The sequence below is a fragment of the Callospermophilus lateralis genome, chromosome 16, assembly GCF_048772815.1.
Source record: "Callospermophilus lateralis isolate mCalLat2 chromosome 16, mCalLat2.hap1, whole genome shotgun sequence".
NCBI classification, from domain to species: Eukaryota; Metazoa; Chordata; class Mammalia; order Rodentia; family Sciuridae; genus Callospermophilus; species Callospermophilus lateralis.
This window is the reverse complement of record NC_135320.1, coordinates 68203420-68275508: the sequence shown is the minus strand read 5'-3', so window position 1 is coordinate 68275508 and position 72089 is coordinate 68203420. Positions and strand designations below refer to the sequence as shown.

General features: G+C 33.0%; 1 pseudogene; it reads right to left on the bottom strand.

Annotated features, from left to right (window-relative positions):
* Positions 1–27411: 27411 nt before the first annotated feature.
* LOC143381962 (G2/mitotic-specific cyclin-B2-like) lies at positions 27412–54752 on the bottom strand (annotated as a pseudogene).
* Positions 54753–72089: the final 17337 nt, after the last annotated feature.

Genomic DNA, 72089 nt, shown 5'->3' with positions numbered 1-72089 from the left:
TCATAGCAGAATTGAAAGGAAGATACAGAGAGTTCCCATATACTCCCTGCCTTACACATGCATAATGGTCTTTTGTTATTAACATACCCAAACAGAGTGTTACATTTATTACAATTTATGAACCTACATTGACACATCATTATCATTCCAAGTCTATAGCTTATTTTGGGGTTTGCATAAATGCAAAATGACTGATATCTGCTATTATATTGTCATACAGACTATTTTCATTGCCCTTAAAAATCCTCTGTACTTTGTCTATTCATTTCTTCCCCCAACTTCTAACCCTGACAACCATTTCACTGATTCTCTGTCCCCTCTCTCTCTCTCTCTCTCTATATATATATATATATATATATATATATATACACACACACACACACACACATGTATACTATACATACTATATATAAAATTATACATAAAATTGTTAAAATTATATGTATTTATATATATAATCATTTATATATAATTATATATATATATATATATAAAATTATTATTTTTTACCATGCTAGAGAAGAAATCCAGAAGTATTCTACCACTAAGCAACATCTCAAGGCAATTTTACTTTTCATTTTAAGATAGGGTCTTCTTAAGTTGCTCAGGTAGGCATCAAATTTGCCGACCTCCTTCCCCAGTTTCACAAGTTGCTGGGCTTATGGGAATGTGCCACTGTCTCCATATTATTGTCTTTTCCAGAAAGTCATACAGGTGGAATCATACAATATGTAGTGTATTTGGATGGGTTACCTGCAATTACTAATATGCATCTAAATTTCCTTTGTGTCTTGATAACTCATTTGTTTATGTCATTGAATAATATTCTGTTGTCTTAAATGGCAATCATCAGGAATACAGGCCACAATGATTGTTGGCAAAGACGTGGGAAGAAAGGTGCACTCATATATTGCTTGTGGGACTGCAAATTGGTGCAACCATTCTGGAATGTAATATGGAAATTCCTTAGAAACCTTGAAATAGAACCACCATTTGACCAGCTGTCCCACTCCTCAGTCTATGTCCAAATGACTTAAAAACAGCATACTACAGTGATGCAGCCACATCAATATTTATAGTATCTCAATTCACAATAGCTAAATTGTTGAACCAACATAGATGCCCTTCAACAGATGACTGGCTAAATAAACTCTGGTATATATGCACAATGGAATAATTTGTGCATATATACCAGCCTTAAAGAAGAACTAAATTATGTCATTTGCAGATAAATGAATGGAATTAGAGAATATCATGCTAAGCAAAATAAGCCAATCCCCCAAAAAATCAAAGGCCAAATGTCTCTGATATAATAGGTGTGTGGGCAAGGGAAGAATGGAGGAACTTTGGATTGGACAGAATGGAATGAGGAGAAGTAGGGATGGGAATAGAAAATTTGATGGAATGAGGCAGACATTATTACTCTATGTACATGTATGATTTCACGAATGATGTGACTCTGCATCATATATAACCAGAGAAATGAAAAGTTGTGCTACATTATGTACAATGAGTCAAAATGCATTCTTCTGTCATACAATGCATAACTTTGGAACAAATAAAAAAATAATAGTATTCCATTGTCTGGATGTAGTACTGAATCTAATCAACTCACCGACCAAAGGACATTTTGATGACCTCCAAGATTTGGCAGTAATGAATAAAGTTGCTATGAATATGCATATGCATGTTTTTGTGTGGATGTAAAATTTAATAGATTTGTCTAAGTACTGAGGTCACTATTGTGGGTCCTATGGTAAGAGAATATTTAGTTTTACAGGAAATCAGGAAACTGGTCTTCCTGTTGGTCATACCATTTGACATTGCCACTAGCAATGAATAAGAGTTCCTGTGTCTCCATAATCTTTCCAATAGATTCTGGGTGTGGCTGTCAGGCCCTTGGGGATTATACTACCTGATAACCACTGATGATGGTTGAGATGGTAGTTTAGGAGTAAAAAAATTCTGAACTTTGTGGAGATTAATGATAGGTATCAACTATGCTTGTCAACAGAAGGCTGCAAAACAGAAGAAATTGTATGAATCCTGTCATTACCCTTGGTAAAACAAAACAAAACAAAATCCTGTATTCTGAAAAGTAAACATCAAGAAGAATTTGAAATGGTGACTTCAGAATATGAAGGTTGATACGTAACATTTTCATAAAGATTTTATAACTCCAAAGTAATAGTAAATATTTTCAATTATATGTACATATGAAATAAATGTAGAAAATATAAAGAGTGCATATATACATCAATAAAACTATTTCCTCTTCAGAGGTAGGTAGGGCTAGCAATATGTTGGGGAAAGAGGAAAAATGACACTGAATTGTATCTGTACCAGTTTATTGAAAAGCAATGTGAAGTCAGGTGTGGTGGCACATGCATGTAATCCCAAATGGGAGTCTGAGGTAGAAGGATCACAAATTCAAAGTTATATTCAGCAACTTGGTGAGTTCTTAAGCAACTTAGTGAGACCATGTCTCAATAAAAAATAAAATGTGTTGAAGGTATTGCTCAATGGCTAAGCATCCTTGGGTTAAATATCTTGGTACAAAAAAAAAAAAAAAAAAAAGTGAAGTGGAGAGAGGATTCTAAAAATATTCCAAGGCCTACACTTTACATATTATGGAACTCACTGAAAAAAAAAAAAAAAAACAAACCAAAGATTCTTTACTAGTAAGCATATTTCACTTGAATTCATTCAATTTTTTCCTTCCTCCTCTTTATAAGATTCCTCAGGCTCAGGATTAATCCCTGATTCCTCTATTTCTTTCACACCTCCTATCAAAACTTTCAGCAAATCTTTTAAGTGAAAATATAACCAAAATCTCACCATTCTGAACATCATCATGGCTCCTATCTGGATATAAGCTATATCTTTTCTCACCTGCATCACTGTAATAGACTCTTAACTGCTCCCAAAGCTTGTTATTTTTCTCTTTCAATCTTTCATCAATACAACAGATAAAATAATATTCTTCATGTAACTTATTCGGTCAGATCTCTCCAATAGTCACCTATCTCACTTGGGGTGGAAGGCAAAAATCTTAAAATCAACCAGCCATACGTTCCAAGAACTAAACATTTCACCACCCTGCCTTCATCCTGTACTTCTATCTCTTCCTTGCTTATTTTAGGCTTGTCTTGCCTTTAACTGTCAGCCTTGCTATGATTTTACCTGAGGGCCTTTGCTTTAGTCACTTCTTCTGCCTAATATTCTTCTCCATCAACTGTTTATATATCTACCCTTTTTCTTCATTCAGGTCTTAGATATATAATACATAGCCTGTCCTAACTAATTTAAAACAGACCCCTATTTCCTTGATTAGTCCCTATACTCTTTATCACTTCTCCCACTCTCCTTCCTCCTCCCTCCCCCCTCCTTTCTCTCTCTCTCTCTCTCTCTCTCTCTCTCATTATCCAGTTGATCAAGTGGTTATTTACAATGATTAAATCATTTTTGCCAACTAGAAGGAAAGCCCTGCAGTCAAGGAGTTTCTGTTGTGGTAATTACTGGTACTCTGTAAGTCGAGAAAGAGCTTATGGACACATTACATGAATTTTGATTAAAGGGATGAACTAATTATTTAATTATTTTCCCCCCCGCTATTTTCCATCCAATAGTGAAAGAAAGCAGGAAAAATCTAATTGCTATCCTTATTCTCATTTTCCTGTGGAAGAAGGCAGGTCAGGGGATCAGTGAGTCACATCCACTGTGCCATGTGCCATGTTACTTGTCATCACCTGGACTTGAGATCTTCAGTGGTGGAATTTGAGAAAAGAGAGGTGGTAGAATATCTATTACCCACTTATGAAATGCATGTGATTTGGAGGCCAGAGTGATCTAAGTTCACTGCTTTCTAATATTGATATTAAAAGAATTATGTCCTTGGTGTATTATTTCTTTATTTGTAAGATGAAAATTTGTGGCAAATTAAAGTATCTTAGGCTACAAATTCTACCATATTTATTTAAAGTAAAATCCATTTATATAACCATTATATCTAATATTGTACTTCCTGTCCTTCTTCATTTTACTTACTATTTTTCACAGTGATTCTTAGGAGGCAAATATTAATTTATCCCTAGCAATGTACCTCAGGATATAATCACTGAAACACCAAAAATTTTCAGTTTGAAAGACAGTTTGTCATGTCCTAATAAAGGTTAATAGTAGCTTTTGTTTCTAAACTGGTAAAAATTTTGCTTAAAATTATTTGCTTAAGGAAGGGGAAAATCACAGTGATGTTATTTACCTTCAATCAAAATTTAAGCTTTGAAGAAACTCACAGGTGAATTCAGTGAGCATCAGAAGGGTTTGTGCAAAGCAATGTTGATAGGCTATGCAACAATTTCTCTTGAAAGTTATGGAAAAATAATCATGGAGCATTAAACATATTTTCATAGGTTTCCCTCAGGCTTGGAAAAAATATTTATCCTGGAGAATTTTAGAGGAAAAAAATCTAAAACCTGTCTGCCTGGCTTAGAATATTTATAAACCAACTTTGGTAAAGGTAAAAATATATTTAAAAAGTCACCTGAGGATTAAATTCTAGTTATGTGAATAATTTTCTGTACACTATTAGGAGTCAGGGTTAATCTCATGTAAATATTTTAAAGCTAGGAAAACATTATATTAATGCTTATTGAATCAAAGAGAATGCTATCCCATGGTTCTAAGTACTGGGTCAACATTTGTCATGTGAAAGTTTAGGTGATTATATTTCATTGCAATGTGACTTTTTATTGAACTCATTGTATTGTAGGTAACCAGGAATTCAAAATGTGTAAAAATACTATGAAACCTCTTCAAGATATTGAAGTTACTAAGCAGCTTTTCCATGATTTGGATAATATAGATAAATGCTCTTAATTTTCATAAAATAGAAAGACGTACAACATACTAAGAGAGAATGTAAAAATTTTCCCATAGGTATGGGATAGGGAGATAGAAAAGATTGTATTTGTGTCAGGCCTTTTAGAATACTGAGTTCCTGAAGTAGAGGAAAAAATAATTAGTCAAGAGATTTATTAAAGACATGTAGCTTCAGCAAGGAGAGAAGGATGAAAACGCTTAGTATCTAACTACATAATACAAAGGAATTAATATAAACAAGTAGAAATAGTATTAAGAAAATTTAAGGGTTGCAGCTAATTGGTAGAGCTCTTGCCTAGCATGTGTGAGGCACTGGGTTTGATCCTCAGCACCACATAAAAATAAATAGAATAAAGGTAACAATACCTTTACAACTAAAAAAAATTAATTATGATAGGAAGGGCAGCAGAATAAAATAGACATTATTATTGCTGTATGTATATAGGTGACTGTATGACCAATATGATTCTGTAACCTGTACAATCAGAAAAATGAGAAATTTTACCCCATTTGATTCAAATGTATGAATTGTCAAGATATTGCACTGTCGTGTGTAGCTAATAAAATAAATAAAATAAAATAAAAAGAAGATTTAAGTAAACTACCATAATGGCACCACAGATCTTGTTGCCTGTATCTCCTTGTGTTCTATCTTTTAGTGCATCCTGACCTATTTCCAACTGTCTGAGGGCTCTCCCTGGTGGTTGAAGCCTGCTCTGGTGGTAGAGGCTGGAGAACAAATGTCCTCTGGGAGCCACCTTCTGCTGACTTTGTCTGGATATCTATAAGGCTCCTTGCTTTACACAGATTTCTTGAATTCTCCAGGATCAGGCTCCATTTACAATATGGTCATGGATTTAATAATGCATCCTTTATTGGCTTTTTTTCCCTCCTCACTTTCTTCTTCCCTGTTGGGATAGCATAGGGCTAAACCTAAATAAACCAAATAGACTTAAATACCTGTCATAGGTTCTGCTGCTGGTGAAATGTGAAATAAGGCATGGATTTAACTGACATGTAATCTTATTTAGGAGACATTAAATCATTTCTTATCCCACATAAAGATAACATACTGATATCTTGCTTTCTTCTTTTTGAACTCATCAACAAGGAACACCTGACTAGCAATGTCAAGATCTAATTTAGAGTGATACAGAAGCTGAGCACTTTAGTATTATAGTCTAAGAAATCTAATCCTTCATTCCAGTGCTTGTCATTGCTTCCTTAGTTAGAAGAGGACATGAAACAGGTTGCCTAAAACAAAGCAAAAAAAAAAAAAAAAAAAAAGTTGTCATCTCAGTTTGTGTTCTATTTCTGCCATTTTCTGTGAGACTTTCCACATGATTAACATCTTGAAGTCTGTTTTTTAATATAAAAAATAAGACAATTATTAAACTGAAATGAAACTGTTAACATTTTTTCGTACACATGAGTACTCATTAATCATCACTTGATGCTTTTATTGTTTTGCTGATTATATTAGGCTAGCTGTGAACATGCTCAGTATATAACAAAAGGTAAATCAAGACATTAGCTTTGAAATTAAAATACACATTCACCATCTAGGTTATTTTATCCCATTGCTTACTTAGAATCAAATTGTGTGTGTGTGTGTGTGTGTGTGTGTGTGTGTGTAAAATTTATTGAGCTTTGTCACACCTGTGCTAGATGGTTAAAAGATGCTTAAATATTTTCTCCTTTATGATTAAACTCATAAAACCTCATGAGGAAATGCAATTTTCCCAGTGTTGAAATTAGAATAACCAGCTATCCATTCTGGTTCTAGGACTGAAGGATTTTCTGTGATATGGGATATTCAGCTAAACTAGCAAAACACCATGAAAACAGGATGGATGGTCACTGAATCCTATGTAAATGCAGTCTAAAATTTTAATAGATTTGTACAAAATGCTATCAAATAGGAAACAAAAGAAATGTAAAAAATAACTGGTAAAGTATTTTATTATTGTTAATATCTTAAGCATTTAAAAATTGTATCAATACTTAAAATACACATTATCAACATTTCTTAATGAATTGTTTATTACTATGGAGTTGCCTGTTTCAGTCTTCTGGTAATATCTCCAGAGCACTTCAATTTTCTTCTTCTTTTTGTTATTAGACCTTTAATATTATGTATAGTATTTGTATTCATTTTGACAAAGTAATACATGCAAGGAATTTGATTTCAATCCCAATTCCCCTTCCACATTTCCCTCCTCTCCCCTCCTTCTATTCTCCCTCCTCTCCTCTATATAGATCTTCCTTTCACTCCCTTATTTATTTATATTTGATTGGTGTTTTCTACATCTACATACAAGTGAGATTTTTTTGTACACATATGTGTTATATATATATATATATATATATATATATATATATATATATATGTACATACATACATATATATGATATTGTTAAATTCATTTCATATTTCTACCCCTTTCTCTTCTTTTTCCCTCCTCCTCATTCTCCTATTACTATTCCTCAGATCTACCCTATATATTTTGATATCCCATCCCCAGTCACCTTCTTTTCCTTTTTTGCTCTAATTTCCACATAGGAGAAAAAAAAACATTTGGCTCTTGATTTTCTGCCTTATTTCGCAAAGCATGATTTTCTCTATTTCCATCCATTTACCAACAAATGAAATTGTTTCATTCTTCTTCATGGCTGAGTAAAACTCTGTTGTGTGCATATACCACATTTCTTGATTCATTCATCTGTTTATGAACATCTGGGTTGATTACATAATTTGACTATTGTGAATTGTTCTGCTATAAACATTGAAGTGAGTGTATCTCTACAGTAAGCTGATTTTAGTTCTTTTGAATACCAAACAGTGGGATGGTAGTATGGTAGTTATGTTCCTAGTTTTTAATGAGTTTCACATTGTTTTGCATAGTGGTTGAATTAATTTGCAGTCACACCAATAATGTGTGAGTGTGTCTTTCTCTCACAACCTTGCCAAGACTTATTATGTGTATTCTTGATCATTGCCATTCTAACTGGGATGAGATGAAATCTTAAGTGTGGTTTTGTTTTGCATTCCTCTGATTGCTAAATATTTTTAAATTAATTTGTTGACCATTTGTGATTCTTCTTTTGAGAAATATCTATTTAGTTCTTTGGCCCATTTATTAATTGGGTTATTTGCTCTTTTTGGCGTTGATTTATTTTGAATTCTTTATATATGGATATTTATCCCCTGTTGGAAGAATAGCTGGCAAAATCATTTTTTCCCATTCTGTAGGCTCTCTTTTCACACTCTTAATCATTTCTTTTGATGTGCAGAAGCTTTTTAATTTGATGGTATCCCACTTACTGATTTTTAGGGTTTTTTCCTTGAGTTTTAGGAGGTCTTGTTGAGAAAGTTGGTGCCTGCATCCATATGATGGAATGTTGACTATGTTTTCTTTAAGTGTTCCATGGTTTCTGGTCTTAATTTGTAAGTCTTTGGCCCATTTTGCACACAATTAAAGGGATATAATTTCATTCTCTACATATGGATATCCAGTTTTCCCAAACATTTCTGAAAAAGGTTGTCTTTTCTCCAACACACATTTTTGGCACCTGTGTCAAACATCAGATATCTGTAAGTATTTGGGTTTGTCTCAGTGTCCTCTGTTCTATTCCATTGAACTTCATGTATATTTTGATGCCACTAGCATGTTATTTGTGTTACTATAGCTCTGTAGTATAATTGTGATTACTCCTGCATTATGTTTTTTTTGTTGTTGTTGTTGTTGTTGTTGTTGTTAAGAATTCTTTTGACTATTCTAGGTCTCTTATTCTTCCGAATGAATTTCAGGCCTGTTTTTTCTACTTCTGTGAAGAATGTCAATGATATTTTGATGGGGATTTCATTGAATGTGTGTATTGTTTTTGGTAGCATAGCTAAACAGACAATGTTAATTCAGCCTATTTAAGAACATGGGACATCTTTTCATCTTCTGAGGTCTTCTTCAGTTTCTTTCTTCAGTATTGTACACTTTTCATTACAGCCTTTTTTTACTTTCTTGGTTAAGGTTAATTCCCAGATTTTTTTTTTTTTTAAGTGGGGGAGGTTATTGTGAAAAAGATGGTTTTAATGATTTCTTTCTCAGATGAATCACTTTTGTAATATAGAAAAGCTACTGATTTGTGAGTGTTTAACTGTATCCTGATACTTTGCTTAATTAATTTATCAGATCTAGAAGTCATCTGGTGAAATTTTTTGGTTCATGTCGTCAGCAAACAGTGATATTTCAACTGCCTCTTTTCTGATTTGTATCCCTTTAATTACCTTCTATGCCTGATTTCAGAGATTTTTCACCTTCTATAGATTCTTCCTTTTTCTTTCCAATTTATCTTGTTTTTTCTTTTACTCTTCACCAATTAAAATGTATTTTCTTTGGAATTGTTTTTAAGTTCTAGTGTCTGCACTTGTGTATTGTCGGGTGGTGGTGACTTAAAATAGGATGTCTGTTTTCTCTATCATTTTATACTATGCTTACAATGTACAGAATTATCTTGATACTGTGTTTATGCAGAAGGTTATTTGTGACAACATGGTATTTCTTAGTTTCTCTTCTTTTAAACTTCCTAAATTGCTCTGACATTTTTTTTTGTTTGTTTCAGGCAGGAATAACTAATTTTCCTCATTCTCAAACTATATACAAGAATTTATAGTCTACTACAAATTCTTATTCTAACATCAAACTTTTTATTCAAATTGCTTCTAATATTATTTTTTATAAAACAATAGTATATAAAAATGTGGTCACTTTGTCTTCCAGTGCAATGATATGTAAGAATTTATATACTAAAGCTCATGCAATTCAGTTATAACATGGTATAAAATCTGCCCTTATTATACAACAGTGAGCATTACTATTATTTTAAAAATTATGTAGACAGGCAGGCTCTATTACCTATCAATTTAATTTTAGGAAAATAAAATTAGAATTATAATGTATTTTTTTTAAAGAGAGAGAGAGAGAGAGAGAGAGAGAGAGAGAGAGAGAGAGAGAGAATTTTTTAATATTTATTTTTTAGTTTTCGGCGGACGCAACATCTTTATTTGTACGTGGTGCTGAGGATCGAACCCATACCAGGCGAGCGCGCTACCGCTTGAGCCACATCCCCAGCCCTATAATGTATTTTTTTAAGAAGGCAATATCTTGCAAGATACCATTGAATACACTGTCAGGCACTCTATGAGGTTTTTCTTCAGTGAAAGAATCAAATTATTCATAAATAACAAATCATAGTTTTAAAGAAACAGATTATTAATTTTCTTCCCAAATTCATTCTTATATCCTCCCTATATTGCAGAAGTATAAAAAGTAAAAAATTTATTAATTGTAATAAAATTTGACTATTACATGCAGATATCTGAAACCAATACAATTCTGTGCATGTATTTGTACATTATATGAAATATATATTTTCATGTTTGATAATAATTTAATTTAATTTAAATTTTAGAAATTCCCTTCAAGTATGAGAATAAATACTTGAGCAGCAGTTCTTTACTAAAAGTCAAGATATTCACATGTAAGTGTTTTCAAATTTTGAGATGCAGCAAACCTGACCTTTGAGTGCTCATAGCAAATCACTGTTGGAGCCATTTGGTAAGGATTGTGTGGAGGGAAGTATGAATAAACTATATCTACGAAAAATAAGAGAGAAGAGAAGAATAAGAAAAGTAGAACAATGAACCATGAGCCAGGGACCAAAGGTTGCAAGAAATAGTAGGAACAATGAGGCATATGTACAATAAGGCCATGGAAAAGACTAAAAAGCCAGAAAAGACTAAAATTTGGCATTCATATTTTAAGAAACAGTTGCTATCGAGTGTTCACTGAAGCAGTTTTTTCTGCTGAGGGGGAAGGTTGTGATCTGGAGATTATAACAATGTTTTCAGTGACGGATGGTGAAATATTGTTTTTTGGTGTTCTTCCATTGTGAGGTTCCTGTATTTCCAGAAATATCAATAAAAATTAACTAAGAAGTCTGTCAAGGTCTTTTCTTGGATGGACAATAACTGTTCTTTAATGAATACTCATTCTGTGGCACACCTACTGGCCAAGAGATATGCATGTGATGTGCTTTACTCCTTTCAATATCTTCATCCTTATTAAATTATCATTTCACCTGCTTTATTGATGACAAAACTGAAACTAACCAAGTAATTTTACCAAAGGCAGAAAGCTCTTGAAAAACTGTACATTTAGAATCACAACTTTCCAACTTGGCACTTTCATTTTATCCTTTGCATATTTCTGTAGTTAAATAAATTCTTTTTCTGGTTTCTCACTAGCTACAGAGATATGCACTCCATCTTTCTATGTCCTATTCATATGGGAATTTGTTTGATATTTTATAATATTTGAGGATATTGTCATTTTATTGCAGTGATCTACCACCAATAATGAAAAACTTCCTGACTTGTTTTGGCCTAGAAATTTACTAATTTTTACTTTCAACGGATTTGTGAATTTTTTTAAGAATCCAGTACTTAGAGCCATCAGATTGGGAAAAAAAGTAGAAAATTGTACAATACAATAATATGCTAGTACATATACAATCTCAAAATTCATATATGCTGAAATCTGCATATTTCATTTCTAGATGTATAACAGGTCACATAAGTTCAGAAGCTTGTGTGGAAAATTCTTCATTGTATATTAACAAAGAGTTGAAAGCAACCTTTGTGTTCATCCTTAGAGGAATGAGCAACCAAAATGTGGTAGATAAACATTATTCAAAACTCTTCAGCCAAGAAAAACAAAGAACTAGTTGGTGTACAACAACAAAAATAGAATTTAATAAACCATTTTGTTTAATGACAATGAATGAGTTAAAACACTTTGGGGCCTAAAAGTAAACAAAATCATGTTGATGTCAAATAGGAAAGTGTGCTTCATATTCTTTTTTTTTTTTTTAAGAGAGAATTTCAATATTTATTTTTCAGTTTTCGGCATACACAATATCTTTGTCTGTATGTGGTGCTGAGGATCGAACCCGGGCTGCACGCATGCCAGGCGAGCGCGCTACCGCTTGAGCCACATCCCCAGCCCTCATATTCTTTTTGAAAATGTACACACAAGGGCAAACATGCGGAAAAGTAGAGAGAAAATGTACAACTATATTTTTTTTAGGAACAAATGATATACGTGATTTGGAAGTTAGATTGTGGTAAACACTAAAATTTAAATCTTCTTAAACATTTATTAAGGTTTCCAAGTTCTCTTCTTTTAAGGAAAACACTAGTATCGGAATTTTGTTTTCTTTTGGGGAATGATTCATGGATATAAATATATTTGACTATAAATTTTTGGTATATATAGCTTTTAAAGCATATGACTGATTACTGGATATTTTATTCATTAGAATTAATCTTATGTAGGCTGGGGATGTGGCTCAAGCAGTAGTGCGCTCGCCTGGCATGCGTGCGGCCCGGGTTCGATCCTCAGCACCACATACAAAGATGTTGTGTCTGCCGAAAACTAAAAAAATATGTAAATATTAAAATTCTCTCTCTCTCTCTCTCTCTCTCTCTCTCTCTCTCTCTCTTTCTCTCTCTCCTCTCTCTTTAAAATAAAAAAAATAAAAAATAAAAAAGCTTAAAAAAAGGAAATATTCTAAAAAAAAAAGAATTAATTTTATGTGAAATCAAACAAATAAAAATTTGAAAGACTGTGAAAATATCAAGTGCTGAAATGGTTACTATGAGACCACCAGGTACTGACAATCTAGTTAGTGTCTCCTTGTAAACACCTACAGTATCTCCCAAATTGCTTCCTGATTGAGGGTCATCCATAGAGAAGAAAATTAGGCATAGACCTGTTAAACTTTAACTCTAAAGTTACAAATAGCTTCGTTTATATGAAAAGGTCAGGTTCTGATTGGAACAATAATTTCTTCAAAATGCTAACATATTACATACCACATTTAAGTTTAAATGTTAACGTAACACATTTAAGGCCCGATTTCCTTGCAAGTCCCAGGATGCTTAATGCTGACTTTGTGCAGCGCAAAAGCTCCTAATGAATACTTACGATGACTTACTATAATATATATGACTGAAACTAATATTTCTAACCTGTCACTAGAAATTTCTTCCCAAATCATTCTTATATTCTCCCTATATTGCAGAAACATAAAAAGTAAAAATTTATTCCTTGTAATAAAATTTGTCTATTACATACAGGTACCTTAAACTTGTGCTCATTATGTGCATGTATTTGTACATTATATGAATATATATTTTCAAGTATGATAAAAATTGACTTTTAGTTTGATAATTGTATCAGAGTTTACAGAAGACATGGAATGTTGCAGCAGAAAGTAACAATTATCATTCTGATGCTATATAACTACTATTTGCTAAATGAACAAGGCGTTTTTAAAAGATTTTTCAATACCTATTATATTTAACATTAGTAACATAGTATTTTTCTACCAAGTTGATCATTCTCTCTTACTTATTTTTAGTGATACCAAAAGTTTTCAATTACCAGTGATGTTCTTAGGAACTTTAAATTGAAAAAAAAAAAGGTGAAAATAATCTGGAAATTGGCCATAAATTTATAATCCTAGAAAGCAATGTCCCTAAAAGGATAAGCTGTGAAGTTTCTAGAAGGTAAAGAAATAACAGAGTAAAATTTCCAATTAGTTTAATGAGAAAAATCTGTCTTTTCCTAGGAAAATTAAATACGCTCACCATCATAAAAGTGTTTCACTTTAATGAAATTTGATTATATGGTGCAGAATACTTCTTTTGACTTTTAAGCTTTTGGTAAAATGAAAACTGGAGCATTAAGTGATTTCAACCTAGCCCTTGAAAGCTCACTGCATCATTTGCTAAATTTATGCATCCAGAGAAGAGACAGGAGTGTGGAGCAGTTCATGAATTCTCAATCATATGCAAGCCTCTACAAAAGTCCTTGAAGCAGTGGTATAGAATCTGCCATATGCTGATAACTGCATTCAGAAAACTCACTCATCATAAGAAAGGATGATGAATAGTCATGCTGAGTCAGTGGTTACAAGTTGCAATAAACTTGAAGAAAATTGAGGTCATTTGTTAGACCGTATATTACAAAACTCTGCCTTGAAACTCAAAAAATTTTGTTGATAAAGTAGAATTGAATTGAAAGTGGTTTTGGAAAACTGCTCCTGGGGCTGCATTCTGCTAAGTAGTATACAGAAAACTAGGAGATGAAAAAAGGGTCAACTCAGTACTGTATGGCTGAGGAGTAGATATTGTGTCAATAATGGTGTCTCAAATTTCAGGATGAACCAAAGAGCCATAACACAAACTTTATGTTCTTTTGTAAGGAGTTTAAAAGACATGCATGACACAATTTTCAATCTCAAAATTATGTTATCTCCACTACTATGCTCCAAATCATGTTAATACAATTAAATTTGCCAACTATACATTGAACAACTGCGTGAAGAGAGCCTGTGGTACAGCTTAGAGGATAAGGAATGATTCTTGTTCTTAGTAAAGAAATATACTTGTTAATATTCAGTTCTATCAAGGTACTGATCCAAAATATCATTCATGTTTAATTCTATATTCCTCATTTCTTACTTGAATATACAGATAGAGTATCCCTCAGAATTACCTAAGACCAAAAGTGATAAAAATTTCAGGTTTTTTGTTTTTGATTTTGGAATATTTGCATGAATATTCCATTCCATATATCTCTTGGGAACGGGACCTATCTGAGCATGAATTTTATTTATGTTTAATGTGTACCTTACGTACATAGTGTATGTTAATTTATGTAATATTTTTGATGCACCTACATTTTTACCTCAGCCTGTCAACTGTCAAGTATGGAATTTTATACTTGCATCATGTTGGTGCTCATAGGGTTCAGATTTTGTAGCATTTAGGATTTCAGATTCACAGTTTAGGACCATTAGGATTTCAGATTCTGAGATTAGAAATACTTAACTGGTGATGTATTCTATTTCAGGAATCTATTGATGTTCATCATATTCTCAGTCCATAAGATAGAGCCTGAAAAAAAAAATAGACAAATGTTACTCTCAAGGTGATTGATGCAAAATAATCATTTGCTGCTCTTTGGGGGATTATATTGTCTTGGTATGAATACTTACTTTGGAATTATCATGATTCTGCATAATACAAAGTGATCACTTTGTATTATGGACAAAGTGTATGTAGCTATGATTCTTGTTAAGGGACTACTAAACCCCCCACCTAGGGCTTCTCTCCCTCCAGTCGTTTTTTGTTTGTGTTTATTTTTCTCTTTTTTCTTCCTTTCCAGGCCTTTCTTTATTTCATATTACCTTTTCTTTCTTCTTTTTTTTCTAAATGAAGTAATTTCCTCTGAAGATCTCACTAGTTTAAAAATAGTCAACAGCCACTACTATATAAGTGATTTATCATACATTTTTTTAAAAATTCAGTGTATCTTTTAGTTTTATTTTAAAGATAATTTATTCCCAATGAAGATTTTTACTTTCATGTGAACATCATATCAGTTACTCAATATGTTCTTAATCAATGTTTTTTTTTGTAGTTGTTCTAATCTGTTACATGTGAAAGCAGAATGCTCTTTGACTCATTGTACACAAATGGAGCACAATTTTTCACTTCACTGGGTTTATACAAAGTAGGGTCACACCATTAATAAAATCATACATGGAACGGGACTAATGATGTCCATCTCATTCCACCTTCTTTCCTATCCCCATGCCCCCTCCTCACCCCTCCCTCTCCATTGGCCAAACCAAAGTTCATCCACTTATCCCATGTTCCCCCCCACAATTATGGATTAACATCCCCTTATCAGAGAAAACAATCAGCCCTTGTTTTTTTGGATTTCATTTGTATTTCTGTCTCTCTCTCTCTCTCTCTCTCTCTCTCTCTCTCTCTCTCTCTCTATATATATATATATATATATATATATATATATATATATACATATGTTATGTAGCACTTTGGATTATAGCGACTGAGAAAATATAAAGAAAATTATTAATTGTGCTTGGTAAGCAATATAAATCATAAAGAAATATCTTACTAATAATGTCCATCTAGTTTACCAACTCATCAGTTGCTTATTTTGAATACACACACATTCACACATACATATATAGAGAGACAAGAGACAAAGGCAGAGACAAAGAGGGAGAGAGATATTGAGAAATCTAAAGGATACAAGCATAAATTCTGTGAAATGTCAACTCATATCAACATATAATAGTTGCATAATCCCAAAAGGGGTCCTTTTCCCCTTTCCAGTCAATCCTCACTCCAAATTTACAAATGTTTTAATTTTTACCACCATGTTATTTTTGCTTTGGGGATTGTTCACTCTATACAATTTGTGTAAAACCGTTTTGGGTAACATTTTTTTTCCACTTTAGTGCATGTATCAGTGATTCATTCTATGAAAAACAACAGTTTGCTTACCCGTTCTTTTATTGATGAACAAGTTTTCTAATTTGTGGCTATTGTGAATAAGACCATATAGTAATTACAATAAAGTATTTCAGTAGACATATATTTTTATTTTTTCTGCATGCAAACTTAGTGAGGGAACTGCTAGAACATCAGGCAGGAGTATGTTTAGACTTATAAGAAACTTCTAGATTTCTTCTAAAGTGTTTGTGGTTGTACAACTAACGTTCCTTCCAATTTCCCACGAGATTCCAGGTTCTCTGTATCTCACTCACATTTGTTTTTGTCTATCTTTAAGATTTTTCCAGTAGCTAAAGTTATTCTGAATTCTGTCTGAATTTTCAGCTCAGCAAAGTCTTCAGGTTTACTTTGATTTGTACAGTTGATACTGAATAGGCTTTCACCTGAACTAGTGGCCATAAAAATGACTGCTCCCTCAAGGTCATCTTTATCTCTAGTTTCTCCTCCAGAATCTGTCCACTTTTCATCTTGATTTAAGCTTGGCTTGCATCCTCAGAATTTATAATTGGCACTTAAGGTTTGTAAACTGTAGGAACTTTGCCTTACAGGAAGCTCAACCTACCATGTCTTCTAAGTTTATTTCTATGCCCTCTTAATAGCTTTCTTTTCTTTAATTTTCTTGAAAAATTTTCAGCTATCATTAGGATCAATCTCAAATTAAATATATTAATGTCCATCAGACATCTTTTCTTATGTTTTCATAAGAACATGTTTTCAATAGTTACTCCATCATGAAAAAATAAATAGTCTCTAATCCCTCAGTGTTAGCTCAGTGTTCACTGTTCTCCATTATACAATACTATACTGTCTTCAATTTGGTTTCTCACTATATAAATATTAATTTAGGGAGAGATTCTACATAATTAGTTTTAAAAAATATATAACTTTACCACCACCAAGATATTATTTATAAATTTGATCTTTCAATTTAGTCTTCTAAGTTGTTTGGCTTTAATTCCAATTTTAACATTTATCACTTATTTGATGTTTATAAGTATACATTCAAATAATTGTAATAAATTGTAATTAATTATTATTGTAATTAATTATTATTATATATAATCATTATATGTAATTATTATATGTGATTAATTAATTATTATTGTAATTACTGTATTATTATAATTATAATTAATTATTATCAACAATAGCATATTAATAATAATTATTAATGATTAGTTGATAATTATTAATTAATATGCTAATATTAATAATTATTAATAATACCAACTAAAATTTAGTAAGTATTTACTATATATCAGAAAATGCTCCAAGCACTCTGTGTATTATGAGTAGTTCTCATAATGATCATATATGTCATATATTGTCTCTGTCCTCATATATTTGATAGGAAACTATGTATTGAAAGAATAAGTAAAGTGTGTCCTAAATTACTCAGCTACAAAATGGAAGAGCTCATATTTGAGTGCAAAGTGACCCCAGACCTTGGTCATAATATATGCTTTGCTCAGTTTGGATTAAATGCAGTTAATAAAATTGATCTTATATGGTCATCATAAGTATATAATAGATAAAAATGCTTTGCATATTTATGCTCAGTAAAGACTTTTTATTGTTTTCAGCTCTTCCATTGCTCGGGAAAACTGCTTAGATTTTATTTGTTGCAGTTTTTTCATCTATAAAATAGAAACAATTATAATAACTGTATGTAGGGCTTTTGTTATGATTCAGTGATTTAATATATGAAGAATAATTAAATACTTGCTGATCATCTTGGGGGTCAGATTCTCCAAAAATAGAGAAAGCAAATAATTTAATGAGGAAATGCCTGTAACAGGAATATGTAAGGTAATCATGGAAGCAGGCTAAGGGGAAGTTTGAGAAATGTAGTATTCTCAGACGGAGACTAGCCTTGGCCTGATCCCATAAGAAGCTATGGGCATAAATTGTACCACCCACTTTGAGGCCCTGGGTCCATCCACACTGCCCATGATTTATACATACTATAATGTTTTATAGCTACTTATAAACTATTAATTTTTAAACTCCAGAACTGTGTTTTAGTTGTCATTATATTTCAAAGGTTTTTACAAAATTATATTTTTGCTAACAATTATGTAAGGACATTTAACAGTTTTCAAATATTTGAGTTGAAAGTATCAGACTTAATAGGTGCTCAATATGTTCAAATCAATTAAAAACAAACGCACCAATAAGAAATTATAGTAAATCACTTAAACTAAGTTCTTAGATGTGTAATAAAGTTAACCTTTTCCTACCTCAATATATGTGCTATTAATGATTCTTTCTTGTGTATATTCCTATGCATGCAAACTGTATGATATTTGGCTGAGAAGACAAACATAAGATAAACTTATTTTAGTCATGTAAAAATTAGTATGTCCAAAACTATCTGGAACATGACAATTTATCTTCATCCAAGGAGACGTGTCATTGGTAGCAATTGATCACTGATTTAAAAAAAAATATTAAAGAAGTTTAGTATTTCCTACGGTAAAGTAAAAACTAGAGAAATCTCTTTCATAATAAAAATTTTATTACAAGCACTCAATTTCAGATTTCAGCTAAAACCTGCTTAAATTATTTATATTTTGTAAAAGGATGCTCCTTGTATATAAATCCAAATCACCATAAAGGACAAATTCAGAAGGACTATTAATAGTTCATTTTTTATTACTGTCACAAGATATCTGAAGGTGGGCAATTTCATAAAAGAAAGAGGTTTACCTAACTTATAGTTCTGGAATTTAAGGGCATGCATCTTGTGATGGTCTACTTGCTGGCATAGCCCTGAAGTATTGCAGGGCATCACATGCAAAGAAAGGAAGTACACATATTTGTGTCTCTTCTGGTGTCTCTTCTCCTTCTCATGAATCCACTGTTATTTATTTGGGGGAGGTTCATACAGATAACTGTATTGATCTTAATTACCTTTCAAATACCCTACATCTATTCTTTAATTATTTAATTTTACCGAAATGGAGCACAACTTTTCATTTTTTCTGGTTGTACAAGATGTAGAGTCACATCATTCACGCACTCATACACTTGCATTTGGTAATTATGTCCCTCTCATTCCACCATCTTTCCCACTCCTATACCACCTCTCCTCCATTTACTTCCCTCTGCCAAACCCAAAGTTCCTCCTTCCTTCCCTTGTCCCACATTATGTATAAGCATCCACTTATCAGAGAAAACATTTTGCCTTTGTTTTTTTGAGTCTGGCTCATTTCATTTAGCATAATATTCTCCCAACTCCATCCATTTATTTGCAAATGACATAATTTCATTCTTATCTAAGGCTGAGCAATATTCCATTGTGCATATATACCACAGTTCCTTTATTCATTCGTCTGTTGAAGGACATCTATGTTGGTTCCACAGTTTAGATATTGTGAATTGAGATGCTATAAACATTGATGTGGTTGAATCACTGTAGTATGCTATTTTTAAGTCCTTTGGGTATAGACTGAGGAGTGGGATAGCTGGGTCAAATGGTGGTTCATTTCCAGTTTTCTAAGGAATCTCCATACTGCTTTCCAAAGAGGCTGCACCAATTTTCAGTCCCACCAGCAATTTATGAGTGTACCTTTTCCCTCACACCCTCGCCAACCCTTATTGTTGCTTGTACTTTTGACAATTGCCACTCTGACTGGAGTGAGATAAAATCTTAGAATAGTTTTGATTTGCATTTCTCTAATTACTAGAGATGTTGAACACTTTTTCATATATTTGTTGACAGATTATATATCTTCTTCTGTGAAGTATCTGTTCTTTTCCTTAGACAATTTATTTGGTTTTTTTTTAATGTTAAGCTTTTTTTAGTTCTTTATATGTCCTAGAGACTAATGCTGTGTCTGATGTGTGTGTGATAAAGATTTTCTCCCATTCTGTTGGCTTTCTCTTCATGTTATTGATTGTTTCCTTTGATGAGAAGAAGTCTTTTAGTTTGAATCCATCCCATTTATTGATTCTTGATTTTATTTCTTGTGCTTTAGAGTGCCTGTTAAGGAAGTCATTTCCTAAGCTAATATGATGTAGATTTGGGCCTCCTTTTTCTTTTATTAAGCAAGGGTCTTTAATCTAATTCCTAGGTCCTTGATCAACTTTGGGTTGAGTTTTGTGCAGGATGAAAGATGGGGGTTTAATTTCATTTTATCCCATATGGATTTCCAGACTTCCCAGCATCATTTGTTGAAGAAGCTATCTTTTCTCCAATGTATGTTTTTGGCATCTTTGTCTAGTATGAGATAACTATATTTATGTGGGGTTATCTCTGTGTCTTCTATTCTGCACCATTGGTCTACATATCTATTTTGGTGCCAATACCATGCTGTTTTATTTTTTTCTACAACTCTGTAATATAGTTTAAGGATTGGTATTGTGATGCTTCCTGCTTCACTCTTCTTGCTAAGAATTTCTGTGGCCATTCTGGGTCTCTTATTTTTCCAGATAAATTTTATGATTGCTTTTTCTATTTCTATGAGGAATGTCATTGGGATTTTGATTGGAATTGCATTAAATGTGTATAACACTTTTAATAATATGGCCATTTGACAATATTAATTCTGCCTATTCAAGAACAAGGGAGATCTTTCCATCTTTTAAGGTCTTCTTAAATTTTTTTCTTTGGTGTTCTGTAGTTTTCATTAGCAGTTTTTCACCTGTATTGTTAGGTTGATTCCAAAGTATTTTACTTTATTTTTTTTGAGGCTATTGTAAATGGGGTAGTTTTCCTAATTTCTTTTTCAGAGGATTCATTACTGATGTACAGAAATTTCAAATGCCCTACATATACATACCACATTCAGATTAATTTTCTACTCGTTTTAGACCTCATCATTTGTATTAAAGTTAAACACCTGTACTTAAAGAACATACTCAAACCAAATTCAGAACAAAGCAATGTCTTCTTAAGGAATGAAAAAAAAATTTCTGGCAATGTGATGATTGCTTTATAGACCCTAGAAGAAGTAGTTAAAATTTGAAATTGATTAGAGTCTGCTAAACCACAGGTGGTGAAATGATGTCAAAATAAATCTAGATTGAAAATTCAAAAAGAAAGAAAGAAAGAAATGTCTCGGATTGAAGGCAAAGATCTTGTAGAAATTAATGGAGCTTTATATTAACTATATTCTTATTATTTATTATAAAATTGGTTTAGAGACATCATAAATTAGTTACTGCATTGTTCTTTTAGATAATATAGTATACAAAATGTTGCTGAAAATTGTGAAAACAAAACTGTCCTAACTTCCTTTTATTTATTATAATCCCTAAAAAATAAAGGCCATACTACTCAAAATGGCTTTGCTATTGATTAAAAAAACAATGTAATTCATTTTTTTCTATTAATGAGGCTTTTTCACATAAATTTTAGTCTTATTTTACTAATAAATTCTATTATGGGAATACTTAAAAACAAGTAGCTTCCATTGATCTGTTGCTTATGTGAAAAAAAGTATAAAATATTTAAAATCATTTAGACATCTCAGTAAGAACAAACAAACCCCACTCCAAAAATAAACAATTAAATGATAAAAATATTTATTATGGAGTTTTGGAATAAATTTCTCCATCCCAAGTAATAATCATATTTTTCAAGTTTGTAATCCTTTACAGGAATGAAAATAATATCTGATGTTTTTCATTCCAGATATTATTTTCTACAGGCAAATTAGAAATATTCAGTCAGTTTGGCTGTGCATTAATTGAACACTTCATATTTGGTTTAAAGATTCATAATATAAAATGATTAATTTTTATTCATTGATGCAAATTTATGGTTTTTAAAATCCATGTGTTATTAACTGAGTATGCAACATGGTAGCATTTCCTTTGGGCTTTAAAACAGAACTGAGTAAAATGTATTCAGAGATATATACTTCCCGAATAAAGTCATGTCAGTGACTTACTGAATTACTGCCATTCATTTATTCCCATTTATTTAGCATCTGTTCTTGTCAAAATTTAATGAGCAATGAGTAAAAATGCAAGAAAAAGAAAAGATATGGCCAATGATCTTTGTAAACCCACATCCAGGAGATTTCCAAAGTTCTAACATACTATTGAACAAACTATTGAAATTTTGGAGGAAAAATATATTTCTCAGTGTTTAAGTTTCATCTATTATAAATAAGGTAGCAGAATACAACAGTTACTATTATGGCATTATGTAAAAATATGGATGTGTAACCGATGTGATTCTGCAATCTTTGTAATATTTTGAATAACCAATAAAAACAAACAAACAAACAAACAAAAATGTATTTAAAAAAATAGATTTTAAGTCAGGCACAGTGGCACAGGCCAGTAATCCCAGCATCTCGGAAGGCTGAAGTGGAAAGATCCAAGTTCAAAGACAGCCTCAGCAAAAGTGAGGTGCTAAGCAACTCAAAGAGACCTTGTCTCTAAGTAAAATACAAAATAGGGCTAAGGATGTGACTCAGTGGTTGAGTGCCCCTGAGTTCAATCCCTAGTACCTCCCCCAAAATAAAAGACAAAAAAAACCCTTTTGATAACCTTTTTTTTTTCTGTACAATTATTATTTTTTCAAGTAATCATGTATTGCTTATGATCGGTCATTCAAGGGGTAAATATTACACATTATAAGCTTTGCAAATTTTAAGAAATTGTATTTTAGTTATTGGGTGTACATACAGATGCATAAAATCTTCTTCTAATAGGACATACAAAATTACTTATTGACTTTGTTGATTCTTTCCTTTGTTGTGCAGAAGATTTCTAGTTTGTTTTAATCATGTTTGTCTATTTTTGCTTTTATTTCCTGTGCATTTGGAGGCTTACCTAAAAATATCTTTGCCCATTCCAAAGTCCTGAAGTGTTTCCACTCTTTTTATTTAGCAGTTTCATGGTTTCATGTCTTACATTTAAGTTTTTAGTCCATTCTGAGTTGATTATTTTTTTCAACTGGAAGGAGCTAGGTGTCTAGTTTCAATATTCTGCATATGGGTATTCAGTTTTTAAAGTATCATTCATTTGGGAAGACTATTCTTTTTATCAATGTATGTTCTTAGTAACTTAGTGTAAGAGCAGGTGGCTGTAGATATGTGTGTTTACTTGTAGATTTCCATTCAGATCTGTTGGTTCATGTGTGTTTTTATGCCAATACCCATGCTGTTTTGATTTACTCTAGCTTTTAAGTATATTTTGATATCAAGTAGTATTATGCCTCCTGCTTTTTTCTTAAGAGTGCTCTGGTTATTTGACTTTTATGATGGTTCCAAACAAACTTCAGGATTTTTTTTTTTTCAGTTTTGTGAAGAAGATCATTGGTATTTTGATAGGGATTGCATTGAATCTAAAGATATCTTTTGGTACCATGAACATTTTATTTTACTAATATCAATTCTTTTAATCCATAAACATGAGATGCCTGTCAATGTTCTTATTTGTCCTCTTTAGTTTCTTCCATCAGTGTTTTTACAATTTCCCTGGTGGAGGTATTTTTGCCTTTTTGTTTGCATTTATTCATAGGGTTTTTATTTATTTATTGTTTTGGTAGTAGTGGTAAATTAGATTGCTTTCTTGATTGCTACTTTAGAAAATTTACTACTGGTATAGAGCAATACAACTGACTTTTGTGATGATTTTGTATCCTGCAATTGTGCTGAATTTGTTTATTCATTATATTAGTTTCTTGATGGAATTTTTGGAGTTTCCCATATACAAGATCATATCATCTGCAGACAGAAACAATTTGTCTTCCTCTTCCAAATTGTATGCCCTTTATTTCTTCCATTTACCTGCTTGCTCTCCTTAGGACTTTGATATGGTTTAGATATTAGGTGTCCTGCAAAGACTCATGTGTGAGATAATGAGAGAAGATTTAGAGGAGAAATGTTTGGGTTATGAGACCCTTAACCCAATCAGTGAATTAGTCCCATGGTAGTATTAACTGAGTGGTAACTGAAGGTTGGTGAGGTGTGGCTGGAGGAGGTAAGTATGTGACTTTGGGTATATATTTTTTTATCTGGCAAGTGGAGTCTCTTTCTGCTTCCTGATCATCATGTGAGCCACTTCCCTCTGTAACACTCTTCTGCCATGTTGTCTCATCTTTGAGCCTGGAGGATGGGAGCTGGAAATCTATGAACTGAGACTTCCAAAACTGTGAACCCCCAAATAAATTTTTTTCTTCTCTGTTTTGTTCTTATCAGATCTTTGAGTCATTTTTGCAAACAAGCTGACTAAAACTAAGTACTAAAAGTACTATGTTGCAGAAATGTGGTAAAACTTAGAATCCTTTAATTATTTCACACCTTAGAAAGCTTTCAGTTCTTTTCTATTTAATATATTAGCTATTGACTTATTATATATGGCCTTTAGTATATTGAGGTACATTCCTTTTATTTTATACTTAATTTGTTCAGAGTTTTTATCATGAAGGTATATTAAATTTTATCAAATTACTTTTCTGCATCCATTCAGATGATCATAATTTTTTTCCTTCATTTTGTTGCTGTGTTATATTACATTTATAATTTGCATTTGCCCAACTATCCTTGCATCCCAGGATGAATCCCTTTTGATCATGATGAATAAACTTTTTTAGTGTGCTGTTGGATTCAGTGTGCTAGTATTTTATTGAAAATTGGAGAAAATATTTGCTAACTACATATCTGACATTGGGTTAATATGCAGAATATATAAGGAACACAGAGAACTCAATAACAAAAACATGACCCATTTAAAATGTGGACAATGGACATTTCTTATTTTAAAAATAAGACATATAAATAGCCAATAGGTATATCAAAATGATCAAGTTTACTTATCATTAGGTAAATTCAAATCAAAACAATGACGTGATATCATCTCACTCTAATCAGAATGACTAGGATCAGAAAGACTTCTTTCTACATGTGTAAAATGGGTCAAGTCTGATACTTGTTTAAGGGATCATGGATCTTCATTGCAATGAATAATTTCCAGTGAATTAACATCCAATAGGAAAAAGGTGTGTAAATAGGCATTGTATAATGAGCCCACTCTAACACTCCAGTCTACTTACGTCTTTGAGTACATTCATTTTTGGAGCCCAAGGAAATGGTGACATTTAACTTAATATAATGTAGGCTACTTTGGAGTCCAAGTTTCACTCAACCAATCAAACAATGTTTTAGAGGCACTGTGTTAGCCTTTCACTGGCATGATCAAAATACCTGACAAGAACAACTTAGAAGAAGAAAAGTTTATTTTGGGCTCATGATTTCAGAGGTTCAGTTCTTGGTCAGCTGACTCTATTGTTCAGGGCCTAGGGACAGGCAGAGCATCATGGTAGAAAGATAAGATTGGGAAAGCTGCCCAGCTCATGGCAGTGAGGAATCAGAGAATGACAGTAAGGATCCAGAATGTAATCCTGAGAACATTCCCATAATTACTTACTTCCTCCAGCCATGACCCAACTGCCTATATTTACCACCTAGTAACTTATTCAAATTAGTAATCCACCAGATAGGTTAATCTACTGCTTAGGTTACAATTATCAGAATCTAATAATTTCACCTCTGAACATTGTTGCACTGAATATCATTTCCAATATATGAGCTTTTGGGGTGACACTTTATATCCAAACCATAACAGCCACTCATAGTAGTTTGAACTAGTGTATCAAATATAGCATATCTGCTTACTCTATATGTGAACAGTTGCAACAGAATCCAACATTATAGTCATTTGCCTTATCCGAAGTCCACTGGATCCCTTCCCATATATAGCCTCCTAGTTTTTATAAACATAAATTGTGAACTCTTACAATGCTGTTGGTGTTTAGGACTAAAATTTTTCATCTTCTTTCATACCAATTCTGCTTCTAATACCAGCTGGAAATCAGTTCACTATGAGCATTTAAAAAAAGGGAAGTTTTTATGGGAATTAAACCTTACACAATTATGTAATAAGCTAGGGAAATCAACATTTGAAAAGAAGAATTCATGCACTCAAAACAGACCATTCATAAACTTTGGTGTAAATAAATTAATTTGAAATACATGGAAATATTGAAGTTTTGTGCACGAAGTTGCTGAAGCAGGTCTGAGATATGGGCTGGTGCAAATTTTACAAAAACGCTATTGGCCTTTCTGCTCTTACCTCAATAAATTTCAGTGAAATATGTAATTATAGGATTGTGTTTTCTTTTTCTTTGTCTGGCTGGCATTTGGGAAGGAAATGGAGACATTGTACTGGGACATGCCTGAACAAAATGGCATCACTTTTCTCTCACACTTCCTAATCAATAGCCACCATAGGAACTTTATGGCTGCTATTTCACTTCCACTTTCCAAAGAATTTAAAACTTTACTTTGAACCAATCTCAATTGGACTTATATAAAGAAAAGGATTCTGGAAAATGAAACTGATAACATACCACTACTGCCCAAGATGAACATATCAACCAAAAACTACAACATGAGATAAGATTATTACTTCATGTTTCCCCCATAAGGATTACTAAACCAAAAGAAAAGCCTTTCTGTGATAAGCTGGACAAAAAACAACCAACAAAACACACCCAGATATTAATGAAACTGGAACCGAATGATAGGGGATTCCTTGATTGTATTATTTTGTAGCTGCATGATGCTGGACTTTGTTCATTTGCAAAAAATATAGCCATATGTGATTAATTTTGGCTGTCCAAAGATAAAATTTTGCAGCCAAAGATAGTCCTAAAGAAGAAACAAATCAGTATTGAAAGTAGAGGACTAAAAGGAATAGATAGCAGTTGCATCAGAGATTTTTCTCCCAAACTCCAAGCTTATGGTGTCTCAATAGAGAACAAAGGGCATCTGTGATGGTTAATTCAGAATGTCAACTTGATAGGATTAAGAGATGCCTATGATAAAGAAATCTCTAGGTGTGTCTATTTGGGTGTTTCCAGGACTGATTAACACGTGGAGCAGCCAAATGAGGAAGAGATACACCCTAGATGTGAGAGGCACAGTCCAGTAGGTCATGGGCATGGTTGGACCAAAAAGGTGCAAGTAACAGGAAGACAATGCAGACTCAAGTTGAGTTCTTGAGCAGGTGCTTGAATTGCTGCTGCAATTGCCTGAGGATATCGGACTCCAACTCCTTTACTCTTCCAAAGCAGACTCTGACCAGAGACTCTGCGGGAGGTTTTCCCGACCTTCAGTCCTTGACTGGGGCTGCATCATTGGTCCTTCTTCCAAAGCTTCAGCTTCTTGGACTGAGAACCTACTGGTTCCTCCAGCTTTCCAGCCTGCAATCATTGTAGGACTATCCAACTTTTGATCCTGGTTGCCAATCTAAAAAAAATCCTCTTTTTATGTAATATCACATACATACTCACAGCATCTGAAAATATATAAGACAAATGTTTCCTAGGAGGCATGGCAGTACCAGAGAGAAAGCTTCTGAAAGAAGATCTAGATAGAACAAAGACACCTTATCATAAGTGGAAAAAATGATGAGGAATATAAATTATGGTTAAATAGATGGATTTTTTTTATTGCAATCAAAATAAAGAACCAGATATCCAGTGATCAAATCTGTATTCCAAGATGACTAATGCTAAAGATTGCATTTGGTAGTATAGGAATATATGATGTAAGAGTTGATAATTTGCCTGCAGAGATATAATATGAAAAGAAAAGTAGGAATGTAAAGTCTATAGATCTAATTAATTAAGGGATCTCATGTACTTTATCAATCTGGAGAATACAAATTAGAGTGTTGATTTGAGAATGTGTGGGTGTCAGAGATTACTGTTGTAATAGAGTCTGCAGTCCCAAACATGCTTCCTCAGGTACTGGCCCTAAATTGAAGATTAGAGATCAAAATAACAAGGTTAACTCAACGATAGCTCCATTGTTGAATTAAAAATTGCTGCCAATTTAAGAAGTCATGAATCTCTCTATGAGAGTTGATGAGTGGAAACAAGATGGAAGGTAATGCTAAATACAAGGATGACTTTAGTTCTTAATTCTTGAAAGATAAAAAAATGAAATCTATATTTAAAAGAACAGAATAGAAATGTACATGCTAAGACTTCTGTGTCTGTTCAAGTCAATATCAATCAAATGATGTACTATTTTAGCCTTCCTGAAATCTGGTTCTTTTTTTGTTTGTTTGTTTTTCTGTTTTGTGGTGTTAGGGATTGAACCCAGGGTCGAGGCAAGCACTCTACCAACTGAGCTATATGCCTGTACCCTGAAATCTGAAATCTGGTTCTTAATGGTCTATTACACTTTTTTATTTTTTTTATTTTTGATACTAGGACTTGCACTTTAACATGGAGCTACATTTTCAGTTTTTTAATTTTTATTTTGTGGGTTTTTTTTTTTTTTTTTTGACAGGGTCTTACTAAGCTGCTTAAGGATCTGGCTAAGTTGCTGAGGCTAGCCTTGAACTTTCAATCCTCCTGCCTCAGCTTCCTGAGTCATTGGGAGTACAGGAGTGTGCCACTATGTTCTGTGAGTTATTACTCTTAATGGAACCTTCCCATATGCTCAAGTTTAAGTGTTCATATCTGAAAATCAGGATGCTATGGTAGTACATGCCTAGAACTGGATTTTATACTTAGCTTTTTCACACATTTACTGTACAATTTTGGGGAAGCTTTTATTTTTTGAATTTCAATTTCCTCTGCTATAAAATTAATCAATATTATATGTTAGCAAGTTTTATGTGAACTTTGTGAATAGATGTATGTAACATAATAGGCCATTTAAAATAGTAATGGTAGATTTTTTTTCTACCCTTGTTTCTTGGGTATAAATCGGGATTTTATGAAGTTTCCTGGTGAAGAGAACTGAGGGACTGGAGGGAAGAAAGGTTTAGAGAATAGCCCTGCTATAGCCAACTCTGATTTGGTCTGTTTTTAATCTTGAGAATTCATGTAAGATTTTGTTTAAAACTGAGGTTAGTAATAGAACTGTAATGTACATTTTGATCTGATCTTTATAGCTTAGAATACTCAATTTCCCGTTTCCTTTTTAGTTCTCATAATTGTTTCAAAGATGTATTTTTACCTCTGCATTATAGAAATATAAAATGAAGCTTTGAATTTTAAGTTATAAATAAAATCTGGATCTTCAAGTCCTTAGACCAGAGCTTCTATGCTTTAAAATCTCAAAACATCCTCTTGAGATAGGAAAGGCAACATCAATAAATCAGAAACCTCAATAGGTGAATTGAGAAAGCTGAGGGTTAGAAGTAGAGCTTTCACTGATGAACCATGCTCTCTCCTTTTCAGCATTCTGGGAACCTAATTAATTTATGTGATGTTGTAATATAATGTATCACATAGGATTAGGATATTAATTAACTTGCTATCATAGACAATTTGTGAATATAACCTGAACATCAACATTTTACATGCTGAGTTTTGGTAGGCTTCTGATTTGAAAATGAGTACTCTCTCTACCCCAGCCCCAAATTATTTGACTTTCTGTACTATTGAGTTTCACTTTACTTGCTTTTTAAAATTTGAGAAGTGATTAATATATTTTTTCCCTTGGAGAATTTTTGAATGCTCGTCTTCGAATCTATCATATCTTTGAGAAAAAAAAAAAGCTTCTAACATAGTAAAAAGCATTCTAACATTTCTATATTGTTGAGAATGATCATTGAATAGTTGACTTTCACATATTAAAGAAAATTCTGTCCGTTCTATAGCTAGAAAAGAAAAGGAATTCCTGTAGATCATGCCTGTACTACCTTATACATATGTCGTGCTATGTCTTGTTTATTTGAATATGTGTGTGTCTGTGTGCACATTGAAGGGAAAGCAAGGAATGAGAGACAGATAAGGGAGAAATGAAATACAGAGACCAGGCAGAGATACACATGAGAGTTTGTTTGTCAGAGCTGACAAATAAAGGCCATCTCTCTATAGCGGAGAAGGGCAAAACAGACTTTGGTTCTGGGACTTTTATAGAGCAGGCTCAGGAATCAGAGAAAGGCGGGTCCCAATGCCAGTGGTTAGGAGTTGGGTTGGTAAGAGGGAGTGGTGGGCCTTTCTCAGACACACTCTTGGGCAGGAAAGTGAAACTTTTAACTTAAAATGGTAGCTATCTCTAAAGATGGCCATCCAGATACTAAGCAAGGACCTTAAACACATAGAATAAGATTTATTATTATTATTATTATTATTATTATTATTATTAGATATTGGGGATTGAACTCAAGGGCACTCTACCACTAAGCAACATCTCCAGCCCTATTTAATAATTTATTTAGAGACAGGGTCTCACTGGGTTCCTTAGGACCTCACTGTGGGATGCCACTCCTGAGCTCTTCACTTGGCATTGAACCAAGGAGATATTGGTCTGGCATTGTATGCTATTTTTGTGGCCCCTCCCACTTAATGGATTACACAATGCAGGTGACTTCAGTCTTTGCTTAGATAGGAGGGCTGCTCTCCTAGCTCTAGAATTGGGCATGAGCCATTGGGCCTGGACAGCCTACCTCCTAACTTATTTGGCCCAAGAACATTCTGTAGAATCCCTTGAAGTTCTCCCATGTAAATAAAACAAACATAGGCTCTCGCTGTCTTTTTCCAGTGTTGAAGTTGACTCCTAAGTTCGAAAAGCCATCTTGCCCTCACTTTCTAAAATTACTTTCTATGTCTTGTGGTTTTTTTCACGCCTTCTTTTCTTAGCTTTATTTCTCAGCCAGCCTGCTTCACACAGAGAAACCCCAAATTTCATTGCCTGTGCCGAAATTTACCTCAGCCTCCCAAGCTTCTGGGATTACAGGTATTTGCCACTGTGCCCAGGAAGATTTATTATGCTTTATGCTAAGTTTTACATTAATATATTCTAGGTAGAATAATTTTTTGGCATCATTTTCAACCAAAACACTTGGTTATTCTTCCTATATTCCAATAAGAAGTCAAGAATAAGAGTATTAAAATCTTCTACCCCAACATCAGAATAGATTAAATTTGTTAGAAAAATGCACATTTCACCTGACTCCTAATTTTTATGAAATCTTTTTCTTAGTAAATGATGACTGTGTTAGAACCTTCCCACATACTTAAGTGCTGATACCCAAAGAGCAAGATGATAGGGTGGTAGGAAAGTAGACCTGGATTTGATTCTTTAGAGTCTTGGTTTCATTATGTTTAGAATGTAAAATTTTGTAAAGTTTGTTTTTCTACATAAAACTTTGATCTATATCTGATTTTATTACTTTACAAGTTTCTTAAGCTTCAGTGACTTCATTCCTAAATTCTTATAGTGTTGGAAGCTTTGTTCCTCAAAAACCTACAATTATAATTATACTAAGAATAAACTTTTATTATTTTGAAATGTATGTTATAGAAGAAAAAGTTCTTAGAAATTAAAATCTTAAATATTAACTATTTTTTCTGTAAGAATACATGTTTAAATAATTTTAAATTTGTTTATTTAAGTTAGAATCTTACTTTTTTTCATAGGGCATCTCACACTAATGTTTCAGAGAACAATTAGAAATTATGGTTTGCTTTATGCTGTTTTTTTTTCTGTAATACATTCTTAGAGGAATGTGCTCAAAGAATGGGAATCTCAAATAAATGACACATGTTTTTGAAATTTCATTTGTGTTTCTCTATCATATGTAAGAAAAATAGTCTTTCTTCATAAGAAATTGTAATGTGAAGAGCCTTGTGATAATTCAGAAAAGCAGGACACTATCCTTCCTCATTACCACATACTCATCTCAAGCAATTACAATGCATTTAAGTTCTTAAATAGGGATTTGATGGAAGGCAAGAAAAAAAAGAATATTTTAAAAACATTTATTATAAGTTTATGGGGATCCCTTTCCCCTCCAGTTGTTTTTTTTTTTGTGTTTTTTTTTTTTTTTGCATTTCCTTGGTGGTCTTTAGACATTGATTTCTCACAGGGCCTTGAGTTTCTCCAATCCACAAAACTACATTCTTCTTTCATGGACATTACCTGTCACTCAGATTGCAGCGGCATTTCTTCCAGGGCTTTGTACTTGTATAAATGCTTTCATCCAGGGGTCTCATAAAATCTGGCAAACATTATCTCATTATTCCTCAGGATATTCCTGTGAAGTTGGTGGGTGGCCAGTTGTACTCCAATTCTGTAGAGTGTTTTACCTAGTTTTCAGAAACCAATACTCTCCATATTATGCCTTTTTTTAAGTAATGTAATCAAGAACCTACAGAACAGAATTCAGGTCTAGAAAAATAACTTGTGCTAATAAAATGGCCCAGTACCTTGTCCTTTGACAGGCTTCTTCTGTTCTGGCTGGTAACATGCTATTGCCCAATTCTTACATATTGTTGCCATTAAAAAATTATTTTAGTCCTTAAAAGAATTATGTGATACTGCAGTAATATTCCCTAAGTCTTAGAGCTGAATAGTCTAAAAATACATAAAATATAATGCTGTATAATAACTGTATTTTGAATACCACTATTTACCTACTAAAATTACTACATCATTAAATAGCTTCATTTACATTAGCTACACATCAAAAATCGTCTAGGTCATTAAACTATTCATTTAAAACATTTCTCATTAAAAAAGACAGTTTTTAAATTCTCATTATTTATTTCATAACTCAATTATTTGGCAAAAAAATATTGGGTATTGAAGTGGTATTAGATATTTATCTTACACTGAAGTAAAGATGTATACAAAGTATAAATCCTGTCCTCAATGATTTTACAGTTGAGGAAAATTAATAAACGTTATTATACATTGCTATAAAATATATTAAAGAAATAAGGGTATCTTGAAATAGGATATGGAATAGGGTTACATGATTCAAGCTTGGAGCACATTCTCAGGGTAAGTTAACTGAAATCATATCTTGAGGGTAAGGAGAAGACAAGGGTTTCTCAGGAAGATGAGAAGAAAAGAAAAAAAAAAGCATTCAAAAGGGAATGTATAAACAACTGCTTATATTTCAAAGCAGAGTTCCTGGGGAGGAAGCTAGGGACCATGTATATAACAAATATAGAACCAAAGACAATCTGTTTTAGGTTTACTTTCACTTTGTACCCATGTTTACAACAAAAATTGCTTGCTTACTTTCTTTGAGTTCAAAAGACACAGGTTGAAAATAAAAATATGAAGACTTATATTCAGGCCAGATAAATGAGATTGCTCTCCCCCCCCCTTAACCTTGGAAACAAGGCCAGGTGCTCTGTTGAAATATTCTATACATATTTGTCAATAATTTTGTAATTTGTAACATATATGTAACATATTTAAAGAATTTTAAGGTTTGGTAAGTATTCAACAAGCTGGAAGACTGTTAAACATTGACAAATATAAAGGTATATTACATATGAGATACATAATAAGCAGAACATGTACATGTTTAAAATAAAAATAGAGATGGAAGGACCAAACCAAGAAATGCTAAAATTTTAGGACATACCTAAGATCTAGATATTCATAATATTCTATATAATATTAAGATTAGAGGTATAGTAATCACTGTATATTCAGGATACACTAAATTCTAAATATGTAAGAGCACTTAATAGTCACAGGTCTTATCTATCCACAGATTGGTAATAGCCATTATATCCCCATGTCTTCTCTATTAACATAACATAGAGAAAAAACATAGCTATTCCTTAGGCTGATGGGCAAGCAATTGCTATAGCCAGGTGTGGATATTTCTAACTCCTCTGATAGAGCAGCAATGTGTCACTGGGTGGAGATACTTTCCACAAGTAATGTCCTCACTGCAACCTCAGTTCTCTTCCAAACAACCTTACCATTAATGAAAATGGTGGGGAGACGACAAAAGAGAAAAGGATTCAGGCTTTACGGTGCTGTATTAATATCCTAGGTGTGCTAAATAACTCATCATTTGCTCTCACTTCTTCTATTTATATTGTTGTTGGTCTTAATAATACATATGATTCAGGCATTTCAATTTGACTGAGAACTCCATATTTCCTTTTGTCAGAATAACTTAACATACTTAAGAGGCACTATTGCATCAAATAAAGTTGCTATTCAGAAATCTGTTTTGCTCAGTCCCCCCTCCCACTCAGTTTTCAGATATAAACAGCAACCAGAAAAAATGAATAATTAACTCTAAAATACATTGTTGTAATGCAATATGTTGTCAAGTTGCAGGGGTATTGAGGATATAGCAGGGGCACATAGACAACTCTGAGGATATCAGGTACATAATGGACAGTTTCATTTACAAGTTGACATGTGTTCACTATAAACAACGTGCTGGGGCTGCTCAGATAATATACGGTTCAGACTTTCCTAGGTGAAGAAAATAAATTCTGTAAGAGTTCAAGACAAAAGTGAAAATAATTTGTATTGGAGAGCCAAGCCTAACCGTAGTGTGCAAGATGGAGAGACCCAGAAATGATGCATATGCTAAGATAAATAGTGGAACAACCACTAGGAACAATGGAAACCATTAAAGGGTTTGCTGTTCTGAAAGCTCATTTTGGATGCTATATTGGGGATATATGAGAGATGTTACTGAAGAGAGAGAGAGATCACTTAGGAAATCATTTTGGTAATTCAGATAAGGATTGATGGTCATCTAAACCAATAGTCTGGTGGTAAAGGTGGAACAGAAAAATAAATTGGACAACTTTTAGCATGAGGAATTGTAGCAATTGCTCTGTACTTTGTAGTTATGTGGGGTTTACAAAGAGTGCATCTGGCATGATTCCCAGATATGCAACTTCAAAAATTGGGCCATGACTAATTTCTGGCAGTGCAATCTACGACTACACTAAAAAGCTATCTGATAGAAAAGACCTATTACATTCTCAATGAAATACATCAATCCTCCTTTTAAATGCACTTTTGAGTATGCAAGAAATTAGCCAAATATCCAGGGGACAGTAATAGGAGGGGAGGAAAGAATCAGCATTGTAAACTTGGAGCAAGGGTATGACAGCCTGGGGACATTTCATGTATCTATATCCAACTGAGAATGTAGATATTTCTCCCATAAAAGACATGGAAAACAACAGACATGCTTTTGGAAATTAGTCTCCGACAAAATATGGGACAGTCCAAGGATTACCCATTGCATAATGGTGGGGTACAAAACTTCTGACTTACTAAAGCAATAAACTGATAGAAAATAATCACTGATAGTCATTCAGTGTACCAAGAGGACAAAAAAGCAAATAATTAGTAAAAGAAAAAACACTCTTTCTAAACTTTTTACAAATTTTGTCCCAAAGGCTTACCAAGCATGAGCTCATAAATTGAAATCTGACATTATCAAGCAGGCAAGAAAATCAAGCCATCTTGAGTAAGAACCAGCAAAATCTCTAATACCAAAAGTAGACCAAGACAAAATTCAGATAATAAAATTTATTTCCATAGAGACCAAGGATCAGAATTTATTTTTTATTAAGAAAAGAGAGTAAGTATTTTTTTAGCATATCCACTATAAAGTCTCTGTCATGACTGTTGCTGCTTTGTCATCTCTGCTGCTGTAACGAAAAACAACTATGAATAGTATACAAGCAAATGAGCATGAATGTCTTCCAAAATAGGAGCCAGGTCAAATTTGATTCATAAGTCATAATTTTTCAACTTTTATTTTATGACATAAATTAAGTATGATAAAATATTTTAAGTATTAAGTTATAAACATAAGACATATGTTGTATTACAAATAAATTAGAGCAGAATTGAAAAAAAATTCTATAGAATTTCTAAAGTATTTAGTACATAATAGTCAAGAAATTCTTAATTTGCCATATAAAAATCATCCTTTTTAATTACAAGAAAAAGGCAGAAATCCATTGGTAATATATAAAAATTTATAATACTAAAGAGGAAAACTAAAGTGTCATTTATTATATGAAGGAAGTTCAAGATCACTATCAGTAAGAGATGTATGAACTAAAACTATAATGGGATACTATTTCACATATATTGGATAGTAGATTAAGCATAATAAAAATGGCAGAGACAGAAAACAATATGAGTAAACTCTTCTGACTTTAATTAAAATACAGACTGATACAAGTAATTCTGAAATGAACTTGGCAAGACAATAATAAAGTTCTAATATTCTATGGACAAATAATTTCTTGATTTATGCCTTGGGTAATGTTCTGTATTGTACAGAACTAGACATATACTAAAATTTCGTTGCAGTTGCATTTTCAATAAAAAAAAAAAAAGTGAGAATTTACCTAAACGTCCAGCAGCAGAAAAATGAGAGAATGAATTGGGTATTTTTTTAAAAACTGTGATATTAGATAGCTTTTGCTTATCCTCACCTCCCGAGTCCCCTCGCCCTCTTCCTTCTTTTTTTCTGTTGTGGGGATGGAACACAGGGGCACTCTGCCACTGAGCAACCCTTCTCCTTTTTTTAACTTATAATTTTGAGATGGGACCTAAATTTCCTGGAACTTGTGATCCCCATGCCTCAGCTTCCCGAGTTGCTGGGATTACAGATGTGCACCACTGTTCCCAGTTCCTTTGTTTCTTTGAAACAAAGAAGGTAAACTAGAGCTAAAAGTTTCACTGTCCCTTAAGAGGGCATAAATATCACCAAAGACAGAGGGGACCTCTACTTGAAACTTCTAGTGTCTTGACTGAATCACTGATGAGAATGTAGGGGCAAGTCAGGATCTAGTAAAGAGACAGGAAGAGCTTTATTAGAATGAAAAGGAACACACCCTCAGAACAACGGAATGCAGGCAATTTTAAGAGTGAGAAGTGCCACTAGGGGCTTAAGGTCAGGTTTATACTGAGATACATAGGTTGATGGAATATGTGAGATCCAAAGGCGCTTGGCTTCTCTCATGCTGGAGAATGTGAAGCAAGAGAGTGTTTCCCTTTGCAGAGGTCCAGTCTGCTATAGAGGTTCCAGTTTACATCGACCTCCCTGGTGGTTATATGGTTGATCGGACTGGGTTATCCAGCCAGAGTATCAGGGTACAATCAAATGTCAACCCTTAGCCTCACCAGATTAAAGGTTTCTTCCTATCAAGGTCTCATTAGTGTTTTGCTACATCCCAGAACACTTTTAAGAAACTGGAAGGTTAATGTACACACTATTTAGTGCTCCTTACATCCTGGTCATTTTCTCTCCCTTAGGCTCCCTCCACTCACAAGTTATTATGAGTTGTTTGTTTTATAGTTTGAGAGGGACATTTTCTTTTAGAATCTCAGTGTTCTCTCAATTTCTACTCGTTATGATGTATAAACCTTAAAACTTCAATAGTTCATGAAAATAGCAATTCATAAAAGGATACATATGATACAACTACTTTATTTGATTTTTAATGCACAAATAAATTTTATATAGTTTAGGAACATGTATTTATTCAGTAAAATACCAAGACATTCATAGAAAGCATAAATATCACTTTTAGGATAATGGTTCTTTTGGCTTTAGGAAGGTAATTAAATACCAGAGGGAATATGCAGAGTGCTATTGTCAATTTATAATATTTATTCCTTGAACTGGGTCTGGGTATAAATATATATTTTATATTATTAATAATAACTTTTTTGAGTTCATCCATTTTATAATAATTAGAAAGTTTGAAAAAGTGATGTTTTCATCATGTAACCAAGCATTGTGATATATTAGGTAGGAAAAGAATCAAATTTGGAAAATGGGTGCTTGAATAGTTGAAATAATTTTTGGATATTTTATGTCAAAGCATCTGATATACACAGGAGGTATCGAATAGAATAAGGATATTTGAAGCCCAGAAAAAACAACTGAGATGGAATTCTTGATTGGAAAGTTATTAACATATCATTTCACAGAGGCTAAGGGAATAGATGGAATTCCATTGTGAGTTCATCTTATAGATGAATGAGAAGAAGAAAATAGCTAAGGCCTTATGGTGCAATAAAGCAACTTTAATTAGAGTAACAGAGAAAAATGAGTCAAATAAAGAAAATGATATAATGGATTTCAGCTCAGCATGCAATCAGGTCTTGCCCATGTCTCTCTCTTTTAGGGTATTATGGTTTTCTGATCTTAGAAGAATTCTAGTATATTTCTTAAAGAGGTTTGGTTGTGAGAGGAAGAGAAAAGAAGGAAAATAGGTGATGACTGGAGAGGACATAGATGCATCTTTCTTTCGTTCTTTCTTTCTTTCTTTCTTTCTTTCTTTCTTTCTTTCTTGCAAACAGCTTGGAGAAATGTGAGAGTGTCAGGAAAAATAAGTTGATGACATAACAATGCAATAATCGTCTACTTCGCTAGCTAGCAATGGATAATAAAATCAAAGAGAAATCCATTGGAAACAAAGGGAAAAATTATGTAGAAAGAAAACATCCATTGTAATATAACATTAGTTGTAGCTAAATACTTTCATTCCTAACATATCCCAAGTACTAAACACATGACATGTTAAGTCAATTATATCACCCAACTCTGCCACTATTTATCATCCTCCTAATTAACATATAAAAATTAAGACACAAATATTAAGTAATTTAAACAAAATTGAATTTAGGATAGCTGCTTTCAAATTCTGGATTCTGAATTTTTGTATTATGCTATGTCTTTAAGGAATATGTCTCAGTGACCCACAAAAGAGACCAGGAATCCATCAGTGCTGAGAGTTAACACTTGAAGCTCAAAGAGACAATGAAAACTGAGGCTCCCTGAGAAGCATTGAGGAAGATGAGAAGAGAAATATATTTCTTGATCTAATTGTGCCAAAAAATTCCAAGTTCCTCCTCTTGAAACTATTTTCCAGAATTAACTAAAATATAAGGTAAGATAGTCTTTCAGGGAAAATTGTTTCTCTGTGGTAAACAGAAACATACAAAAATAACTTTAATATGTTTAAAAGTAATCTAACAAAATAAGCACCTAGATTTTCTATTAATAGTACTTTCTAGCATACTTCTGAAATGCACTATGTCTAAGTAACTTTCATAAATGATGTCCTAAAATTATATAATATTTATAAATGTTGAAATGTGTTTTGACTGTAAGATTCACTATTGCATTTTAGAGGACATGAGTTTATAGACAAGGACATTTTTGAATTAGAATAAAAGAGGAAAAATAGGTGTTTTTATCTATAATGATACTAAATGCTTTTCCTGACCTGAATATAGAGAATAAATGAGAGCTGTAGGTACAGATTGAGGGTGATAAATGACCCAGCAGATGCGTTGGAGAAATAAACACGTGTGACTGTGACAGAAATTTGCAGTTCAAACTGAAGTGATTAAACCAAAGTGATCTTTTATTTCAAGAACCAAAAAGCATCCTTGGTTTTTGAGTCTTTGAAAAGATAAAAGCATGTTATACTCATAGAACAGGAGCTATAATCTGCTTCATTTCATGCATATTATCTGCACATGGAAGCATATCTCTATGTGTAGAAATTAGTTTTCTGTTCTATTTTTTTCCTAAACAGAACTTATTTTTTTCAAATCAAATAATAACCAGAGTAAAGCATAGCCTATTTCTAAAAGTTATGAAATTAAAGTGCTTTTTAAAAATTTAAAAAAGCATACTTGAAATAGAACTCTCTTAAAAAATGAATTATCTTCCCAAGTTCTTCATCTCATTTGAAATCCTATATTTTAGTGTCTACTTAGTTATTAAATATTTATGCCATTTTCTAGCTTTTCTTTCTGTATTTTTATTCTGTATCTTTATTCTTCATTGACAAACATAAGTTATAAGTTGCTTAATATACTTTTTCCACATTTTTTTCTTTTTGTGGTGCAAGGGTTGAACCCAGGGTGTTGTGTATGCTAGACAAGCACTCTACCAATTCAGCTATATTCCTAACCCTGCTTAATATACTTAAAAAATACATTTTAGTATTATTAATTATTACATGACTCATATTGAAAAAATTTAAAAATATAAAAAAATAAATGAATTTATCTATATCTCATAATTGTTTCACTCAGATAAGCATTGCTAATATGTTTATATATAGCTTTTAATTTATTTCTTTAAGTGTGTTTTTAAAGGAGTGATTATATTGTATGTACTTGAAAGCTATTTATTTTGAAAACTTTTCCAACTTACACAACAGTGTTAATAAAACTATATATAGAATACCCATATGCTCTTAATCCAGATATAACTATTATCAAAATTTTGTGCTCTTTTACTTATGCAAATATTATTTTAACTTTTTTATCCTTCAACATAATTGAATAGCTCAAATACCAGAAAATATTATTCCATACCTTAATTAATGGATGAAATATTTTATTACATTTTGTAACATGATAAAATCCCTCATACACATACTTTGCATGTATTACCTTATGAAATCCTGCAATAATTCTAAATTGTGCATTTTTTAGTTTTGACTCTATAATATATGTATTTCACAGGCAAAAAATTAACAGTGAAAGAACTTCTAAGTCACATGTCTAACTAAGGACATTCAGCCAGTAAAAGGAAATATAAGGATAGAAAGTCAGGTATATTAGTTATTTTTTGCTATGTAGTAAATTACTATAGAACTGAAATGTACTATCGTTTAGTTTATTGTCTTTTAGTTTCTGTGCCTCAGAAATCCAGTTGTGCCATTGCTGGGTGGTTCTGGCATAGGGTATCACAAGACAGTGCAACATGTCATTCAGGACTCTCCTAATGGCCAAGGCTCATCTGGACAAGGATCTACTTCCAAAATCACAAACATAGTGTTTGTCAGGTTGCAAATCTGCTCCCAAGATCACCTGTGTTGCAGCTGGCTTTCCTTGGGGTGGATGGTTCAAGAGGAAGCAAAAGAGAGCACTCTAGAGATGTCCCATCTTTTAATAATTTGATCTTAAAAGTGACATCCCACCACTTCGGCCATATTCTACTCAAATAAAGCAAGTCCATTAGTCCCAGCCATGCTCATAGATTTCATAAATCTGAAGATGTGAGAGTCATTGTGTGACATAGACTCAACACCACCAGGTCTTCATGATTTCAGAGAATATACTCTTAGGGTGATTTCTTACTGTATAAATTACTACTATTCTCTTGAGAATCCATCCTATTTTCTGAGCAGGTTCCAAAGTGTTGATTATTCAAATTGATTACTGTTTTCATTTGTTATTATAAACATTGCTGTGACAAGTAATACTTATCAATCCTCTTTCTTTAGAATCTAGGATGGCATTTCCTCCCTCCCTCCCTTCCTTCCTTCCTTCCTTCCTTCCTTCCTTCCTTCCTTCCTTCCTTCCTTCCTTCCTTCCTTCCTTCCTTCCTTTCTTCCCATCATCAATCATCTAGCTAATGTCATAAGACACTGTTTTCTTTTAAAGACATTGAATGTAATATAAGAATATCTAGTTGTGAGAGAAAAATCCATTTCACTTCTGATACTCAACTTTTCCCTGTATAGACAATTCACGAAGGGCACAAATTGACATTGGTTTCTTTGTGGATTTCCAGACCCTATCACAATGCCTTCTTTTTTTTTTGGTAGTCAGTACATCATCTATAGCAGAATGCTTATAAAATATAAATGGGATATCAAATGAGAAATTATTTAGTAAATTACAAAAATCTGTGAAAATTTTAAATCAAGAAAAATTTAAGAGATGAGTTCGGTTAATTCTTAGAAGAGTTATTATTATCATATATCAACACATTGAATTTTTAAATTCTATTTTGACTAAGTTCTAATTCAGCTTATTCTATAAGTTCCAGTGTCTAGCTAAGTAGGTAGTGATAAATTAATTATTTTGTTAAGCTTTGTTTTTGGAAATGCCTCCAAATTCTGTTTTGCAATTAGGTATAACCACTATAATTTTTTAAAGATTTTCTTTATGTATTTTAATCACTTGGACATATGATAGTCAAATCATCTTTATTTCTCTCGTTCAATACTCAGTGGTATTTCAACTGACATTTCAAAGTCACAAATGCCTTTCTATACACAAGTTTACTGTGCATCATTCTCCTCTCCTTTTCTAAAGTAATCATTTTCTTAAAATTTTTCTTGATTTACTGAATTCCAGGCTTATAAAAAAATCACCTTTTTGGGGGGGTTCCCATTGATCCTCATGGAAAGATATTTAGAAAGATTATTAATTTAACTTACTTCAATTTGCTAGTTCTAAAATTTATTCATTGTGATAGCCATTGGTCAAGTTAACATCCAAATATGTTCTTTTTGACAGATACTTGTGTTCAAAAGAGCCATTTTATCATATAAACAATACAAGCCTTCCAATTGAATGACATACATTCACTTACTATGATTTAAGTTCTTTAGTTAGGAAAAATTGTGTGGAATTTTAGATATTCTTGCCACTACAACAAAGATTTATTGTTTCCATATTGGGTCAAGCACTAAGTTTGGAACTAGGACTATCATAGTGAAAACAAGAAAGGTCACACTTTCATGAAGCAGGATACTAATTTCTAGAGATAGATGATAAATATACCTGAGATATTTATTTCACTCATTAGTACTCCTACTAAAAGTTAAGTCAACTTTCCATTAACTGCTTAAAAACTAGTTAGGCAGGCGTAAAACACATGAGTTTTCCATTCAAATCACTTTCAGTCTTTTGAGTCATTAGGTTTGCGAGTGTATAATCAAATTCTTTTTCTCTTATTGTTTAGAAGAATTTAATGACTATTATCAGAGCCTAAGAGGACATTAATCTATATTAATGAAATTCTTAATTTAGGACTCCATGGCAACTGGGGTGTTGTTGCTACTACTAGGCAGTAGTAGTCTGTCCATGAAGGCTTAGCTTAAGATGCCAATCCAGGGCTGCCAATGTGGCTCAGCCATAGAGTGTTTATCCAGCATGCATGAGGCTCTGGGTTCAATTCCCAGTACCACATACATAGGAAAAAAACAAAATAAAACAAAACATCAATCTGGTGTTTCTTCACTTGCAGCTTCCATTTTGAATCAACTGCACATACATACTGTGAAACTTCCCAGAGCTTAGAAAAGCATTTTTGGTTTCTTGGGTTGTGCTTTGCTCATTTTTTTTTTCCTTTTTTTCTTTTTCTTTTGCCTTCCATGTGCGTGTGGGCACTCTGTTTTCAACAAACTTGAAATATTTGTCACTTTCTGACAAAACCTCTCACTGGTTGGGTTCTTCATCTTAGCCATCTTTGCCACTTCTTTCTTGTTCTTATTTTTTCCTGAGTGCCTTCTCTTCCTTCTTCTTTTTTTTTTTTTTTTTTCATTTTCTTCCCCAACTCTTTTCTTCTCTTAATTTTTTACAAAAGTATCTCTGTCCACTAATATGAACACATCTGTCCATTTTTGCTTGGTAATCTGACATCTACAGGGTAGTTCCAAAAGTCACAAGGAAGAAGTCCAATAATGTTTTGCTTCAGAACATCACTTTATTCCTCACCCCTACCCAGAAGCTCTTGGGAACCCAGAAGAGGAAACCACCTTGCATTTTCCTGTTTGAGGCCCTGGAAGTGGCTCAATTCTCAAATTCACAACCTTGCTCTACCTTCAGGTGTTCTTGGAATTCAGAAGGGTGTGAACAATTGCCAAAGAGGAAAAACAAAACAAAACAAAAAAACAAAACCCAGGAGGTTCCATTCCTACAGCTCAGGGACACCCTGCAGGATGTCCCATTGCCTGAGCTCAGGGTATGGCTTCAATCTAAAATTCAATTTATAACTGATCTATTTCTCAAAAGGCATGCTACTTATGTAACACTGACAACTAACAGGGAAATAAAACTATAAATGCATTTTTCATATTAGTTCAGAAATGACAAGGGCTAAGTCCCACCAATTTAAATTGTTATTCATGCTGTATTTAATTGGTAAATTGCTTGAAGTAATAATCTACTTTAGATATTCACTTTACCAATGGTTTGAACAGTTGTTTAGGTTAAAATATTGCTTGGATCCTGTATGCGCGTGGTGTATTTGCTTTGTCTTGTGCCTTAGAAATCAGATCTTGTTAGAGACAGATATAGGGATTTTATATATAGCTGAAAGAATTTTAGCATCCATGGAGGAGAAATATCAGAGTAGTAGGGCTTTTTATTTAGTTTTGTTTCTCTTTTCTTTTTAAGTTACATGCAATGCAGTTAAGAGCGAGCTCTGCTGATGTGGCTGCCTTAGACAACTGCAACTGAACCACATTATGATAAGAAACTTCTGTCTCTACTACTATTAATCCCTTCATTTTGAGACATTAAATGTTTTCTACATTTTTTTTTTTTTTTTTTTTTTGCTTATCAAAACATTTGTTTGCCATTATGGAGGCATAAGTAATGTGTTCTTAGATTGGAGTGGGAAAAAATTAACAATTTTATGATAAAATGTAAGCAAGTTGACATCTTCATTTTTGGGGGTGTTTTTGTTAAACATTTTATTAGAAGCATATTGCTACTTATAATCAGTAAATTTGGCAAACATCTAGCATCTTATCTGGCAATAAAAGCAAATCATTACTTTATTTCAATTCATTTTTTAAGCTATAAAAGGAAAAGAAGCCACAAGGGTCAATAATAAATTAAACATAAAAGCACAAACCCTAAGGCTAGTCAGTGACAAGAGATGGCACTTCTCAATGTTATATTTGGAATGAATACATAAAAATTATAGCCGGGCAAGCATGTTAGTTTGAACTTGAAACAAATTATTTTTTTAAGTAAGCAAATCATTATAATCCCTAGTTTACAAAATTATGGTAGATATTTTATGATTCTTAGCATCATAGTTACTGACTGAAATCCAATAACATTTTATTGGATTATTTATAGGGGAACTTGAGTTCACTTGAAATTTTTTAGTAAACCTTAATAAAAATAAATTTCTGTTGTTTATGTTTGTATACGTAAAGAATTTAAGAGATATGTTCAGCCATCTGGTAAATTCACAACCAGCCTCATAACCAAGGTGAACTAGCGTGAATGTCACTATTAATAAGATTAAAATTGTAACTGCAATGTTAGAATTCACTAAAAAAAAAAAAAAAAAAAAAAAAAACACCTCATTTAATTCCATTAAATGTCTCTGCCCAGAGAGCAGTAGGGTAATAGAAAGCAAAATAGATTTATGTTTAAAAGTCTCAATTTAGTCTAGCTCTGATATTGTTGGAACTTTGCCAAGTCACTGGATAGTGTGATTATTAACAAAATACAATTTTTTGACAATTTAATAAAGCATTTTATGAGATGATATTTTGAAAAAGTTAAATATATATGAAATTATAAATTCTTAATGTATACAATATTGATTTATATATTTTAAGTTAGTAATAGATCATTATATCAGAAATAAATCACAAACTTCATACTGACTTGGATTTTGTTCCAAAGATGATACCTCTACAGTTTCTGGGTCTGGAAGGTAATGAAAGTAATCAGCTCTCACCAAGATTTAAATCCCACTAGGTTAGGTGAGGCTTAAGACAATATAAGAAAACAGGAGAGGGAGCAAGTTGACATGGGTGAAATACAGACAAATTCCTACAAGGAAGACAAAATTCAACGCTTACTATTCCACAGGCCAAATAGTTCTAGAATTGGTACTTTAAAGCATATACTGCTTTAATTACATATATAATAACCCTTATTCCAAATAAGATCCTATTCTGAAATTCCAGGTGGACATATATTTGGTAGGGCAGTGTTTGAACCATTGCAGTCACCCAGGTCTCTAACTCCAATGCACACATAACTTCTCTCAGTTATTCAATTAATACTAACCTAGGTATTGAGGAAAAGAGATTACATAGATTCAATTAAAATAACAATCATTAACCTTAAAATGTGAAGATTTTCTGGATGGGCTTGACCCATCTATACAATATCTTAAAATCTGAGTCTGCAAAGTAGATGCAAAGGAATTCTGAGACTTGAAGAATCATGGAGACTTGACATATGGGAAATTCTTACCTGGACCAGGCTATGTGAGAAGGTGAGTGCCTATTTTATAAATGGTAAAGGAAGCAACCAGGTGACAGGCAGGCAAAAGGGGAGGCCACCCTATGACAAGAAAAAAACTGGATACTGCCAGCAATGTGATCAATCAGATGAGAAAGTAGCTCTTGTTGAAACTTAATTTAACCTTTTGTGGGCCCTTGAACAGAAAGCCTAGCTGTGTCATGACTAAACATCTAACCTACAGAACTATATGCCAACAGATGTGTGTTTTTTAAAGTTGCAGTGTCTATGATAATTTTCATAATAGCCTTAGAAAATAATACAATAATCATTGATATAAATAATGCAAATAATAGAAGGATTCAACCACTTTGGGGATATAAACTAACATATAAAACACAGAGGCCTATGTATACGTAAATAAGGATTATTAGAAGGTTTAATACAAACAAAACAACCCCTCTATTCATAATAAATAGGAGCTGGGAGCAGTGGCATATGCCTGTTACCCCAGTGGCTTGGGAGTCTGAGACAGGAGGATCATGAGTTGAAAGCCAGCCTAAGCAATGGTGAGGCGCTAAGAAACTCAGTGAGACCTATCTCTAAATAAAACACAAAGTGGGGCTAGTGATGTGGCTCACTGGTCAAGTGCCCCTGAGTTCAATCCCTGGTACTAAAAAACAAAAACAAAAACAAAAAACCCAGTAACAACAGGAATACTATATATGTTAGATTAAAATTAGTAAAGAATGTTCAAAACTTAGAAAATTAAAAAATTACTAAAAGATTTAAGAGTATACTTGAACAAAAAATTATGCCTACTTTTGATTACAATATTATTGCATTCAAATATTGGCTTTTCTTGTCTAACTTATAAATTTAATATGAAATTAAATTAAACACTCAACAAAATTTTCTGGCACTAGAAAACATGATACTAAATTTAATATGGAAAATATACAAAAATAATATCAAGGAAACAATGAAAGAGATCTGAATGTGTACTAGTTATTTTTACATATTATAAATCTCAAATAATACATACAGTGTTATGCATAGATGAACAGAAAGATCAATAAATATTATAGAGACCCTATAAACTCCCTAACTGTATATGAACACTTATTTAAGAGAAAGGTGATTCTAAAATCATTAGGACTAAAACTTAAATAATGTTTAGTCCAAGTGTTTGGCTATGTAAAAAAAAAAAAAATATATATATATATATATATATATATATATATATATATATATATATATATATTATTTCTCCTTTATGAAAGATAATTCCTTACATGGTCAGAGGTCTGAATATAAAAAAAGAAAAACACATGTCTAGGAAAACAGTGGATTGGTTCTTCATAGCCATGTGTAATTAATGGTTTTTCTCTCCTTGACTTAAAATTCATATACAATGAAAGATTGATAAATTTGACTAAAAATATTTGTTTAAAAACATGAAAACAATACATAAGGAAAATGAACATGGGGTAAGAATGTAAAAAGGGTAAATAAATTGTTTTAGACAGATTTTTCACTGGGGTGACTAAAAGACCCCACCAACACAATTGTAGAAGAGAAAAGGTTTATTTAGGGTCTCATGGTTTCAGAGGTCTCAATCCATAGACAGCAGGCTCTATTCCTCGAGATTTGAAGTGAGGCTGAACATCATGGTGGAAGAGTGTGGTGGAGGGAAGTAGCTCACATGATGATCAGGAAGCACAGAGACAGTTCTTCACTTGTTAGATATAAATATATACCCCAAAGCCACACCCCAATTGTACCTCCTCCAGCCACACCCTACCACTTCAGTTAATCCCTAATCAGGAGATTAATTCACCGATTGGGTTAAGACTCTTACAAACCCAATCATTTCTCCTCTGAACCTTCTTTCATTGTCTCAAACGTGAAATTTTAAGGGACACCTCACATCCAAACCATTACACAAATAAATGACAATGAACTTCCCTGCTTCTAACTCTTGAAATGGATCTCACCACCTTATACTGATTAGTTTCTGAAACAGATATTTTTCCTGATCATGATGGTTCCCAATTCTAATATAAAGCAAAACAAACAAAATTATAATAGGCATTTGTGAAAATGATAAAGTGTAGGCTACTGAATCTTCCATTTATATTTCTTAATAATTGGAAAAGAACACACTGCCCCATCCTATTTCCTATTTTATCTAATTTCCCATAACTACATAAAACAATCTACCAACAATCATCTTTCACTCTAATTTTTTTTCTCAGCCCTTTCCTCTTGTTTCTTCTTACTAGAATGCCCTAACATCTTTATTCTTCTGTCTCCAATATACTTCACAATTTCTATATAGTATTCAAGAGATGAGATGGCATATATCAAAATATTCCATCTTCATCTTCTACCCGAGGGATCTCCATACAAATGTAAATTGTAAATTGTAAATGGGGCTGGGGATGTGGCTCAAGCCGTAGCGGCTCGCCTGGCATGCGTGTGGCCCGGGTTTGATCCTCAGCACCACATACAAACAAAGATGTTGTGTCCGCCAAAAGACTGAAAAATAAATATTAAAATTCTCTCTCTCTCTCTCTCTTTAAAAAAAAAAAAAAAAAAAAAAGTAACTGATGTGAACTAAGTTAATTTCCTGGCAAAGTTTAGTTTTGAGGTTCTATTTTAGTTGTGGTCTCAATGTAGAAAAAAATTTAACACGTGATGCTTAATCATAGACAAAATTAAATTGCATCATTTTCAAAATGTAGAGCTAATTGTACAAATTTTGTGATCTAATGTAATTTGGACAAGAACAAAACAGCATTCTTTTTCCCTGAGCTTTTCAGATACTTATCAGTTCTTGGACTTCACTATTCAAGATAAGAAATTGCTTTCTATAGCACCAGGCTTTTGTTCCCAGATTTGTTTAAGAACTACCTGTTGTATAAACTCTTCCCTGTTTTGTTCCAACAGATTATTTTCTTCTCACTTTCTTCTACATTTGATTTAATTTAGTTATTTTATATAGAACTAAATGCTTTATTTTTGCTATTACTTAAATAGATCTTGCCTACTAGGAAAAAAATGGTTAAAATACATGATTATTGTTTTTTTTTTTTTCCTTTACATTTTCTACAGTGTCTGGATAATATCTTGCACTAAGTACTTATGTAATTTCATACATCAATTTATTTTATTCATTAACAGTGATTAGCTTTGCACATTTACTGAAAGTGTCCCCTCTCCCTTTGCATTGTCCCACCTCCCCAATAATAAGCAAGTGTGTGTTCTTTATTCCTTGAGAAATCATGAGTAAGGATAAAAGCTAGGGTGATGTTTCTTGCCCTCACTTGTCAGTGTACCACCACATTCTCAGTATTTCCCCTCAAACACTGCCCGGGGCCTACGACTTTTGCTACCATTACTCCAGTTCTCTTTGCTATTCGAATTTTTAACATAGCATTCTTCCAATCTTCCATTATTTCCTCATTTATTGAATTCCAGTTTCCAAATGATGAACTGTACCAATTTTAAGAGTGCAGATTGATGATCTTTAACAAACAATATACCTCTGTAACCACCGGCACAATTTAGAAACCTCAAATATGTTCATTATCCTCAGAGAGTGCCTCCTGGCCCACTCCCAATTTATCCCCTCATAGCCCACCCCAGCCCCAAGGCAGCTATTGACTTTTAAAAATTATTGATATAAAATTGTCGATAATATTCCATTATATGCTTTAGTATCTGTAGAATTCTGCCTTCCCATCTGTCATTTTTGATGTCAATTATTCTACGTAGAGATTTATCAATTTTATTGACATTTACCAGAGTTGGCCTTTGATGTTACAGATTTTTCCTATCACTTGTATTAGTTTTTCATCATTTTTATTTTCCTTAGTTCCTTCTTTCTATTAACTGTAGGTTCAATTTCCTCCTGTTTTCTAGTTTTATAAGGCAAAAACAGAGATCACTGATTTTTAGATCATTCTTTTTTTTCTTTCCAAAAATTTAAAATGAGTTTTCCCTCTGAAAAATACTTTAGTTTCATCTCAAATTTGTGATGTTGAGTTTGCATTGTCATTTAGTTCAAAATGACTTAAAATTTATTGTGTACTGTGTTGTACATGGTCTTTTTAGCCATGTAGTATTTAATTTCAAAGTATTTATGTTTATTCCCAGATATTGTTTGTTATTGATACCATATTTAATCCTATTGTGGTCAGCAAATATACTCTGCATAATTTCAGAGCATTTTTAATTTTTTTTGAGATTTGTTCAAGACCTGACACATAATCTACATTGAAGAATATTCCACACATAATTGCAAAAAAGATCTGTATTTTATGGAGGTCTGTAGACTTCTTAGTCTGTAGAGTAGGAGTGTGGATAAGAACAATAATTCCAGATTTGTCTATTTTTTTCGCTTTAATTTTTCTCAGTTTTTCCATCCCATATTTTGAAGTGCTTTCCTAGGCATATACATATTTAGGATTGTTAAAGTTACCTTTTTATTGAATTGATCAATTTATCATTATATGACTTATATTTCTCATCACTGATATTATTTCTTGTTCTGAGTCTATACCAACTGATGATAATGTCACCACTCCAGCTTTGTGATTAGTGCTTGCATGCTCTCTTTTTTACCCATTCCTTAACTTTTAACTAATACATATTTTGTGTTTAAATTGTTTTTGTGTTTTGACAGACATTGTGTATTTGGACTTTGATCCTGTGAGAACTCTGTAGGACTGGGGATGTAGCTCAGAGGCAGGGCGGCAATGCCCTAGCATGGATTGTGTGAGGAAGCCCTGGGTTCAATCTCCAGGACAGGGAAGAAGGAGAAGGAGAAGAGAAATTTATATATTTTTATTGTTTAATTCAAATGTTTATATCATTATATGTTGTATTATTGTTGGTACATTTGGGTTAGAGCCTACAATTTTTTTGGATTTTATATATCCCTTTTGTTTAGTGTTCCTCTTTTCCTCTCTTTCAACTTTTGAATAAATTATTTACTTTAGAAGATTCCAAATTATTTCCATAATTTTTGCTATACATTTTGCTATATTTTTGTATTCATGTTTTATGTATGCTTGTATATATATTTTTTAATGTTTGTTTTTAAAAAAGCAAACTTTATCATTAACTCATTGCATTGTACATTTAGATGCTATCAGACCACTTCCCAAGCAGCAAAGAACTTTACACATATGTACTCCAATATGCACCTGCTTTCCTGTGTGCTATTTTTTAAAAATTTATAGTATACTTTTAGAGCTATTAACTCTATAATGCATTCTAACATTTTGTGTGGTTTTCTTTATGATTATCATTGTAATTTGTAACATTGAATATATGGGCTTGTAATTTTCATTAAATTTAAAAGTTTTCAACCACCATTTTTTTAAAAAAAAACATTTTTTAATCCTTTCTACCACCACCTTCCATTGCTTTCTGGTCTTCAGAGACATGTATCTTTGAGCCAAAGTATTCTTTATAAATCATTGCTGTTCTACTTTCTTTTTTTTCTACTGCTTTTTCCTTCTGTTTTTGAGAGATAACCAATTTCTACTCATGTGTTTAAATACATTTATCCGTTATCCTACAGTGATCAAACTCTCATAATCCCATCCAACTAATTTTAGATATCATATTTCTCATGGGTTTCATTTTATACTTCCATTTCTCTGCACATTAGATTCATGCTTTTCTTTACATGGTCTGCATTGTTGTAAGGCGTTTCAATATCTCTAACTGTTATTTCTGGATCTCTTTCCATTGACTAATTTTTCTCCTGGGTATTCATTAGATTTTACTGCTTCTTGGACCTTGGATGCTTTCCTGCTGTTGTGTATCTGGATATTGTTAACTTCCTTGAAAGAAAATTGAGGTTTGTTGTGGCAAGCAGTTAATTTACTTTGGTTCACTTTTATCCTTGGAGGTTTGCTTTTTAAGCTTTGTTGGGATATGTGTCTATTAGCCTTTAGTTTAGGGAGAGTTGAGCCCAAATACTAAAATGTGGCTTTTCTGGGGTTGCTGGTGGATATTCCAAGAAATCAATGAGGACTTTCCATTCCCGATAACTGAAATTCGAACGGCTACCAGCCCTCTTGTTGCTCTGGAAGATATTTAGCTCCCAGCTCTCAGATAATTTCTTGGATTTTTTTTTTTTTTTTTTTTTTTTGGTAAACTCTCTCCCTGCTATTCTACTGCCACACAGTTGTTTTTTTTTTTTTTTTTTAATCTGCTTCAGATTGCTTGATTTATTAAGATTTCTATATTCTTGAAGAACTTACTGTAATGCTTCTTGTGGCACTGCTCTGCTAGAAAAAGTGATTTCCCTTTAGATTTCAGATTTAGAAATCCACATATAAACTACAGGTTAATATGATACCATATGACATAATTGATTTTTAAGATTTCTACTAGCAAAACTCTTGTAAAAGAAGACTAAGGATATAAATATACCTGTGGTTTACATCAATAATTACCATGTCAGTGTGGCCATGCTTGAAAGACTTTGACATTTAATGTTATTTTGATAAGAAAGTCATTTTTCTGATGTATATGCAGATGAAATAAAAATTACCATCTTTTTATGGTTTGCCTCTCAAGGCATGGTTGTTAAATTATATTAATAAAAGATAAAAATAAATTGAGAGGTTTTTTAATTCAGTGAAACATATGATTACATGGTTTGATTGATAAAGTGAGAATAAATTGCTTTCTCTTGTAATATTCAAAAATTGATAATCATTGGATGATTAGCTGACAACTTTACATTTAAAATGTGCTGATTAACTTGTTTTACCTTAATTACTCTATGATAGTGACCACCTTATCTTGACCTTTTATTTTAAAATTAATGAAGTAATCATTTACTGTGGTCTCTTCCACTGTTCTGCCCAATTACTTTACTGCTGAATGGTGCTTTGCATTTTTGCTGGTCCATTAGTCCCATATCATGCTCTTTCTCAAATTCTCTCTTCAACTACAAGATAATTAGATGTCATCTTTTAGCATCTTATAACCTTGACACATAAATTCCTTTTTCTCAGTGGTTCAAATTAATGGAAAACTGACAACCTACTAGAAGTTCTAGAGAGACCTTATTATTTATAAAATATTAATGCACATTACATATTAATAAGAATCAATAATACTTTGCTATTATTCCATATTACTGAATGATATAGGTTATTAAATGAATATTAAGCATTTTTTTAGGAAAAATCAATAGCTTTATTTTTCCTCAATATACGTTTATAAAATTTGTGTGAGAAGAGGTTTCTTAAAATAGACCAGAGGACTATGTACAAAATCAAGAGTTTCCCACCAGTAACAAAAAGTGCATGGACGAAGGTGCGGCAGCCTAGGACCTCTCCATCAGAGTGGGAGGCGAGGTCTTTGATGGTTTTGGAGTTCAGCTGAGGGATCGTGCTGATCTTCAGGAGTTGGCTGCTGGCATACTTATTCTTGATGGCGATGAATTTAGTTAAGTTTTCATTTACTTTCACCACATTTTTGGCCATGTGCTGCATGACTTCCAGTACTTCATTCCCTGTGTATTCTGTGTAATACTGCTGCTCTAAGTTCCATTTTCCTTGGCCTAGAACCTTCTGAGACAAGCAGAAAGCAGCCGCAGCTACCTTAGAAGGGTGATAATGCACCATGTCATAATCAATGAGAGTCAGCTCAATCAAATATTTGGCTAATGTGTGCTGTTCAACATCAACTTCCCCAGCTTTTGATGCTCGCCTTCAAAAGTGAAGTGGCAAGGGTTGGCCCAACTCAAACTTCAGTTCTTTCAAAATTAGAGTTTCTATTTCTCGGATTTGAGAACTGGTATAAGCATTGTCTGTGATGTAGACGAAGTCTTCTATATTTGGAGGAAAACATCTCCTCATACTTGGAAGCCAAGAGCAGAGCTGTAATCCCAACCAACTGAAGTTTCTTACCGGAGACTGGCTGAACCTGTAAAAATCGATCCATGACAGCAATGCACATGTACAGAGTTTCCTGCAGAAGCCTAAACTTGGAGTGGACTTGAACCAGCCAGTCCATCAGGATGGCATGCATACGTCCATTTATATCTCTTCCATCCAAGAAATGTGGGTTTATGGATTGCAAAACCTCAAGTTGTCTTACATACTGGTAGATATCTTTAACATAGTCACTGCAGAGCTGAGGGTTATCCCAATCCTCATTATCAATGTCCTCAATTTTGCAGAGCAAGGCATCAGAAAAAGCTTGGCAGAGGTTCTTTTCCTTCATGGAGACATCCTCGGGTGTGGGAGAAGGACACTTTGGAGCCAACATTTCCATCTGTACTGGTTTCACAGAAGCAGTGGGTTTCAGTTGTTTGTTGACATTTGTTGCTTTGGTGGGCTGAACTGATATTTTGGTGTTTTGAGTTTTCTACAAGGAAAATACAGGATAGAGCAAGACAGTACATATTGTCCCCCAAGTCTATACAAAATCAGCCTCTAATGCACATTTTGCCTTATGGTTGTTACCTTCACTACTTGTGCTGCTCTGGTTGTAACTTTATTTCCAATTTCTTCTAAAACCCCACGCCTGATAGTCACATGACTCTTAGCTTTAGAATTAACGCCTATGTCAATATTCTCCAAATCAGTGGACACCACCGGGCATCGGAGCAGCGCCATGAGGGAAGAGAAAGACAAGTGTGCCAGCCCGGCCCAGGGAGGGACACGGACCGAAGCAGAATGGAGCTCGTGTCTGTGGCGCAATTGGGCCTGCACTCCAGGCCCGCACCACTGGAATCTTCAATATTAAGCTTTTTAAAATATTTTTTTTAGTTGTAGTTGGACACAATACCTTCATTTTATGTATTTATTTTTACATGGTGCTGAGGATTAAACCCAGGGCCTCACACGTGCTAGGTGAGCGCTGTACCACTGAGCCACAATCCCAGACCAATATTAAGCTTTTATACTATCACTTGATTGTGTTTTTCTGAATACATACATATATATGTCATGCACTTATGCAGATAAGTATAACATAAAAGCTTTGGAAGTTAAAATTTGTTATATTATTTGCTTTCTTTCTAAAACCATATGATATATTTTTATATCATCCTTTTCTCATCTCAGTTCATGATACTTAAATTATATTTTAAATAGATAAAAATTAAGGAAGTTTCTTTTTTTCCATTGAAATATTTGATTAAATAGTTTTAATAATAAATAAGAGTAAATTCTCCTGTACTGTTTATCTCATGCACGCACACATGCATGCATACACACACACACACACACACACACACACACACACACACATATATTATTAATGTTGGAAGAATGGTAAGGATAAGTACCTATGAAGAAATAAAAGACAATTTAAATAATGAATATGAGTTAAAGAAATAAAAAATATTCAGTGAAGAACAAAAAGAAGAATATTGGTAGAAACCAATATTCTGGTGAAAGTCAATCTAAGTATGTCTGAGAACATGAAAGAAAGTAAAGAAGATATTATGTGAGATGATGCTGGAAAATTCTGCTGAAAAGTAAAGGGAAATGGGAATTTTAATGTATTTATTTAATGATTTATTTAACATCTTTAATGTTGTTATTTTGCTCTGTATTTTGGGATTTAAAAATATATAAGACATGGCCCACTACTTTAAAGATTAGTTGGGGAAGAGACACACACAAATCATGATACAGTGCTTCATTCTACAAGTGATGTGTATGTGTAACTCTAGGATATACAAATATTCTCTGGGAATAGTATTTCTATACCTACTCTTTCTTGTTAATATTGAAGCATACAAATTTGCACATGTTAAAATATCTTATCTCCAAAAATGGCAATCACATATGTTTGATCTTATCAAATTAATTACCTGGGGTTATGTCAAGGGTTGGCATAACATGCATTGTTTCTTTTCCATTTAATCATCCCTTTTACTCTTTTCAAATAAAAGGTATAGCTTATTCTCATCTAGAATCTTCTTATGACATGATTCAGGTGGAAAAAAAACAGAGGAATCAAATAAAGCATAATTAGAACATGTCTTGGCGTCAAAATTCATGATAAGGCTTTAAAAACAAAACTTGGATATGGACAAATAATAGTGTCAGAAATAAGATATCTTGAATCCGAAAATGCTAACCTGCATTCAGCTATGACTATGATTGGTTTGTTGACACTTTTATCAGTATAACATATCCTTGTATGTCCAATAACAGTTTTCATCAGTTTTAATTGCTTGAAATTAATAAAGCCATGTCATCTCTCTTTGGGGTCACTTTGCATAGTATATCCTTTCCATTTTTTTTCTTACTTAAACCTATTTATCATTTTGAGCCAAATGTGTTTTCCCCTCCACTCAGTCTATTTTACTGATTTGTTTACAACATTTGTATTGATGCATTTACTGACAATGTAGAATTTATGTCTGCTATTTTGCCATTTTTTCTACATACTTTGTTATTTTTTATCTTTTTCATTACTGACTGTATTAAGTAGATTGTACAATACTTTAAATCTCTTCTTATTTATTTTACTACAATACTTAAAATTTTTGTTTCTGTGGTTGACTTGGGGATTATTATTATATAATTTTAAACAACAGATTTTTATTAATTTAAATAGTACACAGAAAGACTTTGACCTTTTTACTCCTTACTAGTGTCAATAGAACCATGCAAGTTATGTTGTTATACGTTGAGTCTATTTTGTAAATATCACATTAAGTATTTGCTTTTAAATATAATAGGAGAGAAATACAAATTAAAGCACTCTTGTACTTTCTTTTAGATTTACCTGTATATTCATATTTACCAGTGACCTTTATTTATTTGTGTGTATCATAATTAATTAAACTCTAAGAGATTTTTCTTTTCAGCCTGAAAATATGTGTTTCTTGTAGGGCAAGTCTTCTTCTAGCTGCTAGCAATAAATTTTCTCACTTTTGGTTTATATCAGAACATTTCAATTTCTCCTTGGTTTTTCTTTTTAATATTTTTTTAACTTGAACCTTTATTTTATTTATTATATGTGTTGCTGAGAATTGAACCGAGAGTGCCTCATACATGCCAGGCATGCATTTTAACATTGAGCCACAATCCTAATTTTCTCCTTTGTTTTTGAAAGATAAGATTGATGCATACTGGTTCTTAATTTACCTTCTTGTCTCTTATCACTTTCAGTATTTCATCACACTGTCTTCTAACCTATATTATTTCTGATGAGAAGTTGACTATTCAAAGATGAAAAGTTTACTGTTGAAGATTCTGTGTACTTCATGAGTTATTTCTCAAATTTTTTATAAAAACAGATTTTACAACTATACAATGACAAAAATATAGGATAATGTGATTTTAATGTAAGTAATCATTTATTTAATGTTTTATTTTTAATTGACTTAAAATTGTATAAATTATGAATTATTGTGTACATCGTGACATTTTAAAGTATAGATATATTGTGGAATAACTAGATTTAGCTAATTAACACATGCCTCATGTAGTTATCATTTGTGTGATGAAAACATTTAACATCTACTAGTTATTTTTTCAAGAATACAGTATATTGTTATTAATTATATCATCATTTTACAATAAATCCCTGGAATTTTTCCCTGTCTACCAGAAAGTTTAGTCTTTGATCACCATCACTGACCTACCCACCCCAAATTTTCCCAATCCCTCCTTATCACCATTTTATACTCTAGTTCTGTGAGATCAACTTTCTTAGGTTTTGCCTGCCTTGAAATCAGGCAGCATCTCTTGTTAGGAAATTTATTACAAAAAATACCAAAGAAAATTAGTGTGGGAAAGTAGGTAGAGATAAGGAAAACTTTCATACCATCCATGGGAAGGTAAATGAGCATAATCATTATGGAGGTTACTCAAAAAATTAAAAGTAGGACTACCCTAGTATTCATCAATTCCTTGTGTATATAGACAAAAGAAATAAAACTATTTTTTCATTATCATATCTTTTCAGCATTATTCAGAATAGCCAAGATATGGAATAAACCTCAATATCCATCAACAGATGAATAATAGAGAAAATGTGGAAAATATACACAATGGAATGTTATTCATTCATAATAAAGGATGAAATATTTTCATTTGTGATACGATATATGAAGCCCAAGGACATTTTATTAACTTTCTTCTCTATTTTTGATTGCAAGATTTTCCTTTTAGACAGTTTGACAATACTATGTTTGAGTATATCTCTCTATGAGGATTACTTCTTGGAATTCTTTAAGTTTCGTGGTGGTTATTTTTTTAAATAAAACACGACAAGCTTTAGGACTTTATTTCTTGAAATATTTATTCTGTCTCTTTTCTCTTCTTAGAGAATTTTATGTGTTTGCTACTTTGCTTGGTGGTATTGTACAGGTCAATGAGGATTTTTAAATACTTCTTTTTACTTTATTTCTTTCCTTTTGGATCCTCGGACCAAGTCTACATAAACGATCTATGTTCAAGTGTGTTGATTCTTTCTTCTGCTTTTTCTTTATTTTTATTATTAGTTGTTCAAAACATTACATACCTCTTGACATATCATATTTCATACATTTGATTCAAGTGGATTATGAACTCCCATTTTTACCCTGTATACAGATTGCAGAATCACATCAGTTACACATCCATGTTTTTACATACTGCCATACTAGTGTATGTTGTATTCTGCTGCCTTTCCTATCCTCTACTATCAACCCTCCCCTCCACTCCCCTCCCATCTTCTCTCTCTACCCCATCTACTGTAATTCATTTCTCTCCCTTGTTTTTTTTTCCCCTTTCCCCTCACTTCCTCTTATATGTAATTTTGTATAACAATGAGGGTCTCCTTCCATTTCCATGCAATTTCCCTTCTCTCTCCCTTTCCCTCCCACCTCTCGTCCCTGTTTAATGTTAATCTTCTTCTCATGCTCTTCCTCCCTCCTCTGTTCTTAGATGCTCTCCTTATATCAAAGAAGACATTTGGCATTTGTTTTTTAGGGATTGGCAAGCTTCACTTAGCATAATCTGCTCTAATGCCATCCATTTCCCTGCAAATGCCATGATTTCATTGTAACCTCTAGTGAAGTTTTTGTTTCAGATACTGTACATTTTACTCCAAAATTTCCATTGGGTCTTCTTGTATCTCTTTGCTGATATACTCGGTTTGCTGAAATATTGTTCTCACATTTTCTTTTCTTTACATATTATTTATGTTAGTCTGAACATATTTACAATAGCTAATTTAAAGTCTTTGTCTAGTAATATAAATATCCAGGATTCCTCAGCTAAGGTCTGTATTACCTTCCTTTTTCCTATGTATAGGCATATTTCCTGTTTTATACATGTCTCTTGATATTTTGTTGGAAACTACATTAAATAATATAAATTTGCAATTCTGGAAATCAGGCCTTCCCTGTCCACCAAGGATCACTGTTGCTGTTTGTTGTTGTTGTTACTCATTTGCCAATAATTTTTATTTATTTGGGTGTATCATAAAGAACTCTAAGAGTTTTTTCTTAGTGACTTTCCTGGACTAACTCTGTGAAGTCTACACCCAGAAATTCTCTGCTTGCTAATCTTGGTGCAAAGATTGGAGAATTCCTTGAATTCCTTAACTTTCCTAAGTACACAGTAGGCCAGCCTTGTCTGGGAAGCCTTGAGTGTGTGTGGGTTTACACTTCAAGTCAACTTTGTGCTAGGCTTCATTCCTTCTTGGAGAGACTCTTTAAATAAGAGAGATATGAGAGCTTTGAGCTTTCCCAGATCATTCTGCACATATATAGTTTCTTCACAGTTTCCAGATATATGTTGGAGATCTTCAAAAACTCTGTGCGTATGATCTCTCTCTCTCTCTCTCTCTCTCTCTCTCTCTCTCTTTTCCCCCTCAAACTTTTATAAACCTCAAGTGATAATGTCACCTCCATTGTGATCTTAATCAATTGTTCCTGGTTTTTTTTGTTGTTGTTTGTTTGTTTTTTAAAAAGAATTTTGACAAATGGCCTGTGGGTAGGCCTGTCACCACAGGGTGAACTCTGAGTCAGGTCCAAGAGAGGCAAAGTCTGAGAATGGAGCTTTATAGCAAGCTACTAGAAAATAGCAAAGATCAAATAGTGACAGTTCTTTGAACACATGGAAGTTTTGGAGAAGTCCAACCTACCCCTATTGTTAGTAGGCTTCAAATTTTCCAGCTGCCTTACTTAAGAGAATTTGGGCTCTAAAGGACACAATGAAGTTGAGATAGAAGCTGTGATCAGCACAAAGCAATATACGGTATTACTTGCTCATCTTACAGAAATGTTGCCGTTGTTCTGAGTTAACAATACATGCATTTCTCCAAGCTTTTAGATCATTTTCAGAGTTCAAAACAAAGTTGACAGCATGTGGAAGTATTTTCATTACTTTTATATAGGAGTAGATTTTCAGGTACTTTAATTCACCATTCTAAAAGTTACATCTCTGCTTATTTTTATTTGTGCCTAAATTGGAAACAGTGTATAACTATCTTTACTGGTGCTACTGATATATGATAATACGTTGACTGGCTTGCTCATATCTATCCTGTTAACCATAATGCAATTAATATTTTTTTGAGTTGAGTTGAATTCTTATTTGCACAAAGCATTGCAAATAGCCATAAAATGATGCATATTATTATATTTAAGCATCTTAGTCTGTTTGTCGTTGTTATACTTGATACAAGGAATTTATAAAGAATGAAAGTTGATATGGTTCACAGTCCTGAAAGCTCAGTAGTTCAAGAACGAAATATTTACATCTGCTCTGAAATTCTGGTTTGTGTCTCTCCTCCTCTTCTTACTCAACCTCCATCCTCATGACTTCATTTAATACTAATTATTCCAGAAGGCCCTATCACCAAATACTATTAGCATATAAATTTTAGGTATTAAGCTTAGAATACTTATTGAACTCTTGGGGACACATTCAAACCAATGTATTAGGGAATTCACTTTGCATGTCTTCAACATGCCATGTGAAGTAATAGAAGAAGTCTCCCCCCAACCAAAAAAAAAAAAAGAAGTCTCCCAATTTTAGTGTTCCATAATGTGGTGGTTGCTGTAAGGATGCTTAGGAATACATTAATGTGAAGCCTTTCCTGCCTTAGGTTTTCATTTTTATTCTGACAGATTTCTACTTCAGTCTACTTTTTTTCAACAGGATGAGACATATTACTTATATGGTCAGTATTGTTTTGCATTGAGTTAAATTTAAAATTTCAATAGTTTGCAACATTATACTTTAAATTTTAAATATTTTATTTTTGAATGAAAAAATTTGAAGAGGGAAAGTTATTAATTTATAATATCTTCAGTTTTATAGTTTTTCTTGGATATCTAGTAAAAATGACTTATAGTGAAGGTATAGTTGGTACAGTTAATCATCACTACTAAATTTTCATGTTGAGTTTTTGGTATCATTTGAAGAAAGTGACTGGGAACAATTCTTTTAAAATCAAGAGGCTTCCATTCTTTCCTTAAAAAATAAAATATCCAAAGGACAATTGACTCAACCTAATTACTTTATTTGATATACCTTGTGAGGAGTTCAAAGATTTTAGTAACAATGCCAACCAAATACAGTATCAAAACTCTTTACTTTCATTGTTGTTTTTGTAAACAAGTTTCTCCCACTTATTATTATTATTTTTTTATAAAATGATAGAGCAGAGAATGGGAGGAGAGGAGGGAGGAGGCATATGCTGGGTAGTGATATTAGTCAAACTACATTGTTATATATCACATGCATCTACGAATATGTATCAACAAATCCCATCATTATGTATAACTATAATGCACCAATGCAAAGTGTGGAAAAAACAAATTGATAAATAATAACATAATTAATGATGAATCTTATCTTTTTGTTACAATATATAGTCCATTGTTACATGAGCTATTTAGGAAAAGGAACATTATTTCATGTCTAATACATATTTATCAAGTTATAATACTAATATTATGATACATTCCAATGGCAACCATAATAAATATTCAATAATGAAGAAAAATTTTGAGACTTGAATTTTTATTATATTTGGAAATTGATAAATGATTAAATATTCATTTTAAACTTATATTCATTGCAAGGAGGTATGATAGGGTGATCCCTAAAGAATAGTCATCATATCATTTGCATTTTCCATGGGATTATAAGTACTAATATGATTTATAAATTTCAACTGTTGAATATAATCTCATTCAGATATTCCAGGGATAAATGCAAATAAAAGTGCTATAGTATTTAAATTTTACTGAATATATACTTCATTTAATATATTTGAAGATATTTAAAATTATTAATTGTCCAGATATGGTATAAATTGCATTCTTTGAGAATATTTGAATATCCAATGAGAGCATTTAATTGTTCATTTAAAAATATGTCAAGTGGTATAATGTTTTTTGTAATTCTTATCAGACTAGTGGACACGAAGTAATTGAAAACTGATAATTTAGGACAAAAATCAATCCATGATTCATTTCACTTGAATGCACAAAAAACAATTGAAAAATTTGCTTGATGAATCCTTACAAATTTAAAAACAATATATGAATGTCATAGAATATGCTATATAATAGTAAGTTTTTCCATCCTACCCTATATCCAAATACTTTTAGTACTTTCTTCAGTATTCTATAAGTGACAACATCAATATGTAAATACATAGTTTTTGCATAAAGGTCACCATAATACATTTTTATAGCACAATCTACTGACATCTTATCATATCATTTGTTCCAGAAATACGAATTTTATTTCTTTACAATTTATCATAGTATCCAAAACTGTTTTAGTTGTTTTTAGGGGTTGATTAAGAAAATCATACTAAAGATTAGCTTTCAAGGCTTAGTGATAGTTTTTATTTGGATTGATGGCCAAGAGGCACTGAAGATAAAGAAGGAATGTATTAGGATTCTCTAGAGAAACATAATTGACAGAACCTATGTATGATTATAATATATACATATATGTGATTATTAAAAGGGGATGTATTAAATTGGCTTACATGACCAGAAGCTGGATAGTTCCATAGTGGCCATCTGTAGGCTAGAAACCTGGAGGAACCAGTAGCTGCTCAATCCAAGATGCTGGAGTCTCAGAAAAGAGAGATAAATGATGTCACCCCCAGACCTGAACTAAAGGCCTGGAAACTCCCTGAGAGGCACAGGGCAGAATGCCTCTTCTGCGTTGGAAGAGTGAAGAACCTAGAATCTGATGTCTTCAGGTGATCGCAGCAGGAATCAAAGCACCTCTTAAGAAGAATTGAGTTTGTGTTTGCTCCTTGTAATTTTTCTAAGCTTTTGTTCCATCAAGCTCCAAACCATTGGAATGTGCTGCTCACATTAAGGATGGGTGTCCCCTCAGTTTGCTGACCCACAGGACAATCATTCCTAGAAACACCCTCATTGATACACCCAGAAGTCTCTAATCTTAGGCTTCTCTTAATCCAATCAAGTTGATAATTCAGATTGACCATCACAGTGAACAATCCTGAACAAGCCATGAAAACATGAAACAGCTCATGAGTGTGGTCAAGGATTGCTATAGTGGACTGTACACAGATAGCAGAACATGGGGGCTGCACTGGGAGACAGCAGCGCCTTTTAAAATCTCCATGTAACTTGTTACTTTCCTGGTGTTTTATTTGTTTGCTTGCTGGTTTCTTTCTTTATTTTTTGTGGCACTGAGGGCTGAACCCAGGGTTTGTTAGGTACATGTTCTATCACCAACCTACTTCAGCCCTGCTCTCCTGTAAAAAGTAAACACAGGGGTAAACAAATGGAACTTCAAAAAGAAAGTCAAACGTCACCAAAATCAAGCCATTGCAAAACACAGTTGATGTAAATAAAATTATGGTAATTAAAGTGTTAAATTAAGGTGCTATAATGTCTGAGATAATTTGTGGCAATTTAAAAATATTACTTCTGGGAATGATAACAGATTTAAAGTATCTGTTATAGCTTGGATATGAAGTGCCTCCCCAAACTCACATGTTGAAGGCTTGCAGCAATGTTTTAACAACGTTCATTATATGTATTTAGGAAATATTAGCTCATGATGTCTCTATCCACATCAATGGATTATTCCATTTAATAGATTAATAATTTGAGTGGACTACTGGGAGGTAATGAAAACTGTGGGAGGTGGGACTTGTTGGAGGGAGTAGGTCACCAAAGGCATGTCCTAGAAGAGTATTTCTTCTGCCAGGCCCCTTTCTCTCTCACTTTGCTTCGTAACTGACCTGCTGAGCAGCTTTCCACTGCTATACCCTTCCACCATGATGTCCTGTCTCGCCTCAGGACCAATGCCAGAAACTAGCCAATCGTGGACTGAAATCTCTGAAACCATGAGGCAAATCAATCTTTCTTCATCTAAGTTGTTTATGTCAGGTATTTTGGTCCTAGCAATGAAAATCTTACTAATAACATCTTTGTATCACTTTCAATATATATTTTAAATAATGAATATAGTCTTGGTTAGGATACGACAGTGCAAAATGCTATTATGAGTAATTTCATAATAGCATATGTATCTAGAAACTATATATCTTAAAAATAAACTGAACATCAATGAAAAGACATCAAAATTTTATTGGGGCTCTAATTACTCGCCAAAACAGCAGCCCAACTTTATTAAAACAACAATAAATGTAAAGCACTAGTATTAATAGAACTATGTAATATACAGCATCTTATGAGAGTGCTGGAATTTTTTGTTGCATTTACTTAATATTAGGTTTTGTAGAGCACTTTAAAAGTCACCAAAAATTCTTTTTTTGATAAACCCATAATAGTAACAACATGGCCAGACAGCACCATGACACGAAGCTTATTTTAAATAACCTTTTGGCTTGCACTAACATTATATTAAAATATGCGTTAAATGGTTTCTTATGTTAACACAGGGTGGGAGAATTTTTTTCTTTGACTATGTAAGTTGAAACGATTGACAGGAGGCTTTTATTTTTCTGTGAATTATATTCATTCCTTTTACATCTCAGGAAACCACAGCATTGTAGGAATTTAAAACTCACAGGAATTTGGAATATAAAACCTTTATTTTTTAGAAAAAGGATTGATTCTCAGAAAGATTAAGTCACTCACCTAAAATTGCATAAGTTGGCATCAAAATTGACATTACAATTCAAGTTCCTTTTCAAAAGTTAATACTTAAAAAGCTGTAGCACAATTCCATTACTCTTGTAAAATGTTACATGGACCAACATAATTTTAGAATAAATCAGTAAAGTACATTCTTAAATTCTGGTAAATAATATATTTCTAACAAAATTCTGACAGTGACTTATTTGCTCTATCCTCATTAATCTCTCTGTGGCCATCCAATTACTTATTCATTCAGGAGTTACTCCAATGTTGAGGTAGTACCTGAAGTGTGAAGTATAACACTGGGATTTATCCAAAGATACTGCACATGTTGAACTACATAGACAGATCATCTAGATGCAGAAAAACCACAGAAGGAATTTTCCACATGTTTTTCTGAAGATGGGTATGTATGCACTGGAAATCGACTATATATGTTATTACAATTGTTCCAATAACCAAACAAAAATGTTCCTGAGTTACAAATTTAATCCTTGACTATTTTGCATGCAGAGTACCTAGAGTCTCATGGGAACTAGAAAGCATACAAAACTAAAAACAATCAAACAATTCCTCAAGATTAAACAATTTCAAGGTAAATAAGTGCAAACAGGCACCAAGTCTCTAAAGCAACAGGAAAAGAAGGCAGAACAACCTGTGTAAGGGAATAGCCATTGGAATAGCCCAGAAGCACTGCACATTGGTGTTCTCAGAATCACTTAAGACGCAGAACCATAGGACAGCTTCAGCTCCAATGTGTCTAATCAGCATGGAGCAGGAACTCCCTACTTGTAAGAGAGCAGGATGGGAGTCTGGATGGAGAAGAACTCATCTACTGGAAACTCTAGTAGACTTTTCCTCATGCAATTAGGAACAGCACTAGGGAAATTTAATTTAATTGTCCAAGGGAGACAGAATCAAAGGAGAATAGGAAGGATTCAGTAGACTTTCCTGGTATTTACTATAGAATGATGGAGAATATATCCCTAAATCAACTGATCTTGTCCAAGTGCAATTCTGAATATGTAAGTATGCAATCAGCCTTGGTTTATACATAGTTTCTACATTTTATAAAAAGAAATTTGTGCATAAGATTTTAGAATACATTTGACTTGAAATAATAAACAATTTTTTAATGTGTAAGACAGACCTGGAATTTTGGTATAAAATTGTCATTTTAAGTAAATTAGATAAGAGAATATTTATCCCTAGGTGATCTATGTCTCACAAAGCATTTATATATTGTGTATTGGCAATTTTCATAGAAAGATATTAGAAATAAATCTATAATTGTCACGGGCAATATTTCATTAATATTTTTCTTATTTTTATTTTATAAAATGTAAAGATTTCTATTTGTGACCAGGGTTAGTGAACAAGAGTAATTTGTATGATTATAAGAAGCTGTCCATTCTCTTTGGCTAATGAAGCCCAGAATCTCCTCATGCCTTGAAATATATATTTAAAAAGACAAATGTATAGGATTTTGAAGACAATAGGAAAATGTCAAAAAGGGATATAAATTAAGATGAGCATTTTAATATGTGACCATGAGGGAAATTATTAGAAGGTTAATTGATTGTCTCTAAAGTAATATATCTATGACCAAGCCAAGAACAGATGGATAAATTTTAAATTCTTACACTATTATGACTGCAACATTGTACTCCTTCTCAATTACCACCACTATCATCCCTTTTAATCTAAGAGAGGGAACTTCTAGATAAAGTTGGAACTGTTATAGACTTTAATTAACCCTGAATAGGAGAAAACAATTAAGAATTTGTTCATTTTAGGGTCACTAAAACAGTAACAGTATATTTTTCTTCTTGGTTTTTCTATAAACAAAGGCATAGCAAAATTGACAATTACAATTCTACAGGTAAATAATATCCTAACCCTATTTATTTTTTCAAAATTAAAATAAAATAAACTCACATTCTTACTTTATAAAAGCAAATCTATTACAATTCAAGTCAATTTTTCTTATGAACACTGTCATAAAATTCCTTTTCTGATGATTAATAAAACAAAAAAAAAAACCCAGGTTTTATAATTATTTAACCTTAAATATTTTAATTCTAATCATGGTTACATGTTTGGAAAATGTTTTATAGTAAAAGAGTTAATCCATTCCAATTCCTAATAAATGAGGGAATATCCTACTCCATTTGATAAAATATTTTCTTCCATTTCCTTTCAACTTTTGACAAAGTAAGATAGCAAATGGCATAAGTACCAAATGACATAAGTAATGATACCCAGAGTAAAATCAGCCCCTGGGAAAAAAGTGCTTTTAAGGCAGAATATAGGTCCTTTTGTGACCTAAGGCTCTGACTTTCACTCTAGAGTGCCTCCTAGTCCTCCCTCATATTTCTGCCTTTGCATCCCTGTGCATGTCTTGAGTGATGGGTGATCCTCTCATTTGCATAATCCCCACAGCCCTCTGCTTTGTCATTGTGATTCTGATGTCTCCACATTAAAAGAAATACACTGGTCAAAACCCCTTCCTCCAGAAAGGAGAATGGGAAGAAATATTTTAATAAAGTTTTTCCCAGAGTATTTATTTATTTTTTAATAAAGAAAATGCCATTCCGATTTTAATTTAATGGATATCGTGGGATGGTTGAGACACAGTGCAAAGCTCATTCTCCAAGGTAATGATTCTTCAAAGGAAGGCTAAAGGAAGTGACATCTTCAGCTTATAAAATGAAAAACTAAACAAAATTATGATTAAATACTGTAATGAGTTTAAGTAAACAGTTATATAAAGGATTGTGCATGAAGGTGCTTTTAAAGCAGATTTTCTGTATGATTGTAAAATGTTGGTAATGTGGATGAGTTTTAGTATCAGACAGATGGAGTTTTTTTTGTTCTGGACCAACCACTTACTAGCTTTATGGATTGACCAAATTAATAACCTTCCCATTACTAGATTTGTATTCCCAGAAACTCAGGAGGCTGAGGCAGAAGTATGGCAAGTTCCAGGACAGCCTTAGCAACATAGTAGCACCCCAAAAGTCTCAAAATAAAACATAAAAAAAGGTAAAAACATTCAGTGAATTCAATCTCCAGTTTAAAATAACACACACACACACACACACAACACACACACACACACACACACAGCGAGAGAGAGAGAGAGAGAGAGAGAGAGAGAGAGAGAGAGAGAGAGAGAGAATACTAGAAGAGCCCTTGAGTCTCTGTTTCTTCTTTCAAATGAAGGTGAGGAGGAAGAGATCAAGAGGCAGAGAAAGTGAAAAATCTGACAGACAAAACACAAAGGTTTCCCCCCCCCAGGTTAATAAAAGCTGATATGGTTAATTTTAAGTAGATTTTATTCACAAAAAACTTAGAAATCTCTAACAAATCCTCTTTTGTTCACTGTAATTTCTATTAATAGGAACCATAGATAATATTTATTGAGTAATTACATGTGTTAAAACTCTATGTGGATTTCGTGCTTATATTAATTCTAAAGTCATATTGATTGCACTTAAATCCTAGCTCTGCTGTTCTTTCAGTTGTGTGTCCTTGAGTGCTTTGTTTAGCCTCTATTAACTTAGTTTATTTAGATTTAACATGGTACTATTAGTAGTGCCTGTTTCATTCTTAAATTTTAAGGATTAAAGGAGTATATATTCATAAAAGTGTATATAGGAGAGTAAAGAAAGATCTTGATTCTTAGTAAGTTTTCAGTAAGTTTGGTCATTATTAGTAGCCTTAGTACTATTATGGCATGAGATTTTACAATTCTGTTTAGTATAATTCAGTACCTAATCCCACAAGAGCAATACAAAGAGCAACAGAATGTGATAAACTCTTGCTATAAGAGCAAGCAGAAAATGCAATTTATCTCTAGGTAGCAGGAAGAGATTTTAACCAAGTAGAAACAGGATCAATACCAAGTTTACCTATAGCAATAATATGGGTTTGTAACTTATGTAGACCCAAAGATATATCATAATAATTATCAGAGATACATATATAGAATTCTGCTTAAATGAGGGCACATGTCTCTCCCTGTGCTGCAGTCAGCATATCTAGCACCATTCTACTCTGAAGTAGCACCCTCCACATTTGGGTAGTCTCTTTATTAAGCAAAACTCAGGCTCTATGAGTATTCAAGACAGCGGCAGTGTGTTTGGCTTCAGAATGCAAAGGTTGCTGCTTGAGGAGAAACTATAAGAGGGTCAAACTACCAGGGAGCTTGGGTCACTTTATGCTTAGCTTTTATGAGATTGCAACTAGTAAGGATCATAAGCAAAGCAGGAAGAATACAAGCTGGTACATAAGATCATTTCCAAGTGCATCAACCTATTTAGTTATGAGACAGGTATGGCTACCTATGGATGTTTCATATCCAAACCACCCCAAACCACGCTCCCATTCATGTTGTTTAACTTTGCCATCCTAAGTAGTCAGTGACTGCGAATACAGATGGTTAGCTTACATGGTTTGGGGCTGGGGTTGTGGCTCCATGGTAGAGTGCTCACCTCGCACATGCAAGGAACTGGGTTTGATCCTCAGCACCACATCAAAATAAATAAATAAATAAATAAAATCAAGGTTTGAAAAAAAAAAGAAACTTATTTCGATTGACAGGGTCTAATCCATACTTACAGAGGTGGAGTGGTATCACTACCATTCTTTCTTTTTATATGGTGAGAAACTTTCTCTTTCTTTTCTACTGGGCTACACTTACTCATGATAAACTATTAAACACAGTGTACCTCAGCAAAGGCTTAACTATAGTCATTTATTCTCACACCAAGTGCAAGACATGATATTTAGTGTCCTTAAAAAAAGGTAAATTTAAATTGAAGTCTATAAAGCAGGTGTCCGGCCATGTTCAAGAGCTGTGGGTGTTGCACCAATTTAAAATTAGTTTCTACTGTACTAAGGTGACTGGTTGCAGATGTCACAGAAGGCCAGTGGAGAACAACAGGCAGTTCATTATGTATAAAACAATGCATTTTATTTTGTTCCTCCACAAAAGCACTTGCCCATTCTGAAAATTCATTAGTTCTGAGGATGAAATGTAACAGGTGTTAACAGCAGGCAAATCTTGATTATTTAACAATACATAAGTAGCCTGATCATTTTGAGCGAGAATAGTACCGTCACGTGGTCCATCTCCAGTTTACAGTACATATTTTTTTTTATCCCAATTGTCTTTATGGTTTTAGCAAACAAAAATATGGCAATAGTTAGATTGCTACAGATCATAATGAAGTTATGATTAAAAATCCTGTGTTAGTAATTTTTTTTTATTACTGTTTTGTTCTAGTTCTTTTGCACATGGACCCAGGAAACCACACCACCAACGTTTATTTGCCATTCCCATGGCTAGTAGACTATATGGATCCCCTATGATGGGTCCTGGAACAGCACCGACAGCAAATTACCCTTTGTTTTCATTTATGTAGCACAGGTGTCCCTCTTAGTTCTCATCACTAGCATCCAGATGGTGTCGTCAGGTTCTTTCATTGACATTAGGCAGGCACTGGGGTCTTTGTTGAAGTCATGCTCCTTGATAGTCTTGATAGTTATCCTTAGTACATCATCCACACATTCCAGGGAGCATCTTACATGTTTAATTGCTATTTTAGGGAACCATTTATTTGTGCAGTAAATCCTATTGTAGCTGGGTTATAAGGCAAATGGAAATATCAATATACAAATTTTCAGACCATTCTTGCTCTTTTTTTGTGTGATCTGTGTTTCTGTACAGTCAGGCAGCCACATCTTTAGTAGGCACATCTTCCAGCCATCATTAAGTTAGGTTGCCTGTTTCCTGGTTGCCTGTGAGGAGCGTGACCATGTGCTGCCACATGTTAGATACATGGTCATTTCCAAAAGTGGCAGCTGTTTCCAATAACTTTCAAATATTTATCCCCTTCCATAGCTATGACCAAAGTCCTACAGGAACTCATTTATTGTCCCAGCGCTATCAGAGGATCAACTAACACCGTCAGGGCACCAAATTCATAAGACTGTTTCTAGAATAATATTCCCCAGGCTTATAATTTTTCTACAACTATTTTTGCTTGAGAAAGGGCCTAATGGTGCTATGTTCCTAGTCCTACCAGACTTTCCTTTTATTAAATAATACAATGGTTTTAACATTTATGGAGTATCGAATGAGAAGATGCAGCATCTCAACACTCATAAGTCCTTGACTATTTAGGATTCAGAAAAACTTGGTCTTCATCTACAATAACAATGCCCAACCAAGTAACCCTCAAGTACTTGGCAGTCAGCGGAGGTCCTTGCAATTTGATGGATTTGATGGCCCATCCTTTCCTCTTGGAGATGCCCCACTATCTGATCTGCCTCTTCTAGGTGGGAAAAGACTCAGAAGTTAACAATACATTATCAGTAGTATGAAACATTGATAATGCATCAGATTATTTCCACCAGGACATTTCTGCTGCCACCATCCCATGATATATGGTTGGACTATGTAAATATCCTGGGGAAAGAGTACTGAATGTTCATTGCTGCCCTTCCCATATGAGCACATTGCTTCTGGATTTCTGTATTGAGCCCCTTGTATGATTTCTGATCCTCTCTCTCTTCTACCTTTTGATTCATATTTCATGTCCCCCACATCCTAATCTTTTTAATTTCCCTCATCTCAATTATAGTCTGTGTTGCCTGAAAAACAGAAAGACCCACTAAAGAGTTCAGGATTGATACAGAGCTTCATAATATTGCTCTGGAGTTATTTGGAGCATAGTGTTCTTTATTCTTGCTGTGACTGTTTCATTATCAGGACCAGGGTACTTTGCTGCATAAATAGCCTATTTTATCTCTAACTCTCTTAGGAGGTCTTGCAGTTCTCTCACAGATTGCCATCTCATGGGTGCAATGGGTAATTCCACCATAC